This window comes from Dendrobium catenatum, unplaced genomic scaffold, assembly GCF_001605985.2.
Source record: "Dendrobium catenatum unplaced genomic scaffold, ASM160598v2 fragScaff_scaffold_1570, whole genome shotgun sequence".
NCBI classification, from domain to species: domain Eukaryota; kingdom Viridiplantae; phylum Streptophyta; class Magnoliopsida; order Asparagales; family Orchidaceae; genus Dendrobium; species Dendrobium catenatum.
The window spans coordinates 426491-485097 of NW_021320032.1; the positions used below are offsets into that span (position 1 = coordinate 426491).

The 58607-nt window shown below is 31.7% G+C and overlaps 1 non-coding gene across 1 annotated transcript; it reads left to right on the forward strand.

Annotated features, from left to right (window-relative positions):
* The first annotated feature begins 53423 nt into the window (after positions 1-53423).
* LOC114581165 lies at positions 53424-53530 on the forward strand. The gene has a single exon (XR_003703023.1). It is a non-coding gene; the product is annotated as a small nucleolar RNA R71 (small nucleolar RNA).
* Positions 53531-58607: the final 5077 nt, after the last annotated feature.

Here is a 58607-nt window from a genome sequence, read left to right on the forward strand (position 1 = left end):
TGAACTCTTAAAACTTAGAGAACTCATCGGTTATTTGATGCTTTCAAAGGCTTGATTTCAAATTTCATGATTGAGACAAATTACTTTGGTACATTATTTATAAGATATTTTCTTTGTAACCAAGTATTGATTGAATCTTCTTGTTACCCAGTAATGTTTTTCTGAGATTAGACCTTTTGTTTTTAAAAGGATGATTATTGCCCTGAAAGAAGTCCGAGCTAGGGATTAACAAGATCGGATATTCTATCTTTTTCAGATTTTGTCTTGTTAACTCTTAGATCTTTTGAATCTCTAAAATTGAATTGTTTGAAAAATCTGTCATATGAATACTTTGCTTAAAAAAAAAGAATTTAACCAAAAACAAATATTTTTTTCTTTAGTTTTCTTTTTATTTTTTTTCCTTTTTTTTTATTTTTAGCTTTGTATTGTGAGTCTTTTATTTTTTAAGGGCTTTGATCATCAACTTTTTCCTTAGATTCAAATCTCTTGTCACATCATCTTGTCTGATTATCATATTATTCTGGACGATAGGACAAATTTTCTTCAAAATTCCATATGCTGGACTTTTCTGTGCTTGCTATAACTCTTCGTCCTGGACGATAATTTATCATCCTGGACGATCTAATCGAACTCTGTTGTAATCATGATGATAGTCTTGGCCGATAACTTATTTCATCCTGGTCGATGCATTTTATGGTAATCATCTTGTCCGATACGCTAGATCGTCCTGGACGATCCACGTGTCAGCATGTTTAAATCCTTAAAATCGGCCCCGGACGATCCATTATTGGACAATCGTCCTGGCCGATCCACTGTTCGTTCTGGACGTTGCACATGGCACATATTTAAAATATTTTAACTTCGGCAAGTACAATCAATTATTGTGAATCGTCCTGGACGATACACCTAATCGGTCCGGATGATCTACATTTTCAACGGTCGTCCGGCTTGACTCCTCAGAACGATCGCCTGTGTCTAATCATCTTGGCTGATATCTGATCAGCCCGGCCGATCGGACCTCCTTTTTGACCAATCAACCTGTACGTAATTATTTTCCCATATCTTCCTAGATGATTCTGCGATTGGCCTGGATGATATGGCTGTTTCTTTAAATTCATGCCATTTCAGTCATATTTTTCACCTCACACCTCCTCTTCTCTTGTGTTTTCTTACTAGTCTCTTGCTATGGCTAGTGGGAAATGAGTTTGACAAACTTATGGGATTTCTTCAAGGGCTAGGATTGATCCTCGTTTCAAGGAGGCAGAAGATGAAGCTGCTTACCATCGATATAAAGAATATGGGATAACTGTCTCCAGAATCATTAATCTTGTTCACATCTCATATCTGGTAATGGATCTTTTAGCTCACACTTCTCTTTGTTTCATTCTGTCTCTCGCTTTCCCCTTTCATTCTGAGCTTCTTCGTGAATTCTTCGCAAATCTTTGCATAAATCCTATCTTCACAGTCCTAACCTCCTATGTGAATCGACGCCCCATTGAAATCACATATCAGAACTGTGTCGAACTTCTACAGCTATCCACCATCGGGGATAAGCTGCACATAATTGTTTAGATCCTGATTTTGATTGGTCCACAGCAAACCATTTTCTTTGCCAGACCAATGCACCTTTTAATGTTGGAGAGACTAGCTCTTTAGTCAAAGATGCTAGAACAATTCAGAATGTCCTTCGAACCTCCATTATTCCAAAAGCTGGGGATAGAATCCACATCACTCCTCTTCTTTCTCTGACTACTTTTTACATCACGGCTCATCGAGAATTTAATACTGCTGACTTAATTTTTTGGTACATTGATCATTTAACCACAATCTGCGATCCAGGTCATAAGAGGAAAGCCAATCTGGCTTTAGGACACCTCATAGCCTTTATCCTTGAAACCAAATATCAACTTCAATATCATGCTCCTCCCAATCTCACAACTCTCTTCTACTCAAACAGTTCCTTCAATACCCATCACAGTACTCATCTCCACCCAGGGGATGAGGAACCTCGGGGGGCTGAGGAGGAAGAGGCTCCCGCTCCCACTTATGTTCCTGATCCTACTCCTCTTCGACAACACTCATAGATTTGATCGTTGGGAGACCCATTTCGATGCTTACGTTGCTGCACAGGAGCAACACTATTCTGAGGACATGGCCCGCTACGAGCAACACTGCACAGAGGACTTAGCCCGGTTTGATAGCTACATTACTCACCAGCAGCAGCAGCATGACCAGGACATTGCCTGGTTCAATGCTTAGTTTACTACGCTAGCTAGCTACTTTCAGCAGCCACCTCCACCACATCCATCTGATAATCAGGGTCCCTAGTTTTTCTAGTCTTTTTTTTATGTTTTCTGTTTTCTATTTTATGTAGTTTGTTTTAGTTTCTATTGTGTTGTTTCCTTCTTTTCTTTTTTTTTTTTGTGTCTATGACCCTTTTTTTTATGATGACAAAAGGGGGAGTAGGATGTGGAAGGAAAAGTTGATGTGCTTGTAACTTTGATATTTTAATGAATTGCTATTTTTATTGAGATTTTCCTACTTGTGTTTGTCATCATCAAAAAGGGGGAGATTGTTGTAAATCTATTTTCATGACTTATGTTTTGATGATTGACAAACACTATTGATTCTCTTGGACTGTATGTTACTTTTAACTTTTTAGGAATCAAAGATAGGACAAACAAACGAAGCCAGTTCAAGTTTGCATAAGTTAGGATTGAGTCAGTCTGTACTTTACTTTTTATCTTCTTGAGTCTATTTGTAATGTTCAAAGAGACTGATGCTAAGTAACCCTGCACACACACACTTGAGATACTTAGAATTTCTGTTTTACTCACATCGGCCAGGATGATATTTATATCGGCCTGGACGATCTAGTTTAAAACAGAGATTCTATTCAGGATTCTTAATTAAGGCAGCCATCATTAACAGATCGACCTGGACAATACGTGTATCGGCCAGGACGATAAGCTCAAAACAGAAAGAAATTGCCACCATAAACAATTAAGGTATTCTGTATTTTTTGAAATCGGCCAAGACAATCTTTGATCGGCCTAGACGATATTTACAATTATGCCTTAATTAATCAGACAAATCGAGGAAATAATTAAGGATGATTGATATGATCTCATCATCTTGGACGATCACAGGATCGGCCAGGCCGATCTATTCAAAAACCATAATTACTTCTGGACGATAAATATCGGCCATCTTGAATTCAGGGCGATGCTCTGGATGATTTACCTCTGATTTGAACTGATCGGCCTGGATGATCATGGTATCGTCCTGGATGATCAATCCAATTTTCAATCGTCCATTTTCCATTCAGGGAGATGCTCTGGCCGATCTTCTGAGATTTATAATGATCGGCCAGGATGATGTTTATATCGGCTAGGATGATATTGTCGGCAACTTGCAATTAATGAGCTCCTTTAAAGCTCTTCTATTTATGAGCTCTTGTTCAACGTTTTTGAACAATATTTTGCTGCTACCTTGACCTAAGAAGACCTTGAGGAGAGAAAGAGAGAGAGAGAGAGAGAGAGAGAGAGAGAGAGAGAGAGAGAAAGAGGATCTTGTGAGGGGGGCTTGTGAGGGGATTCACAAGGGTTACTTCAAGGATCGCTCTGCTTCTTCTTTGTCTAGAGTTTCTCGTCCGTGGAAGGGTCAGTAGAGGTAAGGATCCAACATCTGATTGTGGTTCTCTGCTAGCTTAAGGAGGAAGCAAAAGGAGATAGGTTCTCTGCCTTGCCGGCGTGGCAAAAAGAGGTTCTTTGTAAAGGCTTCTCCGCCTAGCTGTGGGGGCTAAAGGAGAGTCACGAGTGTAGTGCAATACTCGTAGGGCTCCTTTGGGGAGTTGGCGTAGGTCGAGTTGACCGAACCACTATAAATTTCTGTGTTCTTATTTCTTACTTCCGCACTTTAATTTTCGCATTTATTTTTGTGGTGTGATTTTGGTTTATGAGATTTGTACTTCTTTGTAAAAAGAATTTTTAAAAATACCAATTCAACCACACCCCCCCTCCCCCCCTCTTGGTTAGCTTGGGCCAGTTCTATAGGGCTTAATATCCCTAACGAACTTTCATGAAAGAGGTTCCTAAATTGCCTGATGATATAATTGGTATGAATTTATTTTATTTTTTACAAGTTAAGCTTTTCTATGTAGTTTTAGAATTAATTTTGACATAATTTCTAATTTAGATTCTTGACTTTTTATTCTTAAACATATTTAATATATTTGCTTTTACTTAGTGTTTTCTCACTTAAATTGATATAAAAATATTAAGGATTATATTTTTTGAAAATGAGATTGTAATAACCCAAAAGTTTAAAATGAATTTATTTAAAAAATATACAAATCTTATCAAATAGGCAGCATTACAACACTGTGGTGGCAAGCACAAAGGGCATAATGATGCATGCAAAGCTCCACTACAACACTGAGCTATCTATTCCACAAAAACTCTAGGTTCGTGATGCAACATAGCCTTACTGTACCTTGTTCTCCATGGTTCTATGCACTAAATTGTTTTTTAATATTTACTTTTAAATATCCCTACCACAACACCATCCATCCCATAACCTCATTTTACTTTGCCAGGAATGAAAAAAAAAAGAGAAGTAAAGAAGAGAGAGGGAGGAATAGAGAGAGAGAGAGAGAGAGAGAGAGAGAGAGAGAGATAGATAGATAGATAGAGAGAGAGAGAGAGAGAGAGAAGGGATAGGAAGTTCTTCAAAGCTTTTTTGTCAGTAGCTCTTATTACAGAAGTTATTTTTCTTGTGGTAATTGACTATACTCTAAATTCTATTTTGATGGTTTTTATTTCTATAGATTTATCTCCCCCAAATTGATATATATATATATATCCATTTTTCATCATATAACTTTTAATATATAATAGATATATATTTTATGAGCATTTTGACTATAATATTATTAAATCTCACCAGTTAGAGTGATAGTTATGATTTCTGAAGCTAATGCATAGTATATAGATTTCTCATTTTTCATATATTAGTGCATTACATACATGATATTGATTTACATTGCATAGAAAAAATGATATGAGTGATATAAGATAAATGTGACATTTACAGGTAAGAGAGAAAAGATAGATGTGAATGGTAAAATTAATATGGGTTGGCTCTTAAAATATTAATACCTTATATAGGAGGGTGGGTGATAGGCTTTCCTTAAATAAACGTTTATGGCATAATCCTGGTTTTGTAACTTATTACCAATTGACCAAATTATGTTGATCAACAGAGGGTGACAACTCTTAATGATTTATTAAAACCCACCTATGAATTGACTAAAAATTTATAAACAATTATGATAAGGTAAAGATTGATGGCCAACTGGATAATAGTTGAGGTTCAATTAAAGATTGATTATCAAGTGGTCAATAGTTTGGGTTAATGATGTTGAAAATATCTTAGTAAAGTTTAATATCCTATCTTAATATTCATAATTGCATCAATGATTTAATTTACATAATAACATATAAATTTATTGATAGATAGAATTAATTTACATTGATACTGATACAACATGGTATTGAAAGTTTAAATTAGGGCTATTAAACCACTTGAACTATAATGACACACCTACAACGGTGCACCAAGAGGGGAGGGAGAGTGAATTGGTATTTTAAAATTCTTTTCAAATTAAAATTCCTTTTTGAGAATTTAAATCAAATTCAACACTAAAGAATTTAAATGTAGATTTTGTAATGTGAAAGCTAATAATAGGAAAAATTAAATACTAAAGTTTTCTTTTAATTTTATAAAAAATTGAATAAAAAATCTTTTTCTTCTTTAAAACAAATTATTTCTTTTTATTTTTTTATAAAAGTTAATTCAAAATAAATATCAAAATTTTGTGTCATAATGATATTAACTTCCAACTTAGATTTGCAAGATACAAAATATGCAAAAAAAAAAAATTTTTTGGAAAGAACATGCTAAACGAAATAAGAACGAACATAGGATAATTTTGTAGTGGTTCAGCCAACCTTAACCAATGTCCACTTTCTAGTGTTCTCCTCTAAGGGTATTGAACTAAATCTTTAAGTGTCTCTCCTTTTGTCCTTACAGTAAGGTGGAAAAATTTTTATAAGAATTACTTCCACCGACAGTGCGGATGAGAACTAAATCACTTTCACCTTCCTTGAAGTGGTGGAATAGCCAAATCCCTTTCACCTTCCCCAAAGTGGTGGAGTAGCCGAATCCCTTTCACCTTTTTTCGGTTCAATGGAGTAGTTGAATCCCCTTCTCCTTTTTCAGCTCGGTGGAGTTGTCGGTGGCCTTTTGACTCCAAGAACTTCTTATCAAGATTTACCTCAAGAAATTTTTAATATAAAGTGGAACTAGGTGAATGTTGATTAGAGCAACTGTGTGATAAACACCCTTTCACACTCTCTTGAACTCACAAAACTTTTCTCCCTTGCTCTCAACTACACCTCTCTCTCTCTTCCTTCTGAAAGTCTATCTTCAAACCCTAGCTTATTGAAAAATTATGCCATTGACTACAAAAATGACTCTCACAAAATAAGAGATGAATAAATGAAAGGTTTTAATAAAAAACTAATTTTCAATTTAACTATCACTATTTATACAATACTATCTCAAGATCATACAACATGATTAATTTAATTATTTCTTTCAGTACTATACGATGAATGTTGCTTTATATGATTAGTTCAAAAAATTTCACTAATCATTTAATATGATCTTATGGTTGTACATTATGATTAGTTTAATCAAATCACAGTTTGTCTGGGATGAATTCCTAGATGATCAAAAATTATTTCGATCAATTATCTAGTATGATCTATCATATTATGTGATATCAATGGTATTACTTCATATTTGATTATTTAATTAAATGGTTTAAATTAGGTAGGATTTTAATGACATTGTACAATACAATTAAGATTATACTAGATACTAAAACCAAAATTTATATTTTAAAACATTGACTAATATTTTATGGAGGTGGGAATTTCTAATTATAAGCTGATCATCTTATATAATATAAATCATACAGTATGATTATTTCATTTTTTATTTTAATTTTAATTTTATTAATTTAATATTTTAATTAATTTTTTATTGTGTTGATCATACAATACAATCCATGTCATCTAGTATGATCTTCAAAAAAAATTAAAACCTTAAGTTTCACTCCCCTAATGTGTGTGAGAACAATTGTTGATCTAACTCACACATTTATATTGATTGGCTAAAGAAATTAAAAAAGTATAGACTCTTGCATAAATCAAACCTATATTATAAAGTTTTAAGTTTTGAATCTCTAATGGTGCTTGATGCTTGTTGAACATGAAATATTAATACACACAAAAAATATATGTAGTAAAAAAATATAGGAGAAATTAAATAAAATCCAATAATATTTGTTATCATCAAAACATAAACTTGGGCTACTAGGTTGCAACAAGTATAATAAATGATATGATCATTGATATATATATGTAGATATACTAATATATATAATGATATAACATACCAACATGGCATATTGATAGATAATTAAACATAACATAATGATTAATATAAGCATGCGATAGAACCATCAATATAAATATAAATGATAGGTAATTAAGGCTTATTTCACTATCTAAAACATATTATTGATTAATAGTATTTTACTAAATTTCTTATAAACTGATTGTGTTGTTATCTATATGGACTAAGATGAGACTTACTAAGTTTAAAATATGCTTAGGTTTTCTTTGATGTTGAATTAAAAAGTCTACTAAAATACACAAGCATGCTTGCTGAATCAAGTAATAAATTAATAGAGTAGAGTATCAAATCCACGAGAAAGTGTTATGCAAAATTACAACTAAACTACTACTTCTTACTTCAAATGCACAATTTAAGAGATTGGTTGTAGAATGAATAAAGTTATAATAAAAACTAGCCAAAGTAAAAAAAAAATTATAATTTAATATTACTAAAATTTAAGGGAATGCGACATGGTATAGAAGTATATAGAATGAATAAAGTTATAAATAAAATTTAAAAAGTCATAAAAATTATTCCAGTTAATTACTGTTGTTATTACTTGATTTGAATCTATCAATTATATATGTCGGTGTAAAATTGACTTCTGAATTTAAATATGAATAATATAACTTAGAGATTGGTTGTGCTTAGGGGTGCCAAGTATTGACCTGACCAAATAACTAGACCCAAAATAGACCAAGAAAATTTGATTTCAAGTCATCATGTTCAATAAATGAGTTGGGTTTGTTTCATTTTTAGACCCATTTAAAAAATTGGGTCTGGTCTAGGTCAACTTCATAACCCAAAATTGACTCAATATATCTGGATGGAAACCCACTTTCTCCACTCACACAACTTCACTTCCATTCCCACTTCACTTCCTACATATTTGTTCATAATGCACTACACTATTGCCCATGTGGTAGGCTTATAGAACCTGCATCTTATATAGCTCACACTCTTAAGTTCCATCCAGAATTCCCACACCTAAGCTTTGACTTAGCACCGGTGCTCAAACCATCCACTCAAATAGTTCATCTCAAGCTAGTGTGTCAACCTTGCCTGACCCGCTAGTATAACATACCCGTGCTAGCCCCATGGATTATACGGTCCTCACCCTTGCTTTGCTAGCCTATTGCCTGCTCATAACTCGGGTTAGCGAGTCACATTAGGTCAACTTGACAACCCTATAGGTTGTGTTTGGGTCTATTTTCCTGACATGTTTGCCTAATCAAGTAGGGTTTGGGTTAAACTTGTTGAACACCGTCAGTTCATGGTTTAGCTCGAATACCCATTTTGAAACCCCTAGTTATACTTGTATTTGCAATTAAGCTTCAATTGGGAATAATTTTTTAATGTGCTCATCTTTCCCTTTTTCATTTTTTTTAATTTTCATAATTTTCTTTATTTATACTTATGGATTAAATATTTAATGATATTGAATATCATTTTTGCTTTAATCCTCCTACAACCCTAATTAATTTAATATAATTACTTAATAAGATTACTAATTTCATTTTCAAGTGCGCTATGATCTTCCAAATTAAGCTACCTGCATCTTTTCCTTAAAATTAATTATTTATTTTTCAATTTTTTGGCCAATGCATTAGTATATAGTTTCTAAATTTTATTCAAGAAAATAACATAAGTGATATATATTAGTTAATTATTAAGCAGTTCAAATTTTGAATTATTATGTGCTATTCATGCGAACTATTCTCCGGGGTTTTATTATTATTAGGAGTGTCAATTATTTACCTGACCAAAAAAATCATGGTATGGGTTGACACATTTACCAAATGAGTCGGGTTCAATTTTTAATTATTGACCCATTTAAAAAATTAAGCATGGTCAGGGTTAACCCAATAGCCCAAATTTGATCTAGATTTGACTCAAGTCTATCTTACCTCTCCATTTTTGTTGCCCTGCCCACACTCACACACAAGACTATGCACAGTCCCACTAGACTAGTAGTCCTCCACCCTCACCCCATGGTTTGCACCCAAGCACTCATGTAGTCCCATGGCCACCTAGCTACCCTCTGCCCTTACTTACACACATAGTCTTCCCGCTCTGCCTCACACTGACACTTACCCTATATAGTTAAACTCGCACGCTCGTTAACTTTCACCCATGCGCTCACATGGTCCTATAAGGCTGCTTTGCCTTACAATCACGTTACTTGCACAACTTGCATTTGTGCTAGAACTATTTATAAAATCTAGTTAGTTGGCAGGGTTGGGTTAACTCGAAAAGCTGATCGATCTAGTCTGGGTCTAAAATATTGGGAGTTCAGATCAACTGAATTGGACTCGGGTCAACTCTTGGTTCGACATGAATCCCATTTTTAACACCCATAATTATTATCCTAATTTTACATAATATTTTATTATCACTTTTATTTTGGCTAAATAAATAATCAAATTGTATGTATTTGTAAAGGATAGTGTACAATAATTTTAATCTTTAAGGAATTTTAATTAACATAAATAGCATAACAACACAATGCACTAAAATAAATAAAAGCTAATATGAGATAAAACATGACTTTTAATGATTGATATAAAGCTCAAGGTTATAAATAAAGTCTACTAAAAATAATAAAGAAAGATAACTATTTTATATGGCACCACTCAGTGATCAACATCCATCATGGCTGTCATGGCCAACATAATCCATCACAAAGATAACATTAATACAACAACATTTGGATCCCCCAAGCAAAAATTGAAAAAGAAATAAATAGGAAAATATGTTATAAATAAAAGTTGTAATAACCATTACTCTCTCTCTCTCTCTCTCTCTATCTATCTCTCTCTCTCTCTCTCTCTCTCTCTCTCTCTCTCTCTCTCTCTCTCTCTCTCTCTCTCTCTCTCTCAAAAGCCTACCAAGAACATCTAAAGAAAAGAAAAGAATGATTAACCATAACTCTCAGATACACGATCCTCCTCCTCCTTGTCACCGTCACCTTCTCTAGTCAGTGGGTGCAAAAAAATAGGATCATAAGTGAGCATAGGAGGGAAATGCAACTGATCAAGGTGCTCTTCAAATGGACTAATCCTGAACATACCAACCAATGCATTTTTAAAATTAGAAGTATAATGCTAGCACTTCTTATGATGGTCCATGTAATGAGAAACCATCATTTTCATCTCATTTTTGCACTCCTTAGAATTATCAAAAAATTCAAGCATCCCCTCCACCTCATTTTCCAAATCTGCCACTTGCTCTCCTAATGACTTAGGAGTCCTAGAGCTTCTATTTCCATTGCTACAACTCAGCCTGCTGGATGATATGGGTTCACTAGGACCTCCCTCATCATCAACTCCTCCTACCTTAAAACTCAAAATTTTCTTTTTGTAATTATAAAAATAGGAGAAAGTTGTTCCTTGGTTTGGTCCCCCTTATACCAAATTTAATACACAAGGCATAAATCAGAGATGGGTGGCCCAAACCCACAAAAAAAGTGCCCCTAATGATATGAATCAAAGAAGAACAAATGAGTTTCCCTACATCAATTGTGTAACCCACTTGAATAGCATAGTTAAGTAGAGCCCGATCCCATGTTACTTCACTAATATTTTTACTTAGAAAAAGGTAAGAAGAAATCAAATAATGCCAACCTTTAGAAGTTTAAGTAGGATAGGATGCAAGAAAATTGATGATTCTATTTTTTCTCTTTTTCAACGTGCTCCACTATTGGATTCACACAATACTCTCAAGATTTCATCACGATCAATGGGGGTCCACAAAAGTGGTATACTCATCAAATTTAAAATTTTAAAGCTTGTAGATGTTATTGATAGAAATAGATTCAAAAGGTACCTACTTACCCCTCATATAACATTAATTTTCAATAGCTTCTTTCCTATTAGCAAAGAATTCTCTTACCACATTTACAATAGAAGTATAAGGTTCCTCATAGAAATTCTCCCAACTCCAATTATAATAGTTTTCATGGCTGGAATACTTGGGTTATGAAAACCTCTCTCTAGAATTAACTGCTTGTTCACCAACAACTTGGCAAATATTTTCTCAACCTTAGTAGATATGAATTTGCTCGTATCATAAGAAGAGCAAAATTCTCTTCTTACCAAACATCTTAGGGGCCATTATACATAAGTAAAGATTAAAAATACATAGTTTAAGGATTTAAGAAGAGTGAAAATACATTAAAAGAGCTAAAAATTAAGGGTTCTTATATATAACCAAACTTATCACTGCGGTGCTAAAGATTTTGAAGTTGGAGCACTTGAAAAAAAGTGAAAAGCAATTCAAATGACAATGACTATGGTTAAAAAGGACACCCGACACTACGGTTCTCATATGGGAAATCAAAACATCAACTTTTTGGGCAACTACTATAGTATTTTAAATGCACGAGCGCCACGACACTACCAAAGACAACCACCACATTGCTTTAACTGAACTAATAATAATTTAAACTTAACACCATGAATATTGTTACAACATTGTGGTGCGCACTACGATGTTACAATCAATTGATTTTTCCTAAGAGTCTAATGCTATAGTGCTAATTTTGAATGCTTCAGTACAAATTTTGAATGTTTTAACGCCTAAGAAGTAGACTTACAATGCTTTAAAGCCCAGTATTATGGTGCTAGTTTAATTTTTAGCTCAATATTTTTTTCCTCAGAAATTATGTCATAAATTAGTCAAAATCAAGAATTAATAATATTTACAAATTATATATCACTGTCCTATATCATAAAAAAAAAAACAAAACATGATAAAAAATAAAAAAACCAAACAAAATTTTATTGCATCCCAATACAAAAGTATATTTATAGTCTTCAATCATGCTTGCCTTGATATATCATTTTGGCTAGGGTGCATAATGTTGCAACTCAAGCTCACGAGTTTATATTTTTTATGATAACAAAAATTTTGGCTCATATATTTATGTCTCATAATATTTGTATTCTATATTTGTTTATGTGTGTACTAATATTTCAGGAACACCATGCACCATCCAACGAATATTCAAGGCTCAAGATTGGGCAGAATAGGTTATACATTAAAAAGTTTTCAATATTCCTTGATGTATTTTTTATTTCTTGAGTCAAGTCATGTATGGGTGTTTACTAGCTTGGTGACCATACACACACACACACACAAGGGAGTAAGATTGGGTAAAAATTAGAAGTTCAAATATCTGAATTAATCATACCATATAATTTTTATTGTACTATAGAATCAGCTCATCAAAATGAATAATTTTGCTATTTAGTGTAATTTGAATTGATCGTAATATACGATACACATCATACAGGATGATCTGTGAAATTAAAAAACTTAGCTGCCAATCACAAATTAGGTAATATTTTAATATTCAAAATTGTGTCTAATTATACCGTACGATATGCATCATACTCTATAATATATGATAATCAAGCCTAAATTGATCTTGTGATTATGGGAGTAATTATGGTTAATTTTTTTAATCATATTATACATGATGATTGGTGATGATAATATTGTATGACTCGATTCTTATATGGGACGTTCATTTATTATTCTGTATCGACCAAGATGAAAAACCATAATTATTAAAATATTCATATAGGATGATCTGCAATATCGTATTGGATGATTAGTACAAATATATGAACTAATTATAACCTTGGGTTACCAAGGTGATCATAGTTTCTAAATTAGAGGATTTAATTTCTTATTCTATTGATAACCTGCTTGGCTTACTTATTACTTATGAGTAAGAAATTAGTCAAAGAAATGAAGATTTTGAGGAAATGAAGAAATAAAAAGTGTTTGCCTTAAAAGATGACAATTCCAATACCACTAACTCAGAAGATGGTGAGATAGATGATATTTCTTCCTTTATGAGGAAATTAAAATTATTATTGAGAAGCAAGTAGAAGAATCATGATGACAAGTGGGAAGGTAAAAATAAGAAAATAAATTAACCTTCCATGGCATAATTTATTTTGAATGCAGGAAACCTTGGCACATGAAATGGAATTACCCAAACCTAAAAAGCAAACTTCCTAAGGATAAAATTGGGGAGTCAGAAAAAATTGAAGAAGAAAATTAAAATGAAACCTCTAAGAGTTTTTTGAGCTAAATCAGATTCAAATTCTTCAAAAATTGAAGCTTAGGAGAAATAAAAAATTGATGTTTGATTTCAAAAAAATTGATGAAACCTCTCAGAATTTTTTGAGTATTATATACAACGTTTCGGAAGGTTAAGTATATGAGCTGACCTTTGATGAAATAATATTAGTTACTGAGTATTTTGCATAATAAATATAGTAAATTAAAAGAAAAATTACACCTTTTAGAAAGGAGTGTTGAGTCTAGTAAATAGGTTGTTAAACCTAAGTTAATGTCCCAAGGCTACCAAGAGGGGGGGGGGGGATGAATTGGTAGTTTAAAAATTTTAATCCCTCTTTTAGAATGAGTTAAACCGAAATGAAAATTTTCTTTTAAGTTCTTGTAGAAAGCTTTTTTCAACCATAGAGTTTTTAAAGTTAAAAATAAAATGCGGAAAAGTAAAAACATTAAAGTAAATGACACCTGATTTATAGTGGTTCGGTCTAAACCAGACCTACATCCACTCCCCAAAGGCACCTTCTGAGTATTGCACTAATACCAATAGTGACTCTCCTTCGGTGAATCGTTTAATGTAAAGCCTGCAAATAGCAACTATCATAACAAGGAGCACATTGCATTACAAGAAGATTATTAAAATTTTGTTAGAACTTTTTGTGATTCTACATTAATAGATGTGCATTCTAATCTAGTAAAAGAGTTTGAAACTTTAAAAATGATTTAAAGGAGAAAACAAGCATGCATACTGAGCTAGATATTGCATACAAATTATTATAAGAAGTATTCAACTAGCAAGATAGTGAGCATCAAGCACATGTGAAACTAGGATTAGTTACATATATAAGTAAATATTTAATAAAATATACTGCCAAACTCAAACATATTCCATCTAGGATACACATGAACATAGAAATCCTTTAGGGCACCATACTTATCTATCTATTATAAGAGGAATATTCCTTCATCATATATAGTAGCTCATTCATTTTCAGGAATTATGTGTTTCACTTGCGGCATGGCAGGACACAATACAAATTTTCCCATGTAGAGTCCACCTTAATACATAGAATGTCTACAGGACTAAGGCCTCTATCCAATGCTCTAAGAACCTAGATTATTTTGTTTCCAAAATTCAAATTTTAGTATGTTTTATAGGTATGCTTCAAAAAAGGTTCGGTGAAGGTGTGTTTTATCTCGATAATCGATGCTTAAGACATAAAAACATTTATCACACTAAAGTCCATTAGAAGAGGAAGATATACACTTGGAGATAATACCACCAAAAAAGTTATTGGTATAGGCAGTATATGAAAACAAACTGGTTTCACAATTGATAAATTTTTGCTAGTAGGACTTAAGATTAATTTATTGAGCATTTGTTAGTTGTGAAAAAAGTAATTTGAGAGTAAATTTTATTCTGGAAAATGTTTGTTAATGTTGAATAATAATCTATGTTAGCATGATTATGGATTAATAACATTTATATGATTAATCCATGTAGTATTAATAAAATGAGAGAAGTGTGTTGCTTAAGAGCCACTAAAGATGAGCCATCATTATGACATAGGAGACTATGTCACGCCAATATGAGATCACTTAGGAAAATCACACAATTAGAACTGGTTAGAGGAGTCCCTAAGTTAGATTTCATAAAAGAACACTTGTGAGATGCATGCCAAGTAGGAAAAGAAGTAAATTTTTTTTTTCACCCAATCAAAAAAGCTATCACAAATAGCCACTAGAGATACTACATATGTTTGGGGTCATTTGAACCATGAGTTTAGGAGGTAAATTTTATGGGGTTGTGAATGTAGATGATCACACAAGATTTACATGAGTTAAATTTCTTGAGTATAAAAGTTAGTCTTTAAAGGAATTTAGGATACTTTCTATATGGATTTAGAAAAAATAAGACACATCATCTCCACCATTCATAGAGATCACTATGTCAAGTTTGAGAATGAGAATTTTGATTCACTGTTAAGGATTGGGTATAAACATAATTTCTTGGCATCGAGGCATTCCCAACCAACAGCCCCCCCCCTCTCCCAAAAAAAAATAAAATAGCTCAAAGAAAAAAAAAGAATCTTAGTTGAGGTTGCTAAGTCAATACTGAATGAATATGGATTACCTAGGTACTTCTTGGCTGATATATTAAATACAATATGTTATGAGTTGAATAGGGTAAATATTATAATTATTCTAAATAAGTCCCTATATGTTACTAGGAAGGACATTATCCCCACAACATTTGTTTATATGCTAGAACTTACTTGTGTTAGTGAAGAATTAAAAGATGATTATTGCATTGTGGCTATGCTGGAGGAACTAAATTTATTTACTAGAATTAATGTATATGAACTAGTGTTTAGGCCTTCTGATCAAAGCGTGATAGCAACTAAATTTGTATTTAAGAATAAATGAAATGGCTATAAATCAATGGTAAGAAATAAAGTAAGAATCATTGCTAAAGGATATAATCAAATAAAGGGTACAAACATTAAAGAAACCATTACACTAGTGGCTATATTTGAGATTGTTAAGGTACTATTAGCCTTTATATGCTTTAGAGACTTCATATTATACTAGATAGATGTAAAAAATGCATTTTTTAAGGAAATAATAAAAGAAGATGTTTATGTTGAGCAACCACTTGGGTTTTAGAGTGTATCTTGCAAACCATGTCTATAAACTTAAAAAGGCACTATAGGGATTAAAATAAGCACCTAGAGCATGGTACGATAGTCTTAGTACATTCCTACTAGAAAAGTCATTTATAGGCACGGATATGTTCATCAAGAAAATATGAATGGATATTTTCTAGATTTATGTATATGATATTATTTTTGGACCAATGAATGATGATTTTTGTGAAGAATTTTCATCAATAATAATACTAAATTTTAAATTAGTATGATGAAGAGCTGACATATGTCTTAGGGTTCAATGTTAAATAAATAAAAGATGTAAACTGCCTTAGTTATACTAAATATATCATAGAACTCATTAAAAATTTTGGTATAGTAGGTTGTAAGAGTACAACTACACCCATTAGCTCTACTACTTAGTATGATAAGGAGTGAAGTGGAAAGCCCGTTAACCAAAAGAAGTAGGGGAAGATGATAGGATCATTATTATATCTGATTATTAGCAACACTAAATCCATATTTAGTGCAAGCTTATATGTTAGGTTACAAGATGACCCTAAGGAATCACATTTTAGTGTAGTGAAACAAATAAAAACATTTAGTGCACAAACTTATAATGGAAAGATATTCATTGCCAGCACAAGGAGGACCAAACTTGTTTTTAAGAGCTATTCTCCCTCCTCCATAGAAATTTTTGGCCACCACCACCAATAGTGGATCAAGGCCCTTTAGATTTCTAAGTATTGTGCATTATTATTTTTGTTTGCTTACTATAATTTTTTGTGTAATTTATTTTTTGTTTTCTTAGTTGATCCTCCTTTTGGTGATGTAAAAAGGGTGAGAAGTATGTGTTTGGTTGAGTAGTTTCTCTATTGTATTTTTTTAGTTAAATAAAAAATCTGTTTATTTTGAAAGTTCATTAGTTGGTTGTGAGACCAATTAAACTATGGAATGACACACCAACAGAGGAGGGGGGGGGGGGGGTGAATTGGTATTTCAAAATTCTTTTCAAAAACTTTTGAAAATTTTAAATTTAATAACCAAACTAAAAATCTTAAAGTAGAAGAAAAAATAAAAATAAACACTAATTTTTCTTTTTGATTTTGTAGAAAAATAAATGACAATTTTTTTTCTTTTCATTTTTATAATTTTTTATTCTTTTGAAACAATCATTAATTCAATCAATTATAGTGATTATCAAACTCAACCATATTATAAAAAGATTAAATATAAAAGAAAGTAAACTATAGAAAGTAAATACAAAAGTAAAAGAACACAAACTAGATTTAATAGTAGTTTGATCAACTTGACGTACGTACACTCCCCAAAGTCCTACTCTTTGGGCATTAAACTAAACCGTTAATCACTCTCTTTTGACCCTCATGAATAGGTGGATAAGCTCTTACAAAATTACTTACATAAACTAAATGCAGTGTAGTAGCTGAATCTCTTTCATTAACTGGTTCAATGGGGTAACAAAATCTCTTTCACCTCCTTAGTGTGGCAGAGTAGCTAGAATCACTTTCACCCTCTTGGTGAGGCAGAGTAACCCAATCATTTTCATCTCCTTAGTGCTATAGAGTAGCTAGAATCACTTTCACTCTCTTGGTGAGGTAGAGTATTCTGAATCAATTTAACCTCCTCAATGTGATAGGGTATCCAGAATCACTTTAACCCTCTTGGTGATGTAGAGTAGCCCAAATAACTTTTACCATTCTGATGAAATAAAGAAGTTGGTGGCCCATTGACACCAAATTGTTATTTCCAAAGCTTCCCTTAAGATGAATAACAAAACATGGAGGAACTCAGGTGCAAGTATACCAGAGCAACTATGTGGAATCCCCTCTCACACTCCCTTGAAACCCATGAGGATATTCTCCCTCTCTCATAACTTTTCCCTTCCTCTCCCTTACTCAAACCCTTCTCTTCAATATTCTCTTAAAAAAAGACTTAACGCTCTAGACACTAAAAATATCTACAAAGTCTATTAATAAAGCTTAAATAGTGGGATTCTAAAAACCCTAATAATTTAACTAAGACATCTTTATTTATACAGTACATTAAATGGACCATTCAGTATGGTTAGTTTAATTTTATCTTGTTAGTACTATATGATGAATAGTAGTACAATACCATCAGTTTAACTCCTTAAGTGATTGTATAGTATAAATGAATAGTAGTACAATTTGATTAGCTCAATCAAATCACAGTACTTGCATGATGAACTATGGGATGGCCAACTATCTTCTCTTTTGATCATCGTATACATTCAAGTTTATATAGTACATTCAAATATGTTAATTAATTAAGATATTGTTTATTAATCAAGGGTTAAATCATGCTCAATATAATTTATTTCGTATAGTATGAATAGACCAAATTTTCAAATTTTAAAATATCACCCAATTTTAAATTACGGAGGAGATTCATAAATATAACAGTTCATCTTGGGAGATGCAGTGGCTGAACAGTATAATTAGTTCAATTTTAATATCAAATTTTATTTAACTTAATTAAAAATTTAATTAATTTCTGATTGCACAGATCATAGAGTACATTCGAGATCATCTAGTAAGATTTTTCAAAAAATTAGAATTTTTAATTTCACTCACCTTTATGTGTGTGTGCACATTTTTAAAATCAGTATAGTCATTTTTACATATATTGACTCATGTTAAATGAAAATTACAGACTCTATTAAATAAGGTTGAACCTATACAACCCATTCTTGAGTTCTAATTCTATGATGATGCTTGGTGTATGTTGAACCTGAAATGGTAGTGATGCACATAGAAAATATGTTGTATATAAAGTAAAAGAAAACTAAGTAAGCATTAAATAATATTTGTAATCTTCAAAACAAAAGCTTTGGTTCCCAAATTATAACATATTTAATAGATATATTCTTTCATATTACATTTTAGCTAGGCATAAACTATGAGGGAGAAAATGACATATTAAATTTTTAAAGTCACTTAAATAATTAATATAATCTTTTTTTAAATATAATTTTAGCCAAAAATATTTTCCATCATAAAGAATGGGGAGATTGTTAGACCCATGAGATTGGTGTACACTTGGGTTTTGATGATAACAAATATTATTAATTATACTATTAAAAAATCTAGTTATGTGTGCAGTATATTGCTTTTCTAATAAGATTGCAGAAAAAGGAACGATATCGATACTTAGCACATTGGAGACAATATTAGGATGAGTACATAAGGAAGCTAATGTATTGAACATAAGAAGACCATAAAAATAAGAAATTAAGAAGTAATGTGTGTGTTAGCTTGAAATTTTGTTTTCTTATTTTTTTTTAGATTTCATATATAGTGGGTTGCATAACCAAGAACTCACATGAATGAAAATAAAAAATAAATATCTTAAAAGTTGACTAAAATACACGATTCTCTAATTAATCATATTATACGATACCATCTATACTGTACGATTTGCATGGAAATTTCTTAATTTTTTATTATCTAATGAATTTAATAAATAAAATTTTAAAATTCAATATTTACATAGCTTGACATATTGTACATCCATTTCATATCGTACTATTTCTTATTTCAAATTAATACCAACAACTTTTTATATTTCCAAAAATAGGTAAATTTAAAGTTGAATGAATTACATTGAATGAACTAGTTCATACAATATAAATATTTATTTTCCATATTAATGTTTATCTTTTTTTTTTAAAATCTAAAATGATAGAGTTAAATTAGAGATGGTTTTTTATTGTACAATCCTAATCGTACAGTCCGATCAAAAAGAGTGCTTGTTCGAAAGAATCTCATTTGAACATGATGATCCAAACCTCTTAAGAAACTTGAAATGATTGTATTACATGATTTACCTCAGATAAGATGATTAAACAGAGAGTTTTTTTAGAGTTTTAGTCCAAATGTACTATAATATATTGTATTTTATGTATATCACACTATATGATATATATATATATATATATATATAAGGTGTAAAAGAAGGGAGCTTTTTGGGAGGGAAGTGTTGAAACGGTGTCGTGCATTTCCCTGTGAAGGGGAAGGGCTTATCTACTTTGTTCGGAGCAGAAGGAGTGTGTTAGTGAAATTACTAGGGAGAGGACTCGAGGGATTTATCATAGGTCAAGTTAATTGAACCACTATAGAAATCTTATTTGTGTTTTTTGTCTCTAGTTTTTATTTCTTTATTTTTTGTTTGCTAAAATTTCCTTACCAGCTTAGTTTTGGTTGCATCATTAATAACCATTTGAAAAGAATAATATATTTATATTTATTATTTCCATTTCTACAAGAAAATATTTCTTTTATTCTAAATGTGATAGAACTATTTTTTAAAATAAAGAAATTAATTTAGTTTCTGCTCTCTAGAAGCTTAAAAGACTTCTAGGTAATATTAATAAAAGTTTTAGAAATATATAAATTCACCCACCTTCTTTTTTGCGATTGAGACTGTCAAATTTGATCATAATTTTGAGTTGGTATGATCATCATTCTAGGATGGTTTGATTATAGTTTGAATATAATTATATCATGATTTGATTATAGTTTAAAGGTGGTTCAAAGATAATACCAACAAGTTCACAATCAGTATTTTGATGTCTAACATAATTTTTGGTTTAGTATTTATAGTGCAAATAATATATTATAATATATAACAAAATGTGTAACTTCTTTAAGCTTAAATAGATGATGAGTGGAGGGTGTAACATCATGAATCTTTGTCAGAGCTTGAACACACACTCTATGTGATTGCTAGATAAGGAAAAGTGTTAAGAAGAGGGAGGGTCAAGGAGCTCCTATAATCAAATGGTATTTTTTCAATGAGTGTTTGAACTCTTATTTTTAGAAAATGGGGGTATTTTTACTTAAAATAAAAAATTGGGCATATTTATCCATTTCCATATATTATGGAGCATATAAAGTAGGTAGGAGGATCCATCAACCTAATAGTAACATCTTAACCAATTGGACTAGTGCCTCAACCATTAGACTTACTCAGTGAAGGAACTTGCAAAGGCTCTCATTTGAGATGTCATTGAAGGTACTCCCATGAGGTATTTATTGAAGGTATCCAGGCCTACGCTAGTGTTGGATGTCTATATGTAGCCACAAATGTCATTTAAATGAGGCTATAGAAATTAAATCATATATTACTTTATTTTTTTCTTAGTTTTAGCCTCATCTAAAACCCTCCTAACCTTATAAATTTAGGACTAATAGATATATTTTAGATTCAAACAAATTGTAGCTCACAAAGAAAAAATAAAAATGTAATAAAAATGTTAATTATTTTTCTTCTCACTCTCCTATCTCTTTTTTCCTTGCACTAAAATACCTTAACAAGTCTTGTGAGTGTGGTCAAGGTTTTTTGCATTGGTAAATTCAAATTCAACATCCTTTCAGGTGTAGCGAGTGTAGATTGATGTCATTAACCAAAAGACAAACACCATGTGAAGCATAGTAGTAAGGAATAGGACTCATGAATATCTAGAGTCGATGCCTCACCATTAATTTTAAACTCAAATTTAGAATTCAGTAGATTCTCAAGTAACTTGCCACTTTATACTCAATGAATCTCATTGAGTGAAAACTCAACATAATAAAAATTTCCCTAGATAAAGTTTAACTACCCAGCAAATTAAAACTTGAAACTTAGGTGAACTTATTCCTCTTTGAGAAAAAAAAATTTCTTCTTCCTTATCATTTGTAAGTCACCATAAAAAATCATCACAATCGTAAAATCTTGCAAAAAGAAAAAAAGAAAAAAAAAAAAAAAAACTTACATGAAATTCATACATAAAATCTAATGAACAAACCCTTTAGTTTGAAGTTGGTTGGTCCTAAACTAGAAAATCAGCACATGAGCAAGTTATGCCAATAATAACGAATCTTATTTCACAATTGAATTTAAGGTAAGAAAAATGTTGAATAACTTAAGATATTGTGTTCTCGACTTAGGGATATGTTTGAAAATTACACTACTACTCCTAGTAGGAGAGTTAAGGCTTTCAAAAAGAAGGATAATCTAGTCTTAATAAAGTCACCTATACTCTAACCAAGAGAAGGAATTTTACTACAAGAAGAAAGGATGTATCTAATACTTTTTGAAAATTATGTAACTCTATTTAAAATCCATGCAAGTATAAATATAGGCCTATTGGAAAAAGAATACACACGTAAGGGTTTATATATATATATATATATATATATATATATATATCTGTGTGTGTGTGTGTGTGTGTGTGTGTGTGTGTGTGTGTGTGTGTGTTTGTGACTTGATGCCTCATTTCATGTTTGAAGCTAAGTAGCAAATATCTATAAAAAAAGTATACATGTGCATTTATATGATCATAGTATTATGTGTAGCTGTGTACCCATCAAATCTCAGGGTTGATTCAAGAATCCCTTCTCTTTCCCTTTTGAGACTTCTCCAAAATTTCCAATTTGACATTCACTCTTAGATAAATGAAAGTATTCCCAATGAGTTATAAACATTGTCTCTTGGACATGACAAGTGAGTCTATCAAAACTTGGATTTTCTTTGACAATCTTTATAGTTTAGATTTGAGAATGAGGCTAGGTCTGACCTTAACCAATCCTACTCACCCCTTGAAGATTTTCTAACTTCAAGCAAATAAGAAATTTTTTTGATGGGGTTTTAATAATTGAAAAATAAGAAAGTGAATAAATAAAATAAAGCGATAAAGGTTAAATGACTCACAAGGGGTTGTGGATTTAAGAATCACTTTGTAGAAGGTAGATAGTTATCCCTAAAAGTGTGTAGTATACATTGGAAATCGTTAAGTCTCTCCTTTGGAGAGTCAAAGGTAAACTCAAACTACTTACAAGACTGGATTAAGGATCACTCCTAATCAAAGCACACAAGTTATAGATTAGTAACCATGGACAGTCGTGATATCATCCTTAGGGGTGGTCCATGGATTGTGGCCGGAAGCATAAATAGCCTTGATCGGTGGTCATGTTCATTCTCTCATGAGGATATGAAGGGGTTCATCTTAACAATTTGAGTGTGCTTTCCTAAAATTCCTGAGATGTATTGGGATCCTTCCAATATTGGTCGTATTGATGCTATGATTGGAGAACCCCTTTGTATGGATGAACAATCATCCTCTTGGGGTCAAAGTTCATTTGTTATAGTGTATGTTCACATTAATTTTACCCAAAAACTTTCTCTGGGCTTTTAGAATAAGGGACTAAATAGAAGATTTTTTCAAAGAGTTAAGTACGATGGCCTTTCTCATCTTTGCTTTTATTTAATCATTTTGATAGTAGAGACAAAGATAAATATGGAATAATTTACAAACCTGGATTCAAAGATTATAATTTTGATGATATCAAATATTTCTGGCATTTCTATTTCTCTACTTTTTCCTTGCCTACTAAAATTTCAGGTCCACAAGGTCAATTGCAAATCAAGCCAGCATAAGATTGGGTAGATTAGGACTGAGTCAGTCTATAAGTGTAATTCCAGTGTTTTTACCTTTTCTAAAGTTAAATATAATAATGTGGATCTTGATGCTAAGTAACCTTGCACACACACACTCAAGGGGAGAAATTCTGTATGTTTTAGAGTTTTATATTTTTTATCATATCATCCAGGATGATTTAAAATCATCTTTAATGATCAGTTAAAAATAAAAACCCTAATTATGGCTGTTGTGTTAAGACAACCAAACCCTAATTATTTACATCATCCTAGATGATAGGCTAAACTCAGAAAGAATCAGTCACCAAACTCTTTTTAGTAAGATATTATTTTTGGCAATCATATAGGTTGATCCCATATCATCCTCAATGATTCATTAAAATCATGCCTAAATTAGTCAAGTGATTAAGAAAAGCAATTAAAGTTTGATTGATCGATTATATCATCCTGGATGATCGTAGGATCATCTTGGATAATATATTAAAAAGCCTTAGTCTTCTCCTGGATCACCTGGATGACCAAAATAATATGCTGGATAATTAGTTAAAATTCTCCATTGTCCAGATGTATCACCTAGGCGACCAGAATGATGTGTTGGATGATAATCCTTATTTTTGAACTAATCATATAAGACAATTCAAGAATTATCTTAGATGATATGTTATATTTTTTCATCATCCAACATAAATCTTCTAAATGACAAGAATAATATTCTGGATGATATGTATAGTTTTTAACTAATCATACAGGATGATGTCCACATCATCCTGGATGATCAGAATAAATAAGGCTTCTAAATGTCCAGCCCTCCCAGATCATCCTGGCCGAAAGGGATGAAAATACACTGATTATATAGGATGATCTATTAATCATCCTAAATGATCTGTGATGGAAAGTTACAAATTAGGACAAATTTTAAGCCCTTCTTTAAAGATCTCTTGATTATTCAAGGTGATATCTTTTGCTGCTGTCCTGATCTGAGAGAGCCAAGAGAATAAGAGGGAGAGCTTGGGAGAGACAGATAGGATCTTGTGAGGGGGACTTCATAAGGGGTTTATAAAGGCTGCTCCAAGAAAGGATCTGAGTCATCTTCTCCAGTCGTCATCTCTGGTTCCTTGGTGGCTCTAAGGAGGTATTTTTTAGCAATCGATCAAGGTGTTATGCCTAATTCAGGAGGAAGCAAAAGGAGGTAAGCTTCTTTACCTCACCGAGGTCAGTGGAAAGGAGTTTGTAAAGGCTTCTTAGCCTTACTGTGAAAGTAAAAGGAGAGTTACTGAGTTTTAGTGTAATATCTAGAGGAGAGGCTCCGAGGAGTACACATAGGTCAAGTTGACCGAAGCACTATAAAATCTAGTATGCTCTTTCTTATTACATTTTTACATTTTAATTTTTGCACATTATTTTCATGTGAATAAACATATGGTTTGATATTTTAAAATATTTCAAAAAGATCGTGCTTTTTATTTAAGAATTTTTAAAACTACCAATTAACCCCCCCCCCCCCCTCTTGGTTAGCCTCGGGCTAGTTCATAAAGGCTTAATAACCCTAGCAAACTTTCAAGTGGTATCAGAGTAAGATTTAAAAAATCTAGTTTTTGAAAATATTTGAATTTCGATCCATGGCTAACTTTGGTAATTGAAATACTACATAATGGTATTCAATTACATAAGCACCATTGTTGGATAATATACCTTTTGATTTCTAGAAAACTTGCATGTCCACATTTTTACAATCTATAGATTATCACATGTGGATGCTTGTTAAGGATGGATATTCTGCACCAACACATGAAATCAATGGCATCAAAACTAAACTTTCATTTACTGAATGAAATTTTGATGATAGGGATCTAGCACAACTTAATGCTAAATATTTAAATTATTTTTTATGTGCACTAAAATATGAAGATTACATGTGTGCCTTAACTTGTGCTATTTGTAAAGAAATATGGGATAGATTGTGTATTACTTATGAATGCTAAAGTGAAGTTAAGAAATCTAGGTTGAATATTTTACTTCATGACTACAAACTCTTTTGTATAAAACCTAATGAATTGATATTTGAAATGTATAGTATTTTTACACAAATTGTCACCTCCCAGTATGCCTTGGGAAGAGAACTCACTAACTATAAGAGAGTTAACAAAATCTTGAGAAGTTTACCCTTTTACTTTGATGCTAAGATAATTGCTATCATTGAATCCATGAATTTGAATACTTACTTTACTTATAACTTACTTGGATTTCTCATTGCCTATGAGCAGGGAGTGAATCAAATATAAATTAATGCATGTGAGAAAAAGAAGGAGAAAACTGTGGCACTAAAGGCTAATGATATGGATACTGATTCCTCCAGGCCTGAAAGTGATGATGTTGTCTTAATCACTAGGCAATTCAAAAGCTTTCTAAGGAAGAAACAAAAGCACCATAAGAAATGGAACAAAGGTAAGAGTAATAAGAATTCTAAAGGTTCTTCTATTGTTATTTACTTAGAATGCAAGAAGCAATGATATATAAAAGCTGATTGTCCTATAGTTAAGGCTCACCAAAGCAAGGAGAAATCCAAGTTCAAGAAGGATATGAAGCGGATTCAAAAGGCTTTCTGGACAGATTTTGCATCTGACTACTCTGAGATCGAAGCTGAAGAGGATATTATAAACTTATGTTTGATGGTGGATGAACATCTCAGTCATTCTAACAAAGAAGAGGTATGTGAACTAACCTATAATTAATTACTTAAAGTTTTTGAGAAAATATGTTCATCATATATGAAACATAAGAAATCACATACTGGCATGAAATTTAAATTTTTAAACTTATAAAAAGTGCATGAAGTTATTCTTAAAGATCATTCTACATTTGATAGCAATCATATATCTTTACTTGATGAATTTGATGAGTTAAATAAAAAGCATTCTGACTTAATCATTGAGTGTGATTCATTAAAAGCAACCCACAGTGAACTTAAAAATGATTTCAAAATATTTATTGATGAATATAAGAGTAGGGAGCACTATTTAAAAGTTGATAATGCTATTTTAGAAAGTGCTAACTCATTTTTTAAAGTTGAATTAAAAGTACTTGTGGAAAATAGGATTCCACCCATACCTAAACAATTTTTTAATCTAGAACTAAATCCAAAAGTTTTAAAACCTAGGATGAGGCACTATAACCTGAATAGATTAGTAAACCCTTTTCCTGGTACTAGATGTTTTTTATGTGGCATGATACGACACATCACCCATACTTACAATGTTCACCATAAGACACATTGGATGTGGAGACCCAAATTATATGATTCATAGCATAACACACATGTATTGCATTCTTCTTTCCATAAGAAGGGATCCAAACTGAATTGGGTTCCTAAATCAGATGTTTAATGATTTTGTATGTATGCTCTCACCAAAGACCTTGTGAGATCATGTGATACTGGAGATGTTAATCAATTCATTTTATTGGAGGCCAGGGTTGGAGGCAAGGTCACTCTTAGAGACAACACCACCAAGAAATTGCTGGTACATGTATAATAAAAAACTCCAAGAACCTTTTGATTTAAAATATTTTACTTATTAGTGGCTTGAAACATAACTTGCTCAATATCAGTCAACTTTGTGATAAGGGCTTTATCATAAAATTTTTTTAAAATACATGCATTATTGGCATGAATAATAACATTATTTTGCAGGGAAAAAGGATCAACAATATTTACATGCTTGATTTAAATAACATTAAATATGTTACTTCATTTTGCTTAAAAACTACTGCTAATGAGTCTTGGCTATGACATAGGAGATTATGTCAGACCAGCATAAAAATCCTTAGAAGAGTAACCCAAAAGGACTTAGTTAGAGGTGTCCTCAAGCTTAAGTTTAATAAGGATCACCTGTGTGATACTTGTCAACTAGGAAAGAAGTATAATCCTCTTTCCAATCCTTTAAGGACATTAGCACCTTTACACCTTTAAAATTCCTTCATATGGATTTGTTTGGACCCATTAGCACTTCCAGCTAAGGGGGAAAAATCTATGGATTTCTGATTGTTGATGACTACTCAAGATTCACTTGGATTAGATTTCTATCACATAAAAGTGAGTATTTTGATGAATTAAAATTCTTCTCCACTTGGATTCAAAAAAAGATAAGTTGTGAGATTTTGATCATTCATAGTGACCATGGTGGAGAGTTTGAAAATGTGAGATTTGGAAGTTTCTATGAGGATCAAGGGATTAATCATAACTTCTTAGCTCTTAGGAACCCTTAGCAAAATGTGGTAGCTGAAATGAAGAGCTGGACCTTAGTTAAAGCCACTAGAGCCATCCTTAATAAGTATTCATTCCAAAATACCTTTGGGCTAAAGCAGTAAATATAGCTTGTTATGTGTTGAATAGGGTGAATGTTTGATCCAAACTGAATAAGACACCCTAAGAGATTATTAAGGGTAGGACACCCAACCTTTCTCACCTCTATGGCTTTGGTGATTATGTTTCCATTCTTAATAATGGGAAATCTTTCTTATGAAAATTTGACCCAAAATTTGATGGAGTTTTATTAGGATATTTAAGTGTGGAGAAATTTTTTAGACTTTTTAACAAGAAGACATTAGAGGTAGAGGAGACTACTTATATAGTGTTTGATGAATGTGATCCTAAGAAGTCTAGAGTTGAGGAAAAAGATGAAGTAGGAGAGATTATACAAAGAGTAGAAATTACAAATCTGGAGAAAAAGGTAGAGCCTCAAAACACCGATGTAGTAGGTGAGATTACCTAAGAAGTAGAACCTATAACTCTGGAGGAAAGGGTAGAACCTCAACATACCTTGCCTAAAGATTGGAGATATTCTTCTAGTCATCATAAATAATTGATCTTAGGTGATCCTTCTGAAGGTGTTAGAACTAGGCATGGACTTAGGAGGGAAGTAAATCACTCTAACTTTATCTCAATGACTGAACCCACCAACATCAATCAAGCCTTTTCTAAGGAATTCTAGATCTTAGCTATATAAGAAGAACTTAAAAAATTTGTGAGAAATAATGTTTAGGAGCTAGTAGAAAAACCTAAGAATCAAAGTGTAAAAGGAACCAAATGGGTCTTTAAGAATAAAATGAATGATTTTGGTGTTGTGGTTAGGATTAAGATAAGATTGGTGGCTAAGGGATATAACCAAATATAAGGGATTAATTTTGAGGAGACCTTTTCCCTTATATCTAGATTGGAAGCCATTAGAGTATTACTAGCCTTTACTTTTTATAAGGGATTTAGGCATTTCCAAATGGATGTCAATAGTACCTTTTTGAATGGGATAATAAAATAAAATGTATTTGTAGAACAACCCCTAGGTTTTCAGAGTTCCTAATTCCCAAATAATGTTTATCAATAAAAAAGGCCCTATATGGATTAAAAGAAGCACCTAGAGCTTGGTATGAGAGGCTTAGCACATTCCTACTTGAGAGGGAGTTTGTTAAGGAGAGCATAGACACCACCCTTTTTTTGAGAAAAATAAAAGATGAGTTACTCCATATTCAGATCTATATTAATGATATACTTTTTGATTATTCTAATAAAAAGTTATGTGATAATTTTTCTAAAATAATGAGTAAGAAATTTGAGATGAGTATGATGGGAGAATTATCCTTCTTTTTGGGGTTTAATATAAGATGATGGAACCTTTTTAAATCAATCAATGTGCATTAAGGACATCCTGAAGAAATATGAAATAGATAAAGCGAAGCCAATAAACACTCCCAAGAGCTCCAGTGTTTAGTTAGATAAGGATTCAAATGAAAAATACATTGATCAAAGAAGTATAGATGAATAATTATATCATTGCTTTACTTGACTGCTAGGTGACCTGATATAATATTTAATATTTGTCTCTATACTAGATTTTAAGCTGATCCTAATTCCACCTTACTGTAGTTAATAGAATCCTTAGATATCTCTTAGGGACCCAAAACTTAAGAATATGGTATCTTAGGCACAACACTTCTTTTGAAATTATTGGATATTCTAATTTTAATTTTATAGGGTATATGGTGGATATAAAGAGCACTTCTGGAACTTTACATTTCATAGGATAGTCCTTAGTCTCCTGGTCCAGTAGAAAACAAAACTCTATGGCTCTTTCCTCTACTGAAGCTGAGTGCATTGCCTTAGGAAGTTATGTGTCCCAATTCTTTTATTTGAAGCAACAAACACTGATTTAGGATTTTCTTTTGGCACAATTTCAATTCTATGTGATAACACTAGTGACATCTGCATCTCTAAAAATTATATCTAACATTCAAGGATCAAACACATTGACATAAGGTATCACTATATTAGGGACCATATTACTAAGGACACATTAAGTTATATAACGTAGCAACTGAAAACTAACTAACTGACACCTTTACTAAACTAGTGGCCTTTGACACTTTCACTATCTTAAGGACCAGATTGGGTGTGATTGACATAAATACATGAACTTGATGATTACTAAACACTTAACTTTATATTTTTTTATCCTTTTTCTTATTTTGTCTTCTAATTTTTCTTTTGTTTCTTACCTTTTCTTTATTTTTTTTATTATTTGTTCATGTTTATTTGCTGGTATTTTTTATGTTTTTAGTTTTCTACTTTCTTTTCTCCTTTCAAATTTCTTTTGGTCACTACTGAAATGATATTTTATGATTTATTTTTATTTTTGAAAAATTTGTAATCAATGATTGACATCCCTCAATCAGTTAAAGGAATAAAGACTATTGATTGTTTCCCTTCCTCTAACTCCCTTAGAGGTGTAAGTTTCTTTTCAAAGCAAAAATCTTATTTCAAATTAAAAATAGGACTTTGAAATTGAGATCTTTTCTATCTTTCTACAGTAATCTATCTCATATGAATAATGTTCAAAGTCATTAAATCACTTTCAAGTTTTTCTTGATCATATTATTACATTTATCAAATGAATATGATTCTGATTTGTGGTTTATTCTTCCTTATATTAGAGAGTAAGATTTTCTTCTCTATTATATGGAAGATATTCTCACAAATGAGATTCTCTAAAGGTTTCAAAAGGGAGCTAGCTCATAAAAATGACAAGAGGCATAAAATGAGCCTAAAAAGAAAAAGTGGAAAGATGCGTAATGATCACAAAAAAATGAAAGATATAGAAAGTGTATCAAAAATCAAAAGATGCACAAAGTGTGTCAAATAATTGACAACATGCACAAAATGAGCCTACAAAAATCAAGCTTCCTTCTTTTTTAAACTTTTAAATCTTAAAAGAATTCATATGTCCCTTGATATCTTCAATCACTTGATTTTTGAAACCCTTAATTTTGACTAATTACTTTGGTTCATTGCTCTATCGGATATATTTTCTAGAATGAAGTGTTGAATATATCACTTTTCTTGGTTGATTTTCTTTTTAAGTTAGATTTTTGCTTTTAAAAGATCTTTACCTTATAGGGAATCCAAACTAGGAAAAACATGATCAGTTTTTCTACCATTTTTTATATTTTAGTGATGTTTACTCATTTCTTACAAATTTTTAATTCAATCACATGGAAAATTTATCATATTCTTGCTTTGATCAATAAAAAAAACTTTGGCTTTTTTTTTTTCTTTTTGTCAGGTTTATCATCTTTTCATTATTTCATATTTGATTTATATTAACTTTTTATATTTTGTGACCTCTTCTGATCACCTCCTTCCATTAAAAAAATCTTTAATTTTTTGATCATATCGTCCTAGATGATATTCATATCGTCCCATACTTTATCATCAAATCACCCTTCATCATCCATATGATGGTTGATCTGACTCAATCATCTGAGATTATCCTGGATGATCCACATCGCCCTGAATAATCTGATCGAATTCTAATCAATTATTTGTGATCATCTTGGATGATACACCTATTCATCCTGGATGATCTATGTGGCAAAAATGATTATACATTTTAAATTCAGCCTATATAATCCATTATTATCGATCATCCTAGATGATTTACCTAATCATCCTAAACAATCAATTTCATCAATGGTAGTCCAGCATGACTCCTTGGGATAATTGCATGAGTCTAATCACCATGGAAGATTTTTAATTATCCTAGATAATAAGAATGCCTTTTTTTACAATCATCTTGAATGTCATAAATTCACCTCATCGTCCTGGATGATCCTGCGATTGTTCAGGATGATGTGGCCGATTCTTTATGAACAGCCAAATTCAAACTTTTTTCTCACCCTCAAACCCTCTAATTTCTTTCCTTCTCACTCATACTCTCAATCCTTGTCAATGGCTGGTGGGAAAAGATCCAAGATGGCAACCGATAGTTCTTTAAGGGAAACTATCATCCCTCATTTCACTGAGGTGGCTAACTAAGCTATCTATCATTAATACAAAACTGCTGGGATCATAACTTCAAGGATTGTCAATCCTCTAACATTAACTTACCTGATACTAAATCTGTTCACTCACACCTCCCTTACCTTCATTCTAACACTAGATTTTCCATTCAACTCTGAACTTTTATATGAGTTCATTACTAGTCGTTGGATCAACTCCAGCTATAATGCCCTATAGTCCTATGTGCACAGATGCCTAGTAGAGATAACCTATTAGGATTTCCATAAACTCCTCCAACTTTCTACTATTAGAGATAAGATTCACATCTTGTCTTCAAATCTTGATTATGATTGGGGTCCTTCCAACCAACTACGTAGGCACACAAATGTCTCCTACCATGATGGGGCATCAAGCACCTTAGTCAAGGATGATAGGATAATCCAATATATTTTTAAAACCTCAGTAACCGCAAAGGATGGTGATTGTATCCACATCACTCCCCTACTCTTGATCACCACCTTTTATATAATGGGCCATAGGGAGTTCAATGCCACTTATCTTCTCTTTTGATACATTGAGCACCTGACCAGTATTAGGGATCTACGGCACAAAAGAAAACCCAACCTTTCCTTAGGACACATTATAGCTTTTATCCTAGAAACAAAATATAATCTTCAATATCCTTCCCAATCAGGTTATTAACCTATCTACTACACTAATAGCTCCTTCCATCTTCTTCACAACACGTCTCCATCTGAGGCACGAGGAGGCTGAGGGAGCTGAGAAAAAATCTGATCCTACACCTGGTCCTATACCTATTATTATCTGCCAACACTCACAGTTGGATCAGCTGGTTGAGTGGTTTGACCAGTGGGAGGCTATGTTTGACTCTTACGTTGTTGTACAGGACAACATCATATAATGGATTTTGCTAAATTTGATGTATATGTGACACACCAACAACAACAGCATGACCAGGATATGTCCTGGTTTAGGTAGCATTTTTCTTCCATCTCCAATTTATTTCATCCACCACCATTACCTCCTTCACCTAATAAGGGCCCTCCGTACTTATAGACTTTTTTTATGATGCTTTTTGTGTGATGTTTTTGTATTACTGCTAATTTCTATTTTCTATTTAAACTTTGTATTTCATTTTTGTTTCCTCCTCCTTTTTGTGATGTCAAAAGGGAGAGTAGTGTTAGTGTTAGAGTGTTAATTATATTTTGTTGTATTGTTGTTTTTCATACTACTGTTGTTTAGTGTTTGCACCACCTACTTATTTTTAGTAAAATTTGTATTTCTTGGTTCATACTATTCTTCTTTAATTTATATTTCATTAATCTACTTGAGTTAAATTTCCTAATAAATATTTACCATCATAAAAAAGAGGGAGATTATTGTAAACCTAGATTTAAGGATTATAATTTTGATGATATCAAATATTTCTGGCATTTATATTTCTCTAATATTACCCTGCCTACTAATATTTTAGGTCCATAAGGTCAATTGAGAATCAAGCAAGCTCAAAATTGAATATATTAGGATTGAGTCAATCTATAAGTGTAATTCTAATATTTTTTACCTTTTCTTGAGTCAAATATAATAATGCGGATCCTAATGCTAAGTAATCTTGCACATACATACTTAGGGGGAGAGATTCTATATGTTTTAAAGTTTTTTGTTTTTGATCATATAATTCAGGATGATCCAAAATCATCCTGGATGATTAGTTAAAAAAAGAAACCCTAATTAGGGCTCTTGTGTTAAGATAGTTGTATTAAGCAAATCATCATGCATGATATTTACATCATCCTGGATGATAGGCTCAAATAAAAAAGAATTAGCCACCAAACTCTTTTAGGTATGAGATTATTTTTAGCAATTATACATGATGATCCCATATCATCTTGGATGATTCATTACAATAATGAATAAATTAGTCAGGCAATTAAGGAAAGTAATTAAGATTTGATTAATTGATCATATCATCTTGGACGATCGCAGGATCTTCTTGGATGATCCATTAGAAAAAACCTTAGTCTTCTCCTTGATCGCTTGGATAACTAGAATGATATGTTGGAGATCAGTTAAAATTCTCCATCATCCAGGTGTATCACCTGGATGACCATAATGATGTGTTGGATAATAATCCTAATTTTTGAACTAATTGTACTGGACGATATGTTATATTTTTCATCATCCAACATATATCTTCTGGATGACCAGAATGATATCTTGGATGATATGTATGGTTTTGAACTAATTGTATGGGTTGATGTCCATATCATTCTGGTCAATCAAAACAAATAAGGCTTCTAATCATTTAGCCCTCCCAAATTATCATAGCTGAAAGGGCTAAAAATATACCGATCATAAAAAATAATTTTTCAATCATCCTGGATAATCTATGATGACAAGTTGCAAATTATGGCAAATTTTAAGCCCTTCTATAAAAGATCTCTTAATTATTCATGGTGAGATATTTTGCTGCTATCTTAGCCTGAGAGAGCCAAGAGAAAGAGAGGGAAAGCTTGGGAGAGAGAGAGAGAGAGGATCTTGTGAGGGGGAGTTTTTGAGGGTTCACAAAGGTTGCTCCAAGATAGGATATGAGTCATCTTCTCCAGTCATCATCCATGGTTCCTTGGTGGCTCTAGGAAGGTCTTCTTTAGCAATCGATCAAGGTTCTTTGTCTACTTCAGGAGGAAGCAAAAGGAGGCCGGGTTCTCTGTCTTATTAGGATTGGTGGAAAGGAGTTTATAAAGGCTTCTCCGCATTACTGTGAGAGAAAAAGGAGAGTCACTGAGTTTTAGTGTAATACCCAGAGGAGAGGCTCCGGAGAGAGGATGTAGGTCAAGTTGACCAAACCACTATAAAATTTAGTGTGCTCTTTCTTATTATATTTCTGTATTTTAATTTACGCACTTTATTTTCATTTGGATGATCGTATGGTTTGATGTTTTAAAATATTTCAAAAAGATTGTGCTTTTTCTTTAAGAATTTTTAAAACTACCAATTCAACCCCCCATTTGGTTAGCCTCGGGCTAGTTCATAAGGGCTTAGCAACCCTGATGAACTTTCAGAATTATTGGCCATAAAGTGGAGACTTTCCTTTAGAAGACTAAGTTGTAGCCTATTAACAACATTCTTTAATCCTCATCAATGGAGAATAAAACTATTCCTGTGCATACTCAATAATTTAATCCTCCATCTTCCCAACCTTCAGACTAATTATGAACTTGGAATGTCATCACTAGAAAGTAAATGCCTAAGCAGGATGACCATCTTCCTTCTAAAGGATATGAAATGAGATGCCCCTTTCCTATGTCAACTAATCCCAACCTAGAGCTTATTATCTACACTGCTCAAAAACCTCAGAAATAGGATATCTCAAACAACAGTTTGATCCCCTCAAAGCAAAGACCCATAGTCCTTAAGAAAGAACTACCACAACTAGGATCTGTTACCATTGCCCCTGAAAAGAGGAAAAAATCAACTGATGTTATCTTGGGTAGGGATTTAAGCCCCTCAAATGATCATTGTTGAGGTCTTCATTTTTATGGAGGATCTTTCATTTTAAGATGAGGAGTTTTAGTCTCTGCTCTTCTCTTTTTTGGTTGTTGTTTTCTTTAGTTTTATGTGTCTATCAGCTCATGTTGGGGAGACAACTTTGTTATTTTTTCTAATTTATACTTTTTGTACCCCACTTTTGATATTAATGAAAAATTCTTTTTTTGGGTTAAAAAAAATTCCATAGTTAATTTTACATAAATGAATCTCCTCATCAATTCACTCACCACCATCAAATCATAAATTCTTGGATGCTAACATGACAAAGGAATACAATTGTACTTGAGCTTTTGAAACTTGAATATATAATGAAATAGGTGAATGTTCCACTAAAGTTTTCTTTTCCATAAGTGGGTTGAGAAATTTGGCAAAGAAGATAAAGAGACTAGATGCAATCTAGACTAGTACTAGGTCATAGTGAATAAGTTAGTTCAGCACCTTGATTGAAAGGGAGAGTCAAAATCCATAGAAAAATTTGTCCACTTAAAAAACATAACTCATCATCCTTCAATGATTTTAAGTCCCATTCTTTGAAAGAGCTTAAAATATGATATCATTCTTGATGTAAAACTCCATCCATAGTCATTATTGTACCTCATAATTAATGAAGCATGATAAAATTCAAAATATTAGAATTCCTCAACATAGTGAGTGAGATCACCAAACATGTCATTCAAGCTAGGGTTCTTACATCCTTCAAATCACTAAGCATGTCACTCTGAAAGAACTTGACCGACAAAAGTTCCCGCCTCAAGGGAATTTTTTTTTATTGAGCTTCTGACTTCAATGGAACTCTCTTAAAATAGAGTCTTAATGCTAGTATATTGAAGATATTTATCCACCTAATAGTATTGACTTGATCAATTCAATAGGTGCCTCAACCAAAAGACGCAATTATCCGATGAAGCCATTGGAGGCACTCACCAAAGGTACTCATTGAATGATTACTATAGTGGAACCCATCATAGGTGCTTATTGAAGGCTTTATAGGGTAATGCTAGAGGTGGCAATCCACATGTAGCTATCAAAGTTTTATTCACTCCTTCGTAGAAGTTTAAGTAATATATTATTATTATTTTATTTTTTAGGTATTTCATCTCTTGTAGACTTCCTAATCCTATAAATATGAGTTTGAAAGGCATATTTTAGACATCACAGTAATTAATATTAATAAAAAGATACAAAACTTTTGAAAATTTTCTTATCACTTTTGTACATCATTCTTTATTACTCTAAAATAATGCTAAGTAAATTACCCCTTTAGTACATCTACATCATGTTTACAAAACTTTAGAAGATAGTTTTATGAATATATTCATGGTGTTGCACATGAAAAGATTTTTATATAGTACTTAGTGAAATTTTAGTAATTTTACTAAAGTGTCATTTTGCAAAATGTTTCCTCTTTATTATGGTTGATGTCCTTGCCACATCTATAAGAAGTAATATTCAAACCTAGCTCTATTGTACACCACTAGTGGGTAGAGAGCTTTGTCTCCTAATAAAAGATCAAAAATTTGAGTTTTATGATATTCAAAGGGAAATTTGACTTTATATGCCTCATAATGCCCAAAATTTAAAACATATGAAAGTTATTTCATTTTTTAGGAAAATTTCTCTGAAAGTATATTTTAGACCAATTTACCCTATTTGTGTTCACTACCTGCTTATTGATGCAAGTCCTATGAAATATGATGCACATTGATTCAAATTTGAACCTTAATTTGAATACATTAAAATCAAAATTTAAACAAAGATCAAAGTAGCTTGTTGGTATTTGAATTATGGTCGCAATGTAGAATTTCATAATGGGAGTTTTTAGGGGAAAATATATGAAAGTGGGTGGAACCAACATAAGTAGGGGCTCATAAATGAGAGAAAATAGAACTAACTTATACGTGGAAATAATTTACTACTGGTAGGGTTCATTGATGGGATCGTTGGTGTGTGAGGGAAGATGGTTTCATGATGGGAGCTTACCGGGGAAGACAAAGATGAGAATGATGGAATGGAGAGGATTGTTGTTGATGGTGTCATGAGATGAAGAATGTGCATAAAGGTTCAAACTTATTTAAACCTTATTTGAATAAATTTTGAATTTTATTTAAAGAAGATTTGATCAAACCCAGATAGAACGATATTATAGGCTATTAAAACCTTATTTTTAAAATGTTTGAAATAAATTTGCTTAGAATTGACTTTAATAAGCTTTTTCATATAAAAAGAGGGGAAATTTAGCCCTTAGTTAATTTTTGTGGATGTTCTGTCATAATACAAAATAATGGGGATATTTCTCCTATTTCAAGCTATATGTATTTCAAACATTATGTGACATATAAAATCAAAATTTTCTATTTAAATTTGTGAGTAGTTTTTATTTAAGCACTCAAAATTTTAGGAAATAACTTTTAAATTCTATTTTCTTTATATTATTAGATCCAAATTTATTGGGGATGATTACTGACCTTTATGATAGGAAAACTCTATGAGGAGTGACACATAACTAATTTGAGAATGGGACAAAGGGGGTTCCTAGGAAATTCTTTAATGAAATGCACTGGGCTCAAAATCTCACTTAATTAATAAAAGAGATCCAATAGATACAAAAAGATATCAAAGATCCAATATACTCATTTTCACCCCTTATTTATAATAATCTTAGGGCTATATGAAAGGCTACATAAAAAGATAAAAATACACTTAGTGTAAATGACTTTAAGTACCGATAACCCTAGACAAGTTTTCCCCTATGACTAACTAGAGGAGGCGGTGCTAAATGAACTTTGGTTTATTTTCTCCAGGGCAAGTTTAGTAAATCCAAAGAGGTTCAAAACGTATACATGGGTAAGTTCATAGATGACTGCTATGATATGGGGAGCATCAACTGGTGGGCTTGCTAAGGTTACTCACAACTTATGTTGATGCCCTTATATCATCTTTGAAGAGAGAGGAAAGTTTGTTGTTGTTGTGAGAAAGGGGGGGGGGGGGTTTTTTAAGGGGGGGGGGGGGATTTTTGTTAGTTTGTCATGGTAAGATAAGATGAGGGCCTTGTGAGTAGGCGTATATTTATAGTTTGAATTTGGTGTGTATGAGTTAGGATTCCCACTCTGTAAGAGAACAAGTGATTGTCGTAGTTGTCTTCTTGCGCAATAGTTGGGGAAAAGCTTCCTTAGTGAGGAACTTGAACAACCCCTTATATGGTATGACCTCCCTTAGTAAGGAAGAGGGACTAGCTCTTTTTAATCATTTGGGGAAGTTCTCCTATGCATTCTAGAAAATAATTCCCTTTGACCATCGAGAAAGTTCCCATATGGGCTTCATCAAGGTGGTTTGATGTTAATCAAAGAATTATGGCACATTAAAGAGAGATAGAGGGTATGTGTGTGTTGGGGGGAGAAACGTATATATATTTCAATTTATTTTATCAAGAGAAAATTAGAAGGTGCTGGCTTTCAATTCTAATTCTTTTTCAAAGATTTTTCAATTATCATTTGAAAGAAATAAAATATACAATAAACAAAATATAGGAAAGTTTAAAAAGAAACACAAACTAATTTATTATTGTTCGATCACTTTTCACATACATCCACTCCTCAAGTCCTCTACTAAGGCATTCAACCTGCCCTCTCCTTCTACTTCTCACAAGGTGGAGAAACCTCTCTCCTTTTATTCTTAACAATATGGAAAACATCTTCTCTTTCATGGTGATGGAAAAATCCCACAACAATTTTCTTCCTGAAAGGCCAATTTCTCTAAACACCTCAACTAGATCTTAGCCTTCTTACTAAGTCTCACTGGCTTCTTCACACATAAATTTTAATAGCGCATTGATGAAGAAGGAAGAAATTAGGCTAAGAAACCTTTGGTGAATCTCTCACTCACATTTTTTGTCCCTTCCAAAAGATCTCTCAAACATATCCAATATCTCTCCCAAAACTCTCTTAAAAGGTTCTCTCCAAAAGCTCTCATGAGCTCTCAAGACAACTTACAAAACACTTAAAACATTTCGAATAATTTCTTAAGCCTTGATATTGATACTTAAGTTTTAAAAAAAAAATCCCTTAGTGGGCTAGTAATTTAAATTATCAACCTAATCAAATAATAAAATAAAGGGATTATATAGTAAAATTTGTACAAATAGCATGAGGCCATCTCTATATGATCATCCTATATGATATATATCATATAATACAATCAGTTTAGGTCTTCAAATCAAAGCAATGAATCTTCCTATCTAAATGTGGATTATTCAATCAACTTATTTGTTTATTGGACCTGTATGACATAGATTATGTAATATGAAATATCCTCTATCTATACCTCTCACTTTAAATAAGATATAATGAGTGGTTTGTGAAGTAAGAGGGAGAGTGATGTGGTGGTGCTTGGTAGTTAAGATTGTACTTAGCTTCTAAGAGATAGGTTATGATGTGTCTTAGGGATATGTTTTGCTTTCTATAGACATTTGGATTTCTAATGGAAATAAAAAATTATATGATTTATGTGGAGCAGTCCAGTCAATCTTAATGCAACCAAACTAGAAATCCTAATTGGAGAGTGGTTGCACATAAATCTTAGGGAATTTTTTTATTTCTACAGACATTAGGATTTCTAATGGCGCCTAGAACTTTTTGCTAATATCCACACTGCGTTGCTTAGACACTTATAAATCTCTCATCTCTCTATGGTCAAGATGAGCCACTAGATGCTCTTGACCGCTTGTTAGCCATGGGAGTAATAAGGGATTTCACACAAGGCTTGAGTGATTGACATGAGAAAAGAGTGAAGAGAATTGAGAATTGCTTCCCAATATAGAGTGTCTTTAATATTATACAGCCTAATCGTGCATTATACAGTACTATCAAAAGAACCTAAATCATCCCCACGAGTATTATATGATTAATCAAGTCAAATCATCCAATATGATTGACCTTGTATAAGATGACCTTCAACTTTTCGAACATCTTGAAGCTTTCCCATAACTGCTTTTGACCAATCAAATCATATAGTTTAAATCTAAGCCATACAATGTGAAGACTGTTCTCATTTCATTCAAATTAGTTCAATTCACAATTAATAATTTTTATTTTACAATCCTACATGCATCATATAGTATTAAGATTTTCTATAGATAATCTTAGATAGTTAATTTTGCATTTGATGTGCCTAGGGAATCATCCAATAATACGTATATCATACAACATGCTTATAAACTATATAATATGAAATGAAAGAAATTTTGATTTTTTTCTTATGAGCATTAATTTTCTTTAAACATTATATAAAAAAAAACATTGTAATAAACAAAACATGCATAAAAAACAAACAAATGATAAGCACAATTCATGCAAAACATACAAACACACCCTATCCTAACAAATTGGTTCTTGCACTTAATCTGTTACTCTTAATCTCATCCTAAGTGTGCTAAACCTCTCATAATGATGTTCCTTGGTAAAACTATTAGGCAATTAATTTTTTGGGTCAATGAATTAAATATATGTATCACCCTTTGATAAATAATCCCTTATGAAGTGGTGTCTGATAAAGATGTGTTTGGTCCTTGAATGCTAAATTGGATTCTTGATGATGTATATCGCATCGATGTTATCACCCATGATAAGAATGTTTTCTATTTACAAATCAAAATTAATAATTTGTTACTTTAGCTATAAGACTTGGGCAACACAACTCCCTGCAGCTATGCATTCTACCTTTATAATGGATAAGGCTAGTGAATTTTATTTTCTACTATACCTTGAAACTAAAGATTGTATAAAATCAGCACATTCCTAATGTGCTCTTTCTATCTATCTTACAACATGAGAAATTTGAGTTTGAGTATTCCACTAATTCAAAGGTCATACTTTTCCTAGAATACCAAATACTTAAATTTTATGTCCCTATATTGTATCATGTGATTCTTTTTACCATGGTCAAATGAGAATCTTTAGGTTCAGCCTAAAATCTATCATAAAACATATACCAAACATGATATTAATTCTACTAGAAGATAGATATATCTATAATCTTATCATTCCTTTATACCTTTTTTGTCAATGGGCTTTCCAATTGAGCCTTTGCCTAATTATGTAGTCAAGCTCATGGGTGCTTATACTTTTAGAAATTTCCTTAGCAAATTTCTTAATGTGTTCTTTGATATACTTAGTTTGGCTAAGGACAGTTCCATATTTTCTTTTCTTAACTTTGAACCTTAAAAAGTATGTCAGCTTACCCATCATGCTCATCTTAAATTTATTTCCTATGGTGGATTAAATTTTTCATATAGTTCATCATTTGTGGATCCAAATAGGATGTCATCTTCAAAGATCTAGAATATCAAGATATTTATTCTTATTCTCTTAAAGAAAAACATGATGTCTACTGTGCCATGAACAAATAACTTTTATATCAATAATGTGCTGAGTTTATCATACCATGTTATAGGTGCTTATTTTAAATCGTAAATCTCTTTTATAATTTTATAAATATGATCTCAAAATGATGCACTTTTAAACCTAGGTGATTTCTTTATGTATATGTGTTCCATTATAAATCCATTTAAGAACACACTTCACATCCACTTAGTACAACTTCAAGCCTTTAAAACATGCTATTAACCTCATTTTAAGTTGAGGTGAATTAAATAATCAAACTTGAAATAATAATCAACATGTTGTGCATTGACTCGTTGACTTAAATTAATGTTCAAACTTCACCATTTGGAGCTTCACACATTAAATTCATCAACACTAATTCTCTAACTCAGTTTCTGAACCATTTGACCGAGTTGAGATGACTCAACCTAACCTAATTGATCAAACCCCTTGTTTGAACTTTTATAAACCCCAATTTACATTAGAACTTCACCAAATCAGTTAAAACTTAGTTCCTCATGGATTGAACATGTTTGGTCAAACTATACAAATTAATAGTTTACTTGGTCAACTCTACCTAAAATTGTTCAAACATGGTCAATTTAGGTCAAATGTTAAAATTCACATGAATCATTTCTATTAAACATTCAAACTTAAGCCTCACCAAGCTTTTGATGAGTCAAGTTCATGGGAGACCATTAACCAAGTTGACTTAGTCAACTTAGTCAAAATGGTCAAATTCAAAATCAATTTCCCAAATTTGAACTCCAAACACATGATATTAAATCTCATGCTCCTGACCTAAATAGTCTACAAACATTCCCAAGAGTCTATTCTAGTTAGCTTGGCCAATTTTGATCAGTCTAATTGGTTAAATAAATTAAAATTTTCAAAAATACCTAAATGGTAAAAAGTGGTCAAATCTTTTCAGAGTTGTCAAATCCCTCAACATGAGCTAGCATAAACCACTTAAATTTATTATAGAACTTTCTTAATCTTAATGAAACCAGCTTAAACCCTTATTTTAATTGAAACCAACTCCCAGGTTTCTCTCTTCATAAAAATCCAAAAACCCCTTTTCTCCTTATATTGTACTTTTGGACAAATTATACACCCCTAAAAACATGAGATACATGGAAAACATATGGATATGAGCTCAAATCAATCTTATCCCTTTGTTTCCCCTAGGGTTTGAATTTGTCAATTTTATTCATTTGACTCATTCCAACACATCCCCCCATCCAAAGCAATCAAGAACTCCCATTACCTCTATTCTTCTCCAGAAAAATGCTTATTCACTCCCTAATCTTCTCAAGCCTTAAAAAACTATTGATGAGGAGATATAAGGGTTATTCAATACTTCATCACTAAAGGTTTCCAAACTTTCAATCCAAGCATCATTTAGTTGTGGGTCCTTCGTAGAAGTTCTTCTTGAAGCTCTAAGGAAGAGGACAAGCCCAATAATAGCCCCTAAGATCCACTAGATAGTGATATTTTTTAAACCTTAATTATAAACCTAGGGTTTCTAATAATATTATAAATATGCTATATGAAGCCCCAAAAATTCATATATAAGGACTGCATATGTACATAAATATTCCCTTAAATTTCATTAAGTTTGGTTTAGTAAAAAATCCACAACAATCAAAGGAAATTTTTTTCTAAAAACCTATTTAAAAGAAGAAGACATAATATAGACTTTCTATTTTGTATGGATAGTCTAGATCTTATTAGATCGATAGTATAATCGACAAGTTCAAATTGCATGCTACCCAATTTCTTGTCCAACTAGATCTGAGCCATCCATTCCAATTTGCATGGATTAAATGGCCCATATTCATGCTGACATGGATAAATCATGATATAGCATGAGATGTATATGACCACCACAATCCAATCATTGGATTGCCACCATTCCATCATAATAATGATTGCTAATCATTAGCTTACACCATTTTATTTAAACAAAATCTATTTTTAAATGTAAAAAATAGTTAAAACTTTAAAAAATTTAGAAAAAAATACATTTCTTGACCAAATTTATTAAGCTTGGTTCTATGGAACCGGGTAATGACTCTACATTTTAAAAATAAATAATTTAAAAACTTTTTGAAGAGTAATTTATATTTTTCCCCAACTATTTAAAATAAGAGTAACACTATATTTTAATTACATATATGACCACTATGTGTTTTAAATAATGGATGATATAATATTGAAAACATCATTATACATTTAAAAAATAAGACTCTTAATTAGTATAAAACTTAACACATTACTTTCCCTCAACTAATTCCAAATAGGCCACAATCGGAGAAGGTGCAAATTCTAGAGAGAGAAAAATTCAATTTTTCTTCCCGATTTTCAATCCGCAATTCAAACTCATCGACGGTCAGTGTGGCAGAAGGCTGCCAGCCATCTTTGGTTCCACCTAGGAATCAAAACACAAAGGATGGAAGGATTACTCAAGACGAAGTTGTTTCTGTTCATGATAATGGCGGCAATGTCCTTGATGTTGATGAGACCCGAAGAAGAAGATTAAAGGTGAGTTAGTTATTACTAAAAATCTTATTTGTAAACTAAACAACATCAGTCATGTGGAAGGCAAGGGAAAAGAGATTCCTAAAGAATTTCAATTTAAAACTCCATGTTTACTGAAATTGACATCAAAATCTCCTTCAAAAGCCACTGAAACTGAGGCTTCTTCTTCCATAATGAATATTTTTTTAATAGATTTGGGAATTCAAATGCAATATGTGGTCATAGTGTGATAAATGTGAATTCCTTTATCTCAGATAACAAAAATATTTATACAAAGGAGAAGGGTTCTGAGAAGGTGATTGTTGATCAAATGCCAGAGAAATTCGAACCCTTGGATAAAAAGCCTTATATTAGGGTTAATTTTAAGGAAGGAGAGGCTGTTTTGACAAAAGATGGAAAGGCAGTGAAGATGATAGAGTAAACTGAAAGAATGAATGCAAACATACTTAAGAATTCTTTGGTTGTCAAAGTTTTTGGTAAAGAAATACCACCACATGTGGTGGCTTGGGAATTAAGGAGACAGTGGTCACTGTACGGTCAGTTTCACTTCACCACCCTTGGATTGGGTTGGTTTTTGTGCTCTTTCAAAAATCAAGAGGCTTTGGATGAAGTTTTATTAGAAGGCCCATGGTTTGTGAATGTCCACATAATTGGAACGGAGAGACGGTCGTTTGATTTCTTACCATCTTCTATGAAAGGTCTTACATCTCCAATCTGGATTAGTCTTCCACAATTTCCTTTGCAATGTTGGGATGAAACCAATGTGGTTAGAATTGCTTCTATGGTGGGAGTACTGTTGATGTTGAATGGAAACATGTTTCAATGGGGGGAAAGAGAATTTGCAAGAGTTTGTGTCTGAGTGAAACTTGATCAACCTTTGCCATTGGGAGTTTGGGTGGAGAGCTTAGCCGGAAGGTTTTTTCAAAAAATGGAGTATGAAAGAATTTCTACTCCATGCTTTGAATGTGGAATGTTAGCACATGTGAAGAATAACTGTAAGGAGAAAATTAGCTTGGCAAAAAATCAAAATTTAAATTTTACAAAGGAGATTCAAGCCAACAAGAGTGAAGAAGCACAAGTAAAGAGGAACAACACAAATTATTGTCCATGGATCCATGTTATTCACAGAAGAAATATGTATAATAAGGCTAGGCCAACACAAAAGACATTCATTAAAAAGCCTTCTCAAAATCAGTTGTTAAAAAATACTGCTGCATAAATCATTCAGAGGATAAATGAGAAGGATCCAAAATGGCAGGGGAAGTTGGGGAAGATAGAAACATTGCAATAGTTGAAGAAGGTAAGATCATCTCTGTAATGGGGTTGGAGAAAGAAACAAATTTTTGTACAAATTCTTTTGAGATTCTCATATCTTCATCTGAGATAATGGAAGGAATTGATGATAGTAATGAAGCTCCTATCAAGACTATGGATGAAACAACATAGTCGGGTGGAACCTGTGTTAGAGAGGCTTCAAGTGAGGAAATTAAAATGGGAACAAGTGCAGAAATTTACCAGGAGAACAGTGAACCAAGAACAATTGAAGATGATTCAGAATTAAGAATATACAAAGACAAAGAAGGTGACAACATAGGTAAAAATGAAGTTGATACTAGTGATGGATGCAAGGATATGCCTAAGACATCTAACAACGAAATAAAATTGGCAAAGGAAATAAAGATGCTAGGACCAATCAAAGAAAAACAGAGAACAAGAAAAGGAGTTATAAGCAATGAAAAGGTTGTGGTCTATTCCCCACAACACCTTTAAGTGTCTTCAATAATTTTCTGGAATTTTAGGGGAGCAAAGAAGAAGTGTCCCACTACTTGAGAAATGTGATAGTAGAAAATGATGTTTTTTTTCATTGGCCTGATGGAAATGAAACTTGAAAATTTGGATGCAGATGGAGGAAAATGGTAGGTGATGAATGGGATTTTTATCATTTTGCTGCAGCTGGAAAGTGTGGAGGAATTTTGGCTTTATGGAAGCATAGGATAATTTCCTTTATAGCTATATAATCAAACAATCAATATATCATTGGCAATTTGACATTTCAAGGAAATAAAAATGTGAAGATTTCAATAGTATATGGAAATAAAGATGCGTATGAAAGGAGGAAATTATGGAGTTTGATTGAAGACAACATAAATAATGAGGAACAATGCATAATTGGAGGGGACTTTAATTGTTTATTGGCAAAACATGAAAAGAAAGGAGGAAAGAGATTCTTATTTTCACCAGGACCACAAGAAATGAAGGAATTCATGGAAAATAATGACTTTCATGACATGGGATCGATTGGTCCTAAATTCACATGGTGCAACAACAAAGAGGGACTTACTCACATATGGGAGAGGCTTGATAGAGTTTGGATTAATTCTAAATCCTTGAAATATTTCCTTATGCAATCATTAAACATCTACCTAGAGTAGCATTAGATCACCACCCGGTACTCCTCCATTTATCAAATGTGAAGACAATGAAGCATACAAAGATTAGATTCAAAAATATATATTGTTCATATGAGGTTGTACGAGGCATTATTTCTAATGCGTGGAAAAAGAATGAATATTGGGATGCAGTTGATGTCCCAAATACTGCAGTATGCTCTAAATTAGGACCAATTTGTTTATGTCAAACAACTTACAAAATTGCAGCAGGTATGTTCTTAAGCAAAATTAAAACTTGTCTTCCTAATATCATCTCAGATTATCAAGGAGCCTTTATTCTGGAAAGAAGCATATCAGATAACTGCCTCTTGGCTCAAGAGATTGTGAATAAGATGAGATATTCAATGGCTAAACCAGGCTAATGCTTTTTAAGCTTGATATGGAACAAGCTTATGATTCAATGTGCTGGGAGACATTAAACCAGATTTTAGAGATCCTTGGATTTCCAGAGAAGATAAAGAAGATGATATTACAATGCATTAGCAATCCTAAGTTTGTAATCATAATAAAAGGAAGAAATACAAATTGGATAAAGGAAAAATGTGGATTTAGACAGGGATGTTCGTTATCCCCTAGTCTATTTATGATATGCTCTGAATTATTGACCAAGGCTTTTCAAGAAAAGAACAATCAGCTGGGTATTAAATTAGCTTCAAATGTAGAGGAAATTACCCATTTACTCTTCACAGATGATGTACTAGTTGTTATAAAGGCAAGTAGAGAAGATACTATCATTTTGAGGCAAATCCTTAATAAATACTGTGATTGGACTGGACAAAAAATCAACTCAAAGAAATCCCTGGTTCTATTTGGCAAACATGTCCCAAGAAGAATGAGGAGAAGAATTAAAAAACTGATGGGAGTTACTGAAGTCAAGGATATCAATTATTTGGGTATAAAATTGGCTTTAAGAAGAATGATGGCAAGAGATTACAACTACTACATAGAAAAAGCTTTCGAAAGAATCAACTCATGGGGTACTTGGTGGATTTCTTTATTTCTTTAACAGGAAGAATAATGTTAATAAAAATAGATTTCTCCTCAATCATTTCATATTTAACAACTCACTCATTTATCCCAAGGATTATTTTAATGACAATTGATCGCTTGTGTAGAAGTTTTTTTATGGCATAAAGAGAAAGGAAAGCAGGGGATGCATTACATAGGTTGGCCGGCTATGTGCTTGTCAACAAATTCAGGAGGTTTTGGAATTCATTGAGAAGAAGAAAGACAAGGCCCACTGAGAGCAAGATTAGCATGGAATTTCATACATAAAAGGAATTCAGTTTTGAGCAGAATCCTCAAAAGAAGATATGGCAATTGTATCTGGGAGGAGGGAATAAAGAGGAATTCTTCTCCTACATGGCACATCATCAAGGAAGGTGCAAGTTATTTAAGGCCAATTATAAGATGGAATATAAAATAGGGGAGAACATTAATATATTAAAGGATACTTGGTTACTGGACATGAATTTGGAGAATTGGTCGTCCACATCTAAAGCAAATGTGCTATGTGGAAGAAAGGTTTCTTTTTTAGTAAATGTTAATGGATTGTGGGATAAGGTGAAAGTGGAGAATTACTTCTCTGAGGAAATGGGATAGCTGGTCCTTCAAACACCAATAGGTAATGAATCAAGAGAAGATAGCATTGAATTAAAGAGCACTGAAATAGGAAGATTGATTTGTTCACTGTCTTATGAAGCAAACTATAGAAATCATGAAGGAGATTTGAATAATGTAAAGTGGATCAAGAAACTACAGATATCTCAAAGAGAATATCTGTTTTGGTGGAGATTGTTGAATGATGCACTACCAACCAATGTATGACTTAATCATAGAAAACTATATTGCAGAAACGAATGTCCTAGAGTCTGTCAAATGGCGGAAGATACAGAACACGTTTTAACAGGCTGTGTGAAATTACAGGAATTATTGATTACAATAAGGAAGTGAGGAATCAATGTATCAATGTTCTAAAACAAAGCTCAATGTGTTGCTGAACTATAGATTTCAAATAAACAAAAATCTGTCTTAGCTAAAATATATGCAGTTGCTGTTTACCATAACTAGAAAGTGCATAATATGGTAAAACATGGGAAGACGACACCATCTAAATCTTTTACAACAGCAAAAATTCTATCAAGTTTTTGTTCCCCACATTCAATCCCAACTGAAAAGAACTGGGACTCCAATCAGCAAATGTTGTCTAAAGTTTGGTGTCCCCCACCTAAAGGTTGGTTCAAGTTGAATGTAGATGCATTGGTTTTAAAATAAAATCTAGCTAGATTGGCAAGAGTTTTGAGGGATCATAAAGGAAGAATGATGTGTGCTTATGGAAAAAAACTCATTCATTAGGATGTGGCTTATCTAGAACTAAAAGCCATACTTCAATTTGAAAATATTTTACAAGATTGGATGAGTAAGAATAGAGGAATAATTATAGAAGGAGATAATGTGAATATCATGAATAAGCTCCAAAGAATTACAAAATTGAAGATAGAGAATAAGAATCCCCGCCGGATGGATTTTGCTTTCCTTGAAGTTTTTAATAACATTGTTTTTTATTTTGTCCCTAGAGAATGTAATAAGGTTGCAGATTACTGCACCCACCTAGCTTTATTAGGTGATTTTTTTTGGGATAATTTTTTATTCATGGAAATCCCATCAAGATTTATCGACTTGATTAGGGAGGACTGTGATAGGTTGATCTTTTCTTAAGCACCTGTAATAGTTCCTTTATTAGTTCTTAATGCAATTTGCATCTTCATTCAAAAAAAAAAAAAAAACATGCTCATTGCATCATCAATCCAAAATAAGAGATTTAGCTAAACATAGAATAAATGATAGGCAAACTCTTTTTCATTAAATTCATAGAAGAATAAAAATATAAGAGAGTGATATCACTAAAAAGGATCAAGGTTATCTCATATACACTTATTCTTTCTTTATTTATGGAGTTCCTTCAACTAACACAAGCTAAACACTTGAATGGATTATAAAATATACTTCTTTAGCCTCACTTTGATTTTACTCTAATAGGTGGTGTGAGAACTACATTGAAAAAGTACTAATTTTTACACGAGTGACTAAACTCCTCTATAAATAAAATAAAACATTTATTTAGAAAAATACAAAAAAGGTAACTGGCACTATGGCTCTTGAAAGATTAGTGTTGTGGTGCCCTATAAATGAAATAGTGCCCTGGCACAAAATTTTCTGCTCTGCCATGGCACTTGATGAGGTGGAACGATTACTTAGTGAACTATTATGACCTTTCACTAGAGTAATGTGGGCCTTGGAAGTTAAAATTACATTGCCATGGAACTATTGACATTCAGGCACTGCGATGCCAGATTGGAAAAATTGGTACCAAGGCATGAGAAATTTTGGTTCCACAACATTTAAATTCTTAAGAACTTGGCACCACCAAGTTAACTTTCTAACATAGTGTTTCTGGTAATGACACAGCGTTGGATGTTTCACCATCACAATTCTTGAAAATTGATAGCATGCTACTGCTATATCCAAAATGTGGTGCCTCGTTGGTGTTAAAGGTGCGCTGCTGTGGCAATATTTTTTCCTACATCGTGATGTTGTGGGATCATAAATTTTTTTTCCCTTTTTGAATTTTTCCTATACAAAATCAACTAAAATAACACATTTTTATTGAAAATAAAATATATTAAATAATACATAATTTTCACTTATCAAATTCTTTCCAACTTAAACATTTGCTTCTTCTCAGTAAAATAAAGGAATCTGCAATTTTGATTAATTAAATAACCAAAGTAAAAATTATGAATTCAAAATTACTAAAATATAGGATAATACATTATAAACTATAAATAATTTAAATGAATAAAGGTATAATTCTAGTTTTAAAAAATCCTAATAATTATCTAAACCAATTACCCCTACTATTGCATATTTAAATTTATATGTTATGAACATAATCATTGACTTTTAAATTATTAATTGAATAATATACCTTAAAAAATAGATATATTTATGGTTAAAAATTAAAATTTTATTAGGTCACCATCATATGTACTAGTTCTCCTATCTTATCATTTATAAATTTAACTATAAGATTGCAGTCAAACTCGAAACTTTTAACTGATATTAATTTTTAAATGTACTCATCTTGCTTTATTTTCTTTTTACAACTCTTTTCATTTTCTATTTTCTTTGCATTTTTATGGAGTACATAATTAATGATTTTGAATATCAATTTTTCTTAAAATCTCTTACGATTTTAATGATTTTGATGTTAAGGATTTAATAAGATAACTAATTTTAGGTTATTATAATTTTCAATTTTAATCTACCCATATCTATTTTTTTTACCTTAATTATTCATCTTTCAATTCATAGGTCAATGTATGAATGTATAACTTACAAATGCAAGTGAAGTCAATAATTTAAATGATTTAACTTAGTTAATTTTTAGATTTTCCAATCTAATAATTATAAAATAATATTTTTTAAATTATAATATAAGGTTTTATTATTATCTTAATTTTGCATAAATTTTAATTATTATTTTTACTCTAATTAAATAAATAATTAGAATGTGTAGATATTAATGAAAGATAATGTAGCAATGCAAGCTTAAGGGAAATTTAAATCAAATGTAAATATAATTATAATTGAAACATTTGTAATAACACATGCTTCCATATGAATGATAGAAAGGTGCAAAATATTTGATACACATAAAACTAAACACAGGATACAGGATAACTAGTGCTTCAAGCAGCAATCTAACATCACAATGTAGTGGCTCTCATGGCCATAATTCTTATCATTACATAACAAAAAACATAACAATTCATCACATTACTAGACTCTCCCCTAAAGCAGAGAAAAATATTCTTCTAAATAATGGTAGCATTCACTCTTTCTCTTTCTATTTCTCCTCTCAAACAAAATATAAAGAAAATGAAGATACTTAATTAGCATATTCAGGATATTTCTTCTTCCTTATCATCATCAACAACAAATATTCAATCTATAAGAAGTGAAAAGTTTGTTTATCTTCAATTTTTATGGCACCATTAGAATATAACCAAATAATAGTAAAAGGGCCAGTCCATTTAGACTAAATTTTTCCATGGTAAAGTTTTTTCTTCAAATCAAGAAGTAGGACATCTTAACCAAGAGAAAATTCATGATTGAGAATCTCACAGACTTGCATCTTCATTTCCATATTATATCTTCATAAACTTCATTTCTAAAATCATGAAATTTTTCAACAATTACAGAACTCTGAATGTTTAGAAAAGAAAATGAATCTTTCTTCATTACAAAATTTTCATTTCTTTTTGAGGAAGAATGCCTTCATTTCTTCCCACCCATTATTTTAAGATTCAAGAAAAGAAAAGAGAACACTCAATGATACTTTATTCAAGAAGAACTTCCACAAATAGAAAATAAAACATCTAACATACACTTTTTATAACTTCACGAGCACCGAAGTGCCAAATTTTGAATTAAAATTGATATGACTTGGCTTAGCATATCAGTGTTACCATCAGTGCTGTGATGCCTTTTTTTGACAATCTACATAGTTCATTTAAACATATATATGGGTGGCTTCCTAAGCAATGCTAAGTTTATAGTCTTTAGCTAGACTTTCCTAGATTTATCAATTTGGCTAGGGTCCATCACTACCACTCTTTAAGTGATTATTGATGATATTTTTTTCTTCTTAACTTTAGTATTACTAGGCAAAGAACCAAAAGGTCTACTACGAACTAAAAATGCAAGCTAACTTAATTAAGTTTTCAAAATTTTAATAGAAGCAGTTTAATTTTTTAATCGAGTCACTAAGTGCATCACTACCTCTTCTAAAGGTGATTTTCTATTTTGAAATGATTATTTTGAATAAATCCTGGGGGATATAATTGTCTAAGATTAATATCAGGTTGTTCAGAATTGTTCCAATTTTCTTCTTGATTATTTGGACTAGAATTCTATTAATTGTTATTATAAATATTATTTTACCAATTAAAATTAGGATGATTTATCTAACTTGAATTACAAGTATTGGAGTTGTGATTATTTTATCTCCCAATTAAATAAATATTTTCAATCCCTTGCACATTAATATATTTTTTTAAATCTTGATCCTCCAATTGCATAGATGATTAGATCCTAATCTAAAATTTACTCTTATCATGGTAAACTTATTAGAAATTACTACAACTTGTACAATTAAGATTGATAAAGCATCTGATTTATAAATTCTAGCTAATCTCTTAGGATTTACTCTATCGGAAGGCCCCATAAATTATTAGTAGCTATTTTCTCCATTAATTCTTTTGCTTCCTCAAATACCTTAGACATTAAAAATCCTCCATCTACAATATCTATGATTTCTATAAGATATCCTACTAGTTCATTATAAAAAGTTTGAATAACAAACCAAACAGTTAAATCATGGTGGGGACAATTCTTAAACATTTCTTCAAATCTCACCCAACCCTCATAAATTCATTCTCCTACAAATTGAGCAAAACACATAATATCATTTTTAAGCTTGGTAGTCTTTAAAGGTAGGAAATACTTAGTAATAAATTGATGAGCCAACACATTCCATGTGATTATAAAGCCTAGGGCAAAAATTAAACCACATATTGGCTTTATCTCTTTGAGAAAATAGAAATAGTCTAAGTATAGCATCATCATTGACACCGTTATACTTAAATATTATACAAATTTATAAGAAAATGGTGAATAGTATGTCTATTAATGCTCTGATATTATTTATACACTACAGAGTTAGCATAATTCATAATAGGTTTAGAATAATCTTGATTATAATAAATGTTCCTTTCTAAATCTCTAGAAAGCATACAACAATGAATACATACAATAAATAAAATAAAATGCAAGATACAAGCATGTCTAATTATGTAATTAATTAGATAATATAATTATGATAAGAAAATCACTTCCTCGGTAACAATGCCAAAAGATTTGATGGGGACTATGGAGAGAACTTTTCAATGATGTAAGAATTAAGCAATTTATCAACCCTAAATAATGCTTAGATTTTTTTATATAAATAATAAAACCCCACTTAATATACATAATTATATGTATTGAATAAAGTAATAAAGTGACATAGTAGATAGTCAAAACCATGAGAAAGTGTTATGCTTACTTAAAACAAAATACAACCATTTACTATAATTGAATGAATGATTCTACTGAAATAAAAATATTATTTTTGGAGTTTTTATCATTGAATAAATAGAATAGTAGATAAAATATTTAATAAAAATGTTTTGGATTAATGAATGCAATTTTTTATATTTTTCTTAATTAGAATCTTCATGGTAATATGATTCAGAGCATATGTATAACTAGATCTCTATCGAGTATGTAGGTGAAAGGATATATGCTGTCCTCCTACAATTATAATATCTCCTTAAGAACCTAGAATATTTAACATCTTATGCCTAGGCATGACAACATTCTATTTCAATGTACTTGGTTGTACTTGCATTCCTTCGTTGAGGCCACACATCACACAATATTTTAATTACACATATGACACTATAAGAATTAAATAAATGACAAAATAATATTAAAAATATCATTAAATATTTTAAGAATAAGAGTTTTTATTAGTACTTAACATGCACCTTGTATAATCAATCCAAAATAAGAGATTTAGTTAGACATAGAATAAATGACAAGTAAACTCATTTTCATTAAATTTATAGAAGAATGAAAATACATGAAAGTGGTTTCACCGGGAAGGATCAAAGTATCTCTTCTACACTTCTTCTTCCTTTAATTACAGAGTCACTTTAACAAAGATAGGCAAAACACTCCAGTGGATTATATCTTGTATTTCCCTAGCCTCCCTTATATTTTACTCTAAGAGGGGACAATATTAGTACCCTAAAAAAGTATTGCATTTTACACAAGTGATTGAACTCTTCAACAAAAAAACATAACATCTATTTATAGGAATACACAAAAAAGGAAGCTGGTGTTGTGGCACTTAAAAGATTAGTACCGTTCAAAATGAACTAGCGCCCCGTTACTAATTTTTTTGCTCCGTCGTGGTGCTTGATAATGTTGAATGGTTGCATTATGAATAGGTAAACATTTCACTAGAACAACATGGGCCTTAAAATTTACAACTACAACACTGTGACGCAATTGACATTTGAGCTCTACGGTGGCCAATCAAAAAATTTGGTGCCAAGGCATGAGAAATTATAGTGCTAGAACATTTAAATTCCTAAGAACTTTGGGCTACCAAGTTTACTTTTTGATGCAATGGAAATGGATGTGTCTCCATTGTAGCACTTGAAAATAGAGAACATGGCATTGCTATGTCAAAAAATGTGGCACGTTGATGTTATTTAAGGAGGTATTGTGGTGGTGTTTCTTCCTTCGCCATGGTGCTTTGGACTCCTTAGTATTTTCTATCATTTTTTGTTTTTTCTTTACAAAATTAACTAAAAAAATACATTTTTACTAAAAATAAAGCATATTAAATAGTACATAATTTACATGTATCAGTAATTCAATTATTGCATTGGTCGTGTTCTAATATAATATATAATGTGAATTATTTCCCCAATGGAGGAATAAGGATACAATTAGAAGAATTGAAATAGAATATTATTTATGATTAGAGATAGGATGTCTATGATTCTAGATTCTAAGGATCTATAACAACTATATTGTAGTGAAAACTTTACTTTATACTATTACGGGCTTGATATAGATTTAAGAGTTTATAAGATCTGATTCACAACATATTGTAGAAGAGTTAACTTAGGTAAACATGCCATTCATCAACATGATAGGTTCATAACACTTTTATTTATTGAATTTTCACTTTTAATAATTACAATAGTTTAAAAACTTCTTTGTAATTAAATTTGGTAAGATAAATATAATGATTTGAGTAGATAGTACTAGGGTAATTCTAGGATCGTTCAATTCCACTTGGGATTGACACTCTACTCTAACTTTATTACTTGAATGCTAAGCATACTTGTGCACCAATATGTTTTACTTAATTCAAAACTAGCATATTTTTATTGCAAGCTTCATGAAAAAGGTTGTCACATTGTCTACCATGTCTACTTCACAAGTCCCTCCCTGACCACTTTCCCATCATCATATGATCACTCATTTAAAAATTGAGCATATCAAACCAAAATAGTTTCTTAATTTCCATCATTAACTTGTTTCCACTTCTCCTACTTCCTTTTCTGAGGACAATAAATACTTTGCTTGACATTTAGCCATGTCAACTGAATTCCAAGCATTATAGCAGCAAGGCATGTGGCCTTTAGTGCCTAGCAGTCCTGATCATTGTAAATGGATTTACAAAATAAATTATAATTTACATTTTACTATTGCTCATCTTAAAGCTCACTTTCTTGCATAAGGTATTCAACATGAGTATGGCGTTAATAAAACAGCTACCTTTAATCTTGTTATAAATTCCCCATGATAGGCATTATCTTCATTGTAGTCATTGCTTCTAAATGGCCTATTTATCAGTTGGATGTTTTTAATGATTTTCTACATTGCCAACTTAATGAGGTTGTGTTTATGAAAAAACCTTCAGGCTTTCAAGATCCTCAATTTCCAAATAATTTTTGTCAATTACATAAAGCCGTTTATGGTCTCAAGCAAGCTCCATGTCAATGGTGGCCCACCTTCTTCACTCACTTATTATAAAATAATTTTGTTGCAAGTAAGGTCAATCTTTCCTTTCTCTTTTACCCTTAAGGATCTACTACTTTCTATTTTCTTATTTATGTTGATGATATCTTGCTCATGGGCAATGATGCTGCTAAAATTGACAACTTATTACAAAATATGCACTCCAAGTTTCCTTTCAGAATCTTGGCCTTGTTTCTTACTTTCTTGGCATTCAAGTTACATATACCTCCATTGGCCAACATCTCTTTCAAATCTCGATATATCACTGAACTGGTTAATAAAAATGGAATGTTGGATTATAAATCATTCCAAAGTCTTACTAATTACTAGTAAACAACTACCAACTCTTACTATAACTTTTAAACTATTCTCACAACATAAATTATACCATCAACTTGTTGGTTCGCTTCAGTATTTGATGATTACAACATCGAATATTACTTTTTCCCACCAATCATTTGTGCTAACTTATGCATAAGCCATTTCTTCTTCATTTTCAATTGCTAATATGCATTTTTGATTATTTATGTGGCATAATAAATTATGGCTGACTAATTACTATTACCCCTCTTGAACTCCAAGCCTATGTTGATTCAGATTGTCCTACTAATCAAACTAATCATCACTAAATTACTAGCTAATGTGTCTTCCTTGGCTCCACTTTAGTCTCTTGTTCAGTAAAAAAAATCAAACTATAGTCACACAATCTTCCACTAAAATTGAATATCATGCCTTAAGTGTTGTAACTAGTGACATCATATAGCTTCATGGTCTGCTTAATGGATTTCAACTATCAGTTTCTACTCTTATTCTAGTCTACTATGACAATATCTCTGCACTTGCTTTAGCATGCTCACACCAAATATATAGAGATTGATTATCACATAACAACCCACAAATATTTTGTCTAAATCTCTATCATCCATGTGATTTATTCAACTGATATTAAATTTAACAATTTAAGAACCCTTATTAACTTGAGGGACAGTGTTAAGAGATAAGTAAGCTTTGTTAAGCTTGACAAAAAGTAAGACTATAAAATGCTCAGCTCCAAATTCTCTTTCCATACAATACCTTTTTTTACTATTACATTCTGATCATTGATGTGCTACAAATGTAATCTAAATCATTCCTCTAAATTTTTTTGTATAACTCTATATATACTAAAAGTTATGATAGCTAGTAAATGGAATACAATGCTCTAATTCCTGATTTACATTGTTGCATTTGCTATAGAATGTAAATCTTATAAGAAGCACGAGTTTTATAAAATTGCAGACCTTCATGTTTGTGCAGGTTTTGATGATCCTAATAAAGTTCTCCATTGTGATATATGTGAAGTTTGACCCACATTATTCTATTATGAAATTGATGGAAGCTCCCCCATGCTTGCAATGCTACACCATTATGCATGCTAAAAGAAAAAAAAAAAACTCATGCAAGATACTTTCTTTTGAGGTAAAGGGTTGAGTTTGTTGGCAATAAATAGGAGCAAGGTAAACAAAAGTTATAAATGGTATATGGACAACATAAAATTTTTTATTACCAACCTTTATTCTAACAGCTTCAACACATCCAACTACAATCGCACAATGCCATTCAATCCACATAGGCTAACTAAGAAACTAGTTGAGCTAACTTGCTGGATGTGTAAATTGTGTTTTACTTAAAGCTGCACAAACACCTTCAAATTCTCAAATCATCGCAAGTATGTCAGCAATAATATAGCCAAAATTCCTTTTAACTTGAACGCAATATGAATTATCTAGTGGGCATCCAATAAGAAAGTTGTCCAAAATGAAGCTTAAGGCTTCGTTAAGGATAGCTTTATTGATTTTCTTTTCAAATCATAATCATATTTCTATTTGGTCATTGCATTTTCACTATTTTTTTACTAGAAAACTACTTTCTTCAT